Source organism: Crocodylus siamensis, chromosome 2 (genome assembly GCF_052110815.1).
Source record: "Crocodylus siamensis isolate JL-2025a chromosome 2, ASM5211081v1, whole genome shotgun sequence".
Lineage (NCBI taxonomy): Eukaryota > Metazoa > Chordata > Crocodylia > Crocodylidae > Crocodylus > Crocodylus siamensis.
The window spans coordinates 29,606,350-29,678,438 of NC_143396.1; the positions used below are offsets into that span (position 1 = coordinate 29,606,350).

Consider the following 72,089-nt stretch of genomic DNA (forward strand, 5'->3'; position numbering starts at 1 on the left):
CCTCCTCAGTCTTCTCTTGGAGAGACTGAAAAGATTGAGGTCCCTTAGCCTAATCTCGTAGGGCCTTCCCTGCAGGCCTCTAAACAGATGAGTAGCTCATCTTTAGACCCTCTCCAGGTTCTCTGCTTCCCGGTTGAACTGCAGTGTCCGGAACTGGACACAGTACTCCAGCTGCGGCCTGACCAGTGCCGCATAGAGGGGGAGGATCACCTCCTTGGACCTGCTTGAGACGCATCTGTGGATGCATGACAAGGTGCGGTTGGCCTTCCTAACCGCATCCCCACACTGCCAGCCCATGTTCATCTTGGCATCAATGATGACTCCAAGATCTTTTTCTGCCTCTGTACTGCTAAGAAGGGAGTTCACCAGCCTATAGGTATGTTGCTGGTTCTTCCTCCCCAGGTGCATCACCTTCAGTGTTGAATCCCATCCTATTCTCATCCACCCACCCCTGTAACCTGTCTAGGTCCGATTGCAGCCTATTCCTCCCTTCTAGCATGCCCACATCCCCCCACATCTTAGTGTCATCACCAAATTTGAACAGGGTGCTATTTACCCCCTCGCCCAAGTCACTGATGAAGATGTTGAACAGTGCAGGCCCGAGGACCAAGCCCTGCAGAACCCCGCTGCCCACATCCCTCCAAGTCGAAAATGACCCATCCACCACCACTCTCTGGGTGCGGCCCTCCAGCCAGTTGGCGACCCATTTGACTGTGTGGGTATTGACATCACAGTCTCCCAGTTTCTTAATGAGAAAGGGGTGAGAGACAGTGTCGATGACCTTCCGAAAGTACAGGAAGACTATGTCCACTGCTACCCCTGCATCTAAGGATTTGGTGATCTGGTCATAGAATGCCACCAGGTTGGTCTGACAGGACCTGCCACTAATGAACCTGTGTTGGTTGCCCCTAAGCATAATCTCCCCTGCTGGCCCCTCGTGGATATGCGCCAGAATAATTTTCTCAAAAAGCTGGCCTATAGTTTCCTGGGTCCTCCTTCCTCCCCTTTTTGAAGATGGGAACCACATTGTCTCTCTTTCAGCCCTCCGGCACCACACCAGAGCACCACGAGTGCTCATAAAGCCATGCCAGGGGTCCTGCAATAACCTCAGCCAATTCCCTCAGTACTCTAGGGTAAAGATCGTCCAGACCAGCTGATCTGAATACATCCAGTCCTTGCAGAAGTTCCCTAACTAGTTCCTCACTAACCCTTGGCCTAGGTGCACCTCCCCTGGGGTTTAAGGGTTTCCCAGAGGTGGGGTGACTGTTCTGGTCCCTCCTCAGGAAAATGGAGGCAAAGAAATCATTAAATATGTTGGCTTTGTCATAGTCTGGTGTGACGACCACATTTCCTAGCGTGTCCTGCAAGGGCCCCACATTACCCAGAACCTTCTTTTTGCCCCCTATGTATTTAAAAAAAGACTCCTTGTTGTCCTTGATCCGGGAAGCTAATCGCAGTTCCATCTCTGCCTTGGCCTTCCTGACTGTCCCCCTGCATCCCTGAGCAACCACAGTATAATCCTCTCTGGTGATGGCCCCTGCCTTCCATTGGGTGTGCGCCTCCCTTTTAGCCAGGAAACATTCCCGGATGATTTTGGTGAGCCATGGGGCCTTTTGCGCCCTCCTGACCCCTTTGATCCGTGTTGGGATTACCTCCATTTGGGCTTGGAAGATCGTCTTCTTAAGGAGTGACCACTGTCCTTGGACACCTGGCTCCCCTCCCCTCCGGGACCTCAGTGCTTCCCCGACTATTCTCCTGAGCTCATTGAAGTCCGCCCTCCTGAAATCTAGGGCTGCTGCCTTGCTGTAGGCCTTTGCCACCTTGGGCTGGATGGTGAATTCCAGCAGGCGATGATCACTGTCACCCAGTTGGTCAAGCACCCTCAGTCCCCTCACCAGGTCACCACCCGTGGCCAGCACCAGGTCCAACAAGGCATCTCTCCTGGTGGGGCTGTGCACCTCCTGGGTTAGATGGAGGTCCTGCATTCTGGCTAGGAACCTAAGTGAGTGGTCAGACCTGGCTGACTGCTCTTCCCAGCATGTGTCTGGAAAGTTCTGGTCACGCACAATGACCACATCCTTTGACCTAACTATCTCTGTGAGCTGACTTAAGAATTCCTAGTCTAGCTCTTCCCCTTGGTTGGGTGGTCTGTGGTAGACCCCCACCATTAAGTCTCTTTCCCCGCGACTGCCTTGTATTCTAACCCAAAGCACTTCAGAGTGCCCCTCCTCTGATTCTTTGCTAATTGACGAGGATGTGTATTCCTCCTTAGTGTAGAGCGCCATGGCCCCACCTTTCCTCCCTGTCCTATCTCTCCTATACAGCCTATAGCCCTTGATATTCTCTGCCCAGTCATGCGTCAGGTCCCACCACGTTTCAGTGATCCCCACTATGTCTGGGTTGGTGTCAGCCAGCAGGAGGGTAAGTTCCTCTTGCTTGTTTCCCATACTACGAGTGTGTAGAGGCATTTGAGGCCTCCTGTGGATGTGTGCACTGGCCTCCTACTTTCAGCATTACCCTGGCCCCTTTCGCTTACCTGTGTATACGTTCCGCTTGTCAGCCTAGGCTGGGCTGTACTTCTGGGTGTTACTTGGCTTGGCAGTCCAATGCTTCCTCCGCCTTCATCTTCCCCTTCCCCCAACAAGCCTAGTTTAAAGCCCACTGGAGGAGATCCACCAACCTAGAAGAAAACACACGCTTACCTTTAGGGGAAAGGTGGAGCCCATCCCATCCAAGCATGTCTCTTGTCGTGATGTGTCGGTCATTGTCGAGGAACCAGAGCCTGCCTTGTGACACCGTTCCCGAAGCTGCCAGTTGGTCTCCACGATGCACATTGCATGCCGTCTTCCACATCTGCTCACTGGTAGGATAGAAAAGAAAACTACCTGTGTGCCTATCTCCTTTAGCATGCACCCCAGACCGTGGTAGTCTGCCATCAGGCGATCAGGGCTTCTCCTGGCTGCATATGTAGTACCCACATGGATTTGGATCATGGGGTAGTAATTGGTGGGCTGGATCACAGCCTGGATCATCCCCTTCACATCCTGAATCTTTGCTTCAGGTAGGCAGTAAACGTCATGTGTCAAGGGATCCTGGCAACAGATGGGGCCCTCTGTACCTCTCAGGATGGAGTCGCCTATAACAATCACTCGACGCTCTTTCCTCCTGGACTGCTTAGCTCCTTTGGCCTTCTTGGAACATGGAGAGGGTGGAGTTGCCTCCTCTCCTTCCTTTTCCTCCAGAGTTTCCATGGCCCTGTATCTGTTCTCCAGCTGAACTGGAGATACTGGTACTGCTGTGTTATGAGCAGCCTTGGTTCTGGAGGTGACTGTTTTCCCCTCTGCAGTGGAGGACACCTCCCAGGGTGCTTCTTCCTTGGGTGTGTGACCCTGCAGGGAAAGGAAGTAGCTGTCAATTTCTTCCTCCACCTCCCTGACTCCCCTCAGCCTGCTAACCTCCTCCTAGAGCTCCCTCACCTGCGCCTCCAGGGCCCTAAGACAGGAACCTGCAGGACAGGTGTGGGGGTCCCCATTTTCTGCCCCCAGGCCTTGCTGGGCAAATCCCACAGGCCAGGGGGTGGGGGGACGCCAGCCCCCCCGTGGGCTCTCTCTGGGTGGAGGCCTCAGACAAGCCCCAGGAAGGCTGCGCCCCCCCCAGGCAGGGGCCCTGGCAGCACTCCGTGTCAACACCATCATAGGAGTTGCTCCTTGTTTCTGGCTAAGTGCAGTGCCCTCACCCCACACTAGCAGGAGTCTCCCTCCTGGCCCTTCCTGCTCCCCCGCAGGCGCGAATGCCGATGCAAATGCCAGCACACTCTGTTCGCGTGGCTCGGGAGCACAGCTCCCTACTGGCTCAGTTAAGAGGGATCTGGGGGACTTCCCCTCCAGATCTGGCTCAGCTGCGTCGGTCCCTCTGCCCCACTTACATTAGGGGGTTCAGCTGCTGCTGCCCCCACTGCTGCTGCATTCGCCTCCACTTCAGGTCAGGTAAGGAGGCACACATGCATGCTGGACACACATGTGCCTGGATCCCTCCTCTTCTCCCTGCTCCTGGTTCCCGAGTGCAGGAAATGAAAGTCAATGGGACTACACCAGATTACATCAGCTAAAGATCTACCCCCCTGACATTCTCTTATGACCTTCCTGGTACAAAAAAAAGGAAGTACTGCAACTTACTCATGCAAGGAGTACGATGTATGGAAGGCTATAAGACCACTTTTTTTTTGTTTGTTGGGTGATTTAACTAAATGAAACTGCCAGGCCTTTAGCGTTTCAAGTATTACTGATTCTTCTCAGACTGCAGTTATAAAATTGGAGAGAAGGCTCACTCACCCACACAATGTCCCCACAAAAATGAGTTTTATTTTTATTTTTTGGGAAAGAATATTATAAAAAGAGCTCTCTTTTACCCTCTTTGCTCATTTCTACAGCTGTGAGCAGGGTAATGAAGGAATTTGGGGAAAATGGGAGTTAGTATTTCATAAAATGCAAATATTTGTATTTTATTCCTTCCTGGAAAAAAGTGCATCCTGTTGTTCTGTCTAAAGTATAATAATTAAAAACTTAAGGAAAAGCAGTAAGATGAACATTGTGAAAAACAGATTTCTTTGTGATCCTGTATATGGTCTTCATTTTCCACTTACTCAACACAAATCATGGGCCCTAGGCTGTTCACCATCTTTATCAACAATTTAGACAAGGATGTGCAAAGCATGCTGGCCAAGTCTGTGGACAATTCTAAGTTATGGGGAAAAGCGGTCACACTAAGGGATAGATTTCATTGACATCAGGGCTGGAAGAGACCTTGGAAGATCACTGAGTCCAACCCCTTGCCCCAAGGGCAGGAAGTCAGCAGGGGTCATAGGATCCCAGTAAGGTAAACATCAAACTTTCTCTTAGAGGTGTTCAAAGTAGGTGCTTGAACTACCTACTTTGGTTACAGGTAGGATAGGATACAGATCCAAGCAGACCTAGACAAGCTGGAAAGGTAGGTGGAGTGGAACTCGATGCAGTTCAGTAAGGACTAATACATCTGGAGAGAAGTAACCAGCGACATGAATATGGGTTAAGAGGAGATGCTCTGGGTTATGGCTGATCACAGAATGAATGTGAGCTGCCAGCGTGACACTGTAGTCAACAGAGCAAATAGCAATAGCATACTGGGATGCATTAGCCGGTGTGTCATGAGCAGCACTAAGGAAGCTATACTTCCTCTCTTTTCAGCACTGGTGAGACCCCAGCTGCAGTACTGTGTCTAGTTCTGGGTGCCCCACTTCAAAAAAGCCATGGAGAATCTTGAAAGGGTCCAGAGAAGGTCCACAGGAATGATTAAGGGCCTGGAAAACTACCCTTATGAGGAAAGACTAAGGGACCTGGGACTGTTCAACCTGGGAAAGAGAAGACTGAGGGGGGACTTGGTGGCTGTCGACAGGTATGTAAGGGGTGAATATCAGGAGCTGGGAGAAAAAAAAACCTGTTCACTAGGGTGCCTCAGGGGAAGACAAGGAGCAATGGCCATAAACTGTTAAAGGATGGTTTCAGGTTGGATGCAAGGAAGAATTTCTTAATGGTAAGGGTGACCAGAATCTGGAATAGAGTTCTCAAGGAGATGGTGCAGTCCCCAACCTTGGAAGTCTTCAAGAGGAGACTGGACAGACACCCTGCTAGGATCATTTGATCTCGGCTATATTCCTACTCAGAGAAAGACAGTTCAGAAATGTTGGTCTTGCACATTTTTCTTCAGTAATGTAATGTGCAATACATTTGTTTATATTAGCAACCAAGAAGCAATATTTATTTTGGAAACACCAGACGTCATTACTGCGGGCAAGGTTGTGGTGATTGCCCACAGTCATGTGTTGGGTCATTCTGATCCACAGCTTTGCTAATCAACAGAATAATCTGTGGCAACACAAATGTACATAGGGAACTGTTCTATGTACTCTTCATCTGCATTTCTGTCAAATGTTTGATCTGTCCTGCTCTGCTCCATGTCAGAGATTATAATTCAGACTAGCCTTTATCTAAGCTATACAGAAAAGGATTGGGGAAGAGGAGTTGTTTGTTTTACATTTTTAAGGGAGATGCTGTCTGAAGGGGAGGGGACTTATCTCCTCATAACAACATGCCAGGTAACGAATAGCTGTTATCTTGCCCTGACTTTTGAGGCTAAATTTTGGCACAAAGCATAGGAATAAAATACTGTTAGCTCCAAGCAATCAAAGATCATGGGTCATGCTGCCAAAAAATTATGAAGTTAGTTTGAACATCAAATTTTGTTTAAAAGGTATGCTGCGCCTTCTGGTTTATGAACCTGGGGTCACATGATCTATCTTTTTTTTTCCTCCAGTCATGAAGCTAAAAATCTTACCTTTTTCACTTCCTTTCTTGTAAATAAAAAATGGGATTTTAATAAAATTATAAAATCCCAGCACCTGCCACTAAAGGACATAAAATGGAGCCTATTGCCCGCAGCAGCTGTTCAGATCCTGTTTTGCTGTGTTACCAGGAAAAATTAAAGGAGTCAGTTTTTCCCAGAACAGCAGAAGCCTTGCCTCCACCATCTAGTGGTGGATCATAGTTATAAATGTATTGCCATTTATTGTTATGGAAAGCAAATTGTGACCAAAAAGAAATCAATTGGGTTATGGGAAGAAACTGTTCTAAAGGGTTATAAAAGGTAAATTTAATTATTGAGATTGTTTAGCAGAAGTGGGATCACTCAGTGTGCTAGAATTATCCACCTAATGTTGTAGGTATAAATTTTATCTAAACTGTTAGTTTTATTATTAACTATTGTTATTATATTTTTGTTGATCTTTTCAGTATATAAATTGTCTGTGTATAACAAAGAATAGCTCCCTCATCAGGTTCAGAGTGAATTCCTAGGTGATAAGGGTGAGGGACACACCTCTCCATGAGACACCTCAGTCAGTAGTCTGCCAGAGGGGCTTCTGGGGCTACTGGCATGATGCATCACCTAGCCTTAGTGTGCTGGCATGGGTTACACTAATACACTTTTTTCCCTATAGGAAAACACAAAGAAAAAGTAGGGAATGTACTTATATACATTACATAATAAAGCAAGTTATTTTGTGGAAATATCATTAGACATTGAGCTAACAATTACATGGTAAATTTAAGGTTGGGTATTTGACCAGACCAATAAAGTTTGGTCAACTGATCTGTCAAATATTAGTCAAAAATTGTAAAAAAAATATTGCCAGTACATCCAAATAATGCACAGAAAAAGCACAAATGTTCTGTTAAGGTATGTCAAAAAACAATAAAAATCATATTCCTGTCAAGAAAACTACAAAAAAACAAAAAAAAAGAAAAGATTTTCTTGTAAAATTTCTATAATCTTTGACCAGTCCAAGAATATGCAGTCAGTTTGACTGGTCAGTTGACCAGCTTGCCATCCCTAAGTAAATCATATTAATTCTACAGCATACCACCCTGGAAATCACAATTAACTAGGGTCTTATGTTCAATTCAACCTTATTTTTATCAGCTTGTAATATTTCACAAAGTAAAACTTGACCACTCAGACAAAGTTTGAATTGAATTCACCATCAAATAAGAAAGACAGCCTGGTTTAAAGAACAGGAAATTGCAACAGGTCTGGGCAATCCAAATTTACCATAATAGGATCTTAGTCTTGCATGACGCTTTAAATACTACTGTAATATAAATAAAAATTCCATTAAAAATATTTAGTAGAAGAATAGTGAAGTTGTAAAGCTGCACACATATAAATTAGGAAATACCATTTCTCTATGTCCACATGCATTATGCTAAAGTCTTTAATTGCATGATATGTATTTTTCCTCCCTCTAAGTCTCCCTTTCCTAACTTTGAATTTCTTTACTGTCAATTTTAACTTTGGGGAGTAAGGGAGGTGGATAGTGTATGTGGGCATGTATGTGTGTGTGCGTGTGTGCGCAAAATTCCCTAAATTTTAAAAGAAACATGATTAAAAAGCAGATATTTCATCATAAAGAGCCAAAGTAACTTCCAAATTATTCACTGGTAGAGTTGTAATCTACCACACAGATCTACTTGAAATAATGAAGTAACTGACAACACCTGTAGACAGGCATCCTGTAAAGGGAACAAGGGGAACAAGAAACACACTTTCTCCATGAGTTTCATAAATGGTAGAGTATGGCAGACTGGTGAGACTCAAGTACCCTGGATCCTATCCAGGCTTCAAAGGAGAATGTGCTTTAATAGGGGTTCTTCACCCATGTCTCCCAAGCTTGACTGCTTCTGTACTCCAATTTTTCCCTTCCTTTCCCAGTCCTCCCATCACCTTCCCAGTCCTTCCCTACTCTTTATTCCAGGACCATTCTCTCTTTCTGGGCTTGCTGCCCTGCCCTGCTAAATTTCTCCTCTTCCACTCCCAGTCTCTACCCAGTCCCCCTGTAGTGACAGAAGTTATCCTTTAGAAACACTCCCTCACACAGAAGACTACGGAAGTTGGAAGTTGATCCCTCGGTTAGAGTAGTTAGAGAAAATCAAGGTTGCAGAGAAACTTGTCTACTGCTCCACAATAAAATTTGCTTAGTTCTCATTCATGCCTGACTGTCCTGCCTGATCACTGCACCTCCGACACAGACCTCTACCATTTGTCTAAACTAGCAAGACTAGATCATCACCTTCTATCTTCTATGAAGTTCATGCACTAGCATGTAGTAAAACACCCACTTTACCAATGGGTTCAACAGCCATTTGCTGATAGAATGAGGCTAGAGGGACTCATGAACGTTCTGCAGGATATATTCTAGTGTTTATAAGCCCTCTGCCCTTGAGTCTGCCAATCCCAAGCCTGACTTCCTCTTTTGGCTGTCCAGTCTGTCTTGTCTAATCCTATATATGATGCTCCACAACCCAGTCCAAGCCATTCCTTAAGTGCAATACCCTTGGCACTTTGTCCGTATGGGGCGCGTCCACACACGCAAGCATGTACGCTTGCAGCAACTCAACTAGAAGTGGTACAAATTTTAGCCAGGGCTTTTTGCCTCAGTGGACATGCACTTTGGTGTGAAGCAAATTGTACCACTTGGGGCAACATAACCCTTCCTGGCTTCTCCTGGATCCCAGCAGTATAAAAAGCTGCCCTGTCCTGGCCCCATCCATACAAAAAGCTGCCCTGGCAAGCAGCTCATGCTCCCTGGCCCAGCCTGGTGCACAGGGACCATGCCGAGCCAAGCTGCGTCATGCCAGCCCCAGGCAGGTCATGTTCTCTGGCCTGGCCTGGCCTAGCACGCAGGGACTGTGTGGAGCTGAGCCAAGTCCTGCCGGCCTTCGGGCTGCTTGTGATGCCTGGCTAAACTTAGACAATTTCATAACTTAGACAAATATAGCATATCCTCATTGAAACAACCAAAAGTGCATCTCTGACACTAAGGCTATTGGCCCTACTAAATTTCAGCTTCTTCACCCAAGGTTTTAAAGCTTTTAAGTCAAATAGTTGTCAGACTTTTGCCTTTATTTTGCAAAAAATATATTTTGCTTAACCTAATGCCAACAAAAACCACACCATTTTTGTTAGAATTTTCCACCAAAAAAAAAAAATCAGAGTGAGGCACACACCTACTATGGCAAATTTCAAAACAAATATTTACATTTTGGCAAAGTTTAAACCAACTGAGAATGTGGTCTTGCAATGGAAAGGTTCAGGTACTGCAACCCATACCGTCTGCTATAATGATATGGACCAGAACAGTCAATTGAACAATATCAGATATAGATAGATAGATAGATAGATAGATAGATAGATAGATAATCTTTCCAAAAGGACTAGTTTTATTTCCAAATGCTGTCTCAGGATCAGTAAAATAAAGTATGAATTAGCTGAGGTAGTTAAGTGCACTAAGAGTAAGCACATACTTTTCTCTGGATCAGTACATTGAATGTTATTCTACTTGTAAGCCAAGATCATTGTTTTCATTTTATTTTAAACATAACTTGATAATTTGATCTTACCCCAGGTTCTATAGGCTTCAGCAGTCAAGTAAGTAAAAAGAGAATGCTCCCCACCTAAACTCTTTGTAGCTGGGCTCTTATTCCTTGCTATGAAAAATTACTTTTGGACCAAAATCTGGACAATCTTTTCTGATTATTTATCTAAAAGTAAAAGCAGGAAATGATTCATTTGATTTCTGCCAATACTGGAGTGTTGCCACTTTTAGTTCAGGAAGAGTAGGCTTCCCTTGGCAGCCTTTACTTGCATGATGATGAATGAAGTTCTATGTTTAGTGCTAGCTAACGTTTTATAGAGTCTAAAAAAGCAATCTAAACATGTTACAGGGGGTGGAGAGATTTTTTTTAGACAGCTATAACATAAGATTTCATGCTGTGTCACAGCAATATCCTCAATATATAAAGAGAGGATCTTTTACTAATTACTTAGAAATGCATCTAATTTCCCAAAGCGCAAGTACATTCATATTTGTAATACGCAGAGGATAACCTAACATTCACTGGCTTGTTTTAATGCAACTATAGCCAACCTACACACAAACATTTGTCCCCTCAAAAGCATATAACACCGTGGAAAAAGAGAGCTAAAAGAAGGGAACTAGTACATACTACATAGACCTAACATGCATCTGCCATTTATATACATCAATAGAAAGGGCTTAAAATCCTTGACAATAGACGTGCTTGTCTGATGTAAAAGATGTAAATTATTTAATAAGATTTCCTTCCTTATGGGGAAAAATGTAATTTGGATTTGAGCATTAGTGTTTCATGAAACTGGACTTGCAAAACTAGGCCTGTCTTTGTGAAAATGTGTTGACTTGATAGTCATTTTTTGATCAGTTGAGTCTATTTTGAAGTTTGTAGTAAATTGGACAGGAGATTTTGCAGAGTTTGGGATTTTATTACAAATATCTTATATTCAGCCTTTGTCTAAAAAGCGTTGTTCACATTGGTTTCTTTCTGTGCCTCCAATGTCACTCTAGTCTTTGTGATGTGATGCAGCTTCTGTCTTGGCTGTTTCCTTTTATAGCATCTTCATGATCATCTTAGTCGGTACATCCTTCTATGCCAACCCTCACACTTGTTATAGCCTTCTCAAGCATCCACCTCCTCTTCCTTAAAAACATTTCTGAAAACCAATTTGTTCTCAGAAACATTCAAGATGGGAAGATCATAACCGCACAAAATATTTGTTCTGAATGGTATGATGGATTTAGTCAGGGAGCCATTCCAGACAAAGCTTCTTATTTGGAGGTACATTCAACTGTTTTTACAGCACACTGCACACATACATAACTAAATAAAAATACTTTTGGTCTAACACTCTAGTGCAGCTTATAATCAATAAACTGCTTTATATGGAGGGCACATTTACATCATATCTGACATACGTGTGCCAAATACATTTTCTTCTCTTAGTCCCTCAAGCCTGCAAAACAGCTGAAACTTAAGCAAATCTGCCTCTTAACAAAGTGAACTTGAAACTTTAAGATTAAAATAAGAACCTCTCCTTCCTTTAATTTCCCTACATCACCTTTTTATTTTCCATTCACAAAGAACTATCATAAACTTATTCTTGAATGACTTCTTACAGAAACCAAAACCTTCTAAAAGTAGCATTTCCATCAGAGTGAAATGCACATGTAATACATTTTGTTCTTACAAAAGCACCTTCTCCTGAATCTGGCCATTCACACGAGCTCTACAAAAGAATATATCCATCACACTTCCCTTAACATGGACTGTTTATTTTCTAGGTGATGTACATTGTTCTAATACACTCTCCCATACTGCAGAGCAGTGATTCTCAGTCAGCGTGCCACAGCAACCTGGGATGCCACAAGATCCTTAGAAGGGTGCCATGCCACCTGTCCCCGGTGAGAAGAGGTAAGTGCTGGCTCCTCCACAAGCCAGGAACCTAGCATGCTGGCCATGCTCCCTATGGCCCCTCTCATTAAAGCATGAGATTTAATATCCCTTTCAAAATTTGTACAACTCTAGGGTTTTTTTTCTTATCCATATAAATATCAGTCCATTGTTAAATCATGCCAATATTGTTTTTAAAAAATCAGATATGGCTCAAAGTAGAAGTTATTTGGTTATGTTCTTTGGCCCACATTTTACCAGAGGTCAGAGTAAAAGATCAGAATCATCCCTATGGGAACCAAAATCTGTGAATAAAGAATTTGAGGCCTAAATAGTGTGAAGAAGAAAACCCCAAAAGGCTAAGATTCAAAATGTAGGTGCTTCTTCTAGTAGATTTTTCATTTAACACATCACCACTTGGTACTTATAGCTTCACCAAATGAATGTGAGCTTTATATATATATCATAAAGCAGCAAATAAAAGGGCACAAACCCAATTTTTTTTAATCCTTTGGAGTTCACCTTTATGACCCTCACTCCCTTAGCTAACCAACCTCACTGGAAAATATAAACATTCTTTGCCCATACATATGTGTGTGGGTAAGACATTTATTAGTGAGCTGGATCCAAAAGCATTTATCCAATTTTCCACCATGTATTAGGATCCATGTGGAATTTTCCTCCATTCTGTTGCTGAACAAGTCAGAAACACATGTCATTTCTGTGGTATGCAGACTGAAAAGTCATGCAGAGTTGACCAAAATACAGGTGGACTTACAACCATTCCCCAATGATGAAAAAACACAAACAAAATAAATGCAATGAAACCAACTGCTCCCTTAAGACCCCTCTTCACTCTCACCTCCTCACCTCTTACTCCCCTCCAAGTGCCAGTCACTTTGTATTTTCCCATCTAGGTCCCGTCTCAGAATATGGTTCATACGGACTACCCCCACAACCTTCTATCCTCTCACCCCAGGTTTTGAAATCTTCTCTCCACTAAGCCCTATCTATCTGCTATGCCATCACATTAGGCTCCTGTTAAATTTACTCTATTTTCTATTTTCAGTGAAAAAATCCACCTTATCTACAACTTCATCATAAAGAAAGCCAGTCATATCTTACACTGCATTTATACTACATCTTCCTAAGATCTAGCTCTTTTTTTTATTATTATTATCACAAGTTAGCTCCCATCTTCGAACAGTTTTACAAATCAGATTCAGGAAAAGGTGATGTTGTCATCACCAAATCTACTTTCAAGTTTTCTCCATTCTCTACTCCAACTTCTTTTCTTCCTTTAGGCATCTTAATTTTGTATTCCTATCCACTTCTAATCTCCCATTTGCCCAACCGAGCTACCCATTTTCTTACTTGTCACCTCTTTTTTATGATCTATCCCCCTTAGTTTTTTTTCCCTCACAGGGTATCATTATAACATCCAGGGGTAGGCATATTCCAAGAAACAATGCACTTTCTTGGCTGTACTCTTCTCGTCTATAAAGATAAGTGCCACCTGATATAAGCAGTGTAACAAAACATGAATATTACATTTGACCTCCTTTTTTTGCTTTTGGCAATCTAATATTTTAAAAACTACTGCACCAATTTTTTTCAAAATAGAGTTTCAGTGAACACTGACCATCAAGTAGAAAGCAGTGCAAATTAAGCTTTTAAACACATGGGTAAGTACTACAAGTGGGTCATGGAGGATATTTTTGGTGGAGGAGGGTGGGATGTTAATAAACTGAGACAGAGAAGAATATGCTAATTCAGGGGCAATTCCAGGAAGGGTACAGTGGTGCACTTGCAACCTCTCTCCCTCTCTTTGATTCCTGTTCCACCGAAACTCTAAAACTAACTGACTGGAAGGGCAGCAATATTTCTATTCAGGTAAGGCTGATGGAGTCAGTTGACTTCATGGTTCATTATCATCTACCTGATTCTTGCTAATCTCTCTCCACTACACAAGCGGTTACTGACCCTATTTCCTTCTTAATGGTTTTAATGTTTCACTATTCAAACTATCCTTTCTTCTGCAATTCTGATATCTGTTAGGCATTCCAATTAAAGTCTCTCACAGTCCTGCAGACTGTTTTTGGCCACAGCTAAAAACTTGAACTCAGGTGCAGAGTTATGTTAAGTCAAATGTAGAAATGAGTGACAGTGAAGTACTGGAGGCACTGTCAAGATGCTCATGAAGACTACATTTTGTTTTACAAATCTGAATAAAAGATGTACATTTAACTGTAATGACTATAGGATTAATGCCACAATATCTTTTAATTCTTTTGACCATTTTTGCCTAGTTTGTGGTATTTTTTAACTTAATATATACACTATCAAATTAATGCACATTCCAATAGTTACTGGTTTTTGCTTTGATCTTAAACTGAATAATACAGGACTAGGCCCCTAGCATATTAATAAAGTTTCTTGTTCCTCTTTAAAGGGAAAAAATGTGCTGTGTTATATGTGATGATGCACCACACTACCTGCACCCCCTTTTCAAAATCCTAGATCTACCCATCTGCCAGTCGGACAACTTTCAGGACACACAGTAACCCCCTCTCCTGGTGTAGGGTACCAAGCACAACAAAGATAAAAAATTATCTAAAGAGCATTCTTAAACAAAGATATAAAGAAGTAGAAAATGCCATAACGTTTATTCAGATTTATGGGATGTATGTGGTAGCTGTGTTGGTCTGAGACAAAAAGAAATGCAAAAATCTAGAATTCTTGGTTCACAAATGACACCTTTTATTCCCAGTTGGTTTAATAAAAGGTATTACTTCTGAACCAAGAGTTCTAGATTTTTGCATTCAAATTTATTGCATCCTGGGCATGTCTACACAAGATTAGAGCTAATTACTACACAGTAAGCATTACTGTAAACATGAGCAGATGCTTACTGTGCAGTAATGTGATTTAGTTGCAAGTAAATTTGCTACCTGTAAATACAAGTAGCAAATTTACTTTCAAATACTTACTGCATAGTACGGCACATGAAGATGTTCAACTGGGAGCAAATGTGCTCCTGGTCAGCCAGGCAGCAGGGGGCAGTGTGATGGCCAGAACCAAAGAAATTAACAAGTAATAAATATGTGCTTCTTGGAGGCATTTGGAACTTTTGTCTAATATAAAACTCCTATTTTTGTAACCCACAAATGTAACTTGTAACTGTCTGTGGAACTGGCTAGGCCTCAAAGACAAAGCTATAGCTGTGAAATTAGCTGACCTAATAGTTCCTTCTCGCTCAGAATTTAGCCTTGATGATGATAAAAACTGTATTCAACTGCCCAGCTTATCCAGTACATTTCAAGAAAGGACATCTCAAACAAGCAGTCAGAAAGTTTTGAAGGGGCTGGATTTAGGCGGGGTAATGTTAATTTTAAACCTGAAGATGCTGTGTTGCAATTTGCTTATTGGATAAACCCAAGCTTGGGCAGTAACTTATTATAATAACTCCTAACACCTTTTAACCCCATAGGATAACAGCTATAAAGCAATATTACGAATGGCTATATAACTAAAAATTAGCCTAATTAGAATATAAAAGAACACACGTCATAGTAACCCTCAGGAAGGATGGAACAGAAGGGTCATTGCTGTCCCATACCCCCACGGATCTCTCTTACTCCCTGTGAGAGCGAAGACCAGATCCTGACTGAGGGGCTTCCATCGGTTCTCCTTCGGGCAGCCCAGTTCAGAGTTGTCTGACTTCACTCATTCAACTTGACGTGCATCTTCTAAGGGACTATTGATAAGTTACTAACCAAGTGGGAACTCTTAGTTAATTTCTTTATCTGTTTTATTATCACTGTCAATTTTATTGTGTATTGTTATGTTGTCTGTTTATTAGCTTAACCCTTTTATTAACTATTATAATATAGTTAACTATATCTTTTGTTGTCATAAGTAAAATTCATTCCTTTTTATAAGTAAAACTTGTCATTTCTTTCCTTTCCAACATCACCTTCTCGATCCCGAACCAAAAAGCCCAGTGGCTAATAAAGTTGCAGTGCTCAGTCAGTCTGCAACTAAATTGATATACTCACAGTGCCCAGCTGGCCTGTGACAGGGCAGGAGATGGTTCCATGCCCCCAGGAGTTGCCTGCTTCTGGGACGGGCTCCACCATCAAAGCCTGGGTGAGGACGATGTCCCCCTGCCCTGGCAGGCCCTGCAGATAAGAATCTCTCACCCCGAGCCTCTCGACTGTGGCACTGGGGCTGGGAGATAAGAATCCCTCATCCCTGACCGCAGTTAGGAAGTGGGGACTGGGAGCTCCCTGCTGCTGGGACAGGGGAACATTGGCAGAGCCCATTCCAGCAGCAGGCAGCTCCCGGGGCAGGGAGCAATGTTCCAGCCCCAGCCAGGAGACAGCTGTCTCCTGGACGGATGATCCCGGCCAGCCCCTGGGCTAGCACCCAGAGGAAGCCTAGCTCTCCCTGGCTACTGCAGGGGTCCAATGCAGGGCCACAGGGAGTGGGAGAAGTCTCCTGCTAGGAGCAGCAAATCTGCTCCTGTGTCCCTGCACATGTAGATGCATGCCTGGGACAGGTTACTCTAGAGCAAACTGATCCTGCATTATTTGCACATGTTGACACACCCCATGAAAGGCAACTTGATATGACAGATGGCCTAGAGAAACCCTAAAGTAGAAGAGGGAGAGAAGGAGATGGATGTGGAGTTGGTGACCCTGGCTAGGACTGGGCAAGCCTTGCTTTTATTTAATGTCTTTACTTTTTTTTATTATTCCCACAAACATTGGCTGCAGCCTTGGCTCCTGTCTTATCAGCTTCTTTTGAATCTTCATTCTAGAGCTCTAACTCCATAACACATTATTTCCATTTGCAGAGGCTACAACAGTCTTCTCTTTTCCTATAACTGAGACCACTGTCTATGTAGTCTACAGATGTCATTAATCTCTTACTTCTTCCCCTTGTCACTGGTTCCATATTGCAAAGATGCTATGAAGAAGGATCCTCTCAGAAACAGTGGGTGTACGTAAAGTATCTATAAAGCACAAAGTAAATATATGTGAGGAGTATTTGTCTTCAATGTGAAACCCATACCAACATGGGTAAACGGCCTGGTTGTTTCTACTCTACCAGCCTCACAGTGGATTAACACCACAGGCCTCAGTACAATTACTTCTATTACCTGTGAGCAAATAAAATTAAGTGCAGTGTTTACCTAATTTCAGGACAAGAGTTGGACAACTGGTGTAATTCCTTTTTGTTACATATACATATCCTCTACCGTCCCAGTCTAGGAGTAATGTAAGATATTTGAGGTTATCTACCAAAAACTTGCTTTTTTTATGTTCCTATTAACATCCTAATATCTAAATTTCTATCAGGTTGCTGAAAACACAGTATCTTGGAAAAAAGAAACAGATGGTAGCATTGTACAAACTATAAAAACTATTCTGGGAAGAAGTGGCTATGACATTATATGCTTCTGCAATGAACAGACGCTACACTTTTGTGCAAAAGGCGTTCCAAATACTGATGCTAACTGAGATTAAGGAATACATTTATTGGCCTCATTAAAAATGTTCTGAAACTAGGTTATATCACCTTGTACCTGCAAACTATGATTTCTTTAAGAAATGTGATTGCAACCTGTGCTGTAATTTGAACACTTAAAATGCCCAGCTTCATTATAGTTGTTAAAACAGGAATATCTTTACCAGGGCAATTAACATTGAGCAGACAGGTCTGGGTTAGTAACTCACATTTTGACAGTAGATAAAAGTTTCTTCTCTTTCCCCAAAAAGATTTCAGTAAACAGTCACATTGTAAGAAAGGTCAGGTTACATTTTTAACCCAAAATGTAATTATAAAGTTATAAGCACAGGATCCTCAGATACCTCTTCCCCCTTCTCCCTAATGGCATGTTAATTTATTCTTTCCTTATATTTTATATCCTTTTATGGCACAAAATTGCTCAGACATTGGCAAGAAAAAGGAAATCCACTCTCTTCTGGACTTTCATAAATCTAGAATAATTCTATTGAAATCAATGACATAATCTAGTTTTACACTGGGGATTTGACTGGAGTGCCAGTGCTCCTGATAGGACTTAAACCCAGAAGGTCCCAGCTAGAGGATTAAATCAGTCACACTCTGCTCAGGATTAAATCAATCACCATATCAGGAAGGAACTTTACCCCATGGTATGGACTACAGGGGGGTTGCTTCCTCTGTAGTGGGTGTGGCAGGAAGGGGGCACAGCCCTCTTCCTAGGATTTCTTGAGTGTATATTAACAACCTTTATAGCATCTGGCCATTGACCACCATGGTCCCCCCCTGCTTTACCTTTGGAATGTAACAGCATTATATCTTGTGTTGTGTCAGGGTTTAGTTTGTAGTGTTGCTAAGAGGATAGACAATGGATTTTTATAGCTTGCAAAGGGATGATCCTACCTCTAGCTGGGGGTTGAACTAGATGACCTGTGGAGGTCTCTTTCAGGCCTACTTCTCTATGATTTTATGATTCACTAACACAAAGGTTTTCAACTTTTTTTGGTTGGTGTACCACCAGCAGCTGGTTGAGAAGCAGGGAGTCCCCTGGCTGGTCAATAAGTGGTGGGGTCCTCCGGTGGCTGATTGATGAGTCGGGGGGATGAATCCCCCACAGTAAAACTGAAAGTGCTGTCGGCAAAACCGGAAGTACCCCACTTCTCTGTGCCACTGTCACATACTGCCCTGGGGCCTTCCCAAGTACCCCCGGGGGTATGTATACCTCTGGATGACGACCCATGCACTAGCAGATTTCTTCTCCATCTTAAACCTGCAAACAACAGAAGAACTGATGAATGCTCATCATACTGCACCTAGGATAAATGCATTCAGGCCAAGCCATTTTTTTCTCCTCAACCCATTTCTTTCTTTAGTCCTTATGTTTCCTTCTTGTCCATTGTACAAAAGAGGCTGATCACTAGGAATCCTGGTTTTCCCTTATAAAAATTGCAAATTCTCTGATAAAACCAAAAAATCCATTATTAAAATGAAAGTCCCCTCACACCCCAATCCAGCCCTGCTGATGCCGCTCACTCCCCTCCCCACAGCCTCCTGGCCCTGCTGATACCCCTCATTCCCCCCCACACACCCCTGGCCCTAGTTGTGCTCTTCAGTCCCCCCAGCAGGCCCCCAGCCATGCTGGTGCCCTCAACCTGCACCTACATCCCCCAGCCCCCCCAAGTCATGCCAGAGGGGGCCCCAAGCTGCCAGGGCTATGGGGTCAGGGACCTCGGTCCACAGCTCCCTGCCCCAGACAGAAGGAAGGGGCTGCTACAGCAGAGCATAGCTCAGCTCCCTGCCCCCTGCTGCCTGCCTGCTGCAGGCTCAGGCCGGGGGGGAGAGGGTGGATCCCCTCCATTGCATGCAGTCCCAAGGGAACAAGGGGGACCTGTGTCCCCAAGATCTATGTGCAGGGTGAGGGTGGACACTGGCTTCCCACTGTAGGCTTGGGCTTGCGCTCCCACACTGCTACCATGCCTCATAGCAGAGGTTCCCAACCACCAGGCTGTGAATGGTTGTGGCACAAGCCGCCTGCACAGACCTGCAGCTGTCTGCCCAGGCGAGTGGCTTCTGGGTGAGTGGCTGTGACATTCTGGGTGGTGGGGTAGCCCTGGGAGGGAGGCAGCCAGCTCCATGTGCTCCATCCTGCTCCCATGCTGGTCCTCAGAAAAAAAATGGTTGGGAACCACTGGCCAGGGCCTACGCAGCTGAGTGGGTGTGACCCAGCATGGCAGGGAGGGTCATCGCTGCTGCAAGGTCTGCACTGTCCTGGCAATGTATCCCCTGAATGCACAACAACAGTGAGGGGCACATCCCTACACCGCTCCCTGCCCTCCCCGCTGGTGCCACGCATTCAGCAGGTGCCTCACCAGAGTAGTGTGGAGCTTGCAGTGCCAAGCAGCTTTCCTGCATGGCCCCACCCTGCCCTGCAGCACTGGGCACACCTGCTGGGCTGTGGAGGTCCCAGAGTGAGCCCATGAACCCACAGTGGGCAGATCTAAGGGGCATAGGTCCTCCCTTTCCAACCAGAAGTGTGCACAGTGGTAAGGAGCTGGCATCACGCCTCCACCGCCCCCCCCCCCCCCCCCGGAGAAGCTGCCCGTGGTCAAGTCTTGCTCCTTGCTGGGGTCCGGTAGCTGCGCATTACAGCCCCAGGCCTCAAGCCCCATGTACTGCCAAGCTAGGCAGAAGCCCCAGCTCTGCCTAACTCCCTCCTTCCCTCCCTATGGAGGCCTCAATCCCCCCTTCTCCCCATTTACCTACAAGAGCTGCTCTCCAGGCTGCCTAGTGGCCATGTGCATGTACACACACGTGGCACCCCCTGCCTGACCACCCTCCTCTCACTCCTTCCCAGTCCCCCTTGCAGGCTAAAACTCTGCCAACCTGCAGAGCAATTTGTAAAACTGCGAGATCCATGGGTTCTCCACTAAAATGAGAAATACACATTTTCTTCTGGTGAAAGGGCAAATCTGTGTTTTTTTCCATTTTTCCATGGGAAATGGGAAACCCAGATCCCTGATGATCACAGGGTCCCTCTACCAATATTCTTTGTAATTCCATGAAGTGAATGTTCATCTGTTCCCTCCCCATCTATTAAAGGTTTAACTTTCATTTAGTTCTCACTTTTCTCCTAAATAGATTGCAGGGGGGTTGTTTTACAGAGGAATGACACTCATTCTCCACAAGTTCACTGATTAATTCTTATGAGTGTTAATCATTTGTTTTATAGGAGTGCACTTTCCCAAGACCTATGCCACCACAGAGTGAAAAGAAAAGCCTGACTATTAATACAATTTGTCTTGAACATAAGGCTATCTCCTCCAATAGTGAAATTCAGACAAGCAAAAAAGTTAGGTTCCCTGGATGAAATACTGAGGTGTAACCAGATATTGATGCTCCCTTCTGACCCTATCAACTATATCTATATATTGTAGAAGAGAACAAATGGTTTTCTACTGAGAAATCCTACTTGTAAGCTGGATGCTGTCACTTATATAAATTCGGTGTTTTTGTTTACTGAGTTAACATTACACGTAGCACCATGCCACTACCACGGTCTACCTCCCTTTTTTCTTTCCCAAAAGCTGTTTTCCTCTTAAAGTAGTTGTGTTTCTTCAGCAGTCTTTCAATGCCCATTCAGAATGATGTAAAGAGCAGACATTTTAGCAAATATTCTTGAATGAGCCTCTTATTATACTCAATCAGTGATAGCCACCCCTCTGCAAAAAGCCAGCATAAAGGCCACTTAATCCTTAAAATAGATCTGGAAAAATTGTATAGACTAGTGCTAACTTCTCTGCAAAGGTATGAATTTCATGCATGGCAATTTAGGAGAGGCAAAATTAGAAGAAAAAAAAAACGTGTTTAATAAGGTCAGCGTTGTTTCTCCAAGAGTCATATTGCACAAATTAAAATACAGAAATAATCTATATTTCTTTTAACTTGATTGAAACACTGCCTTCTGGAGAAAACCTGTTCTCCCTTTTTCATAAAAGACAGGACAAAAGCAAAGGGGTTTCAGCTATAACAAAGAAGGTTTCAATCAAATCTCAAGAAAAACTCTCTACCTACAAGAGCAAGGCAATGGAAAAAACTACCTTGGGAAGTCATTTAATCTCCTTTTCTGGAAATTTTCAAGATAAGCAACAGTTTGGGTTAGTTTAGTGATTCCTGAATCTCTACTGCGACTTGTATTAGATAACCCTAAAGGTCACTGATTGCATCAGTGCCACAAACAGAATTACAGCCTACAGTTCTCTTGTGTTCATGAAAAAAACCAGTCTTAATGGAGTTCTTACTTTTCAAAAGGTAATTTTTTTCTATTTAAAATGTGGTAGGGAAAGGCATCTCTACTCAACACATGCATGAAAGTAATATGCTCAGCAGGGAGTCTCAGGAGTTATGGTGGTATCTTAATTGGTTTATGCTCATAGGATTTACTGCCTTGAGTGGCCTCAAACACTTCCTTGTCACGTAGCCTCTCTGTCATAATTAAAATCTCATTTATTTGCACATGTAGTGTAAATGCTGTGCAGAAACACTTGAGACTTTTATAGACAGGGCTCACACTATGAAAAATTGCAATTCAATGGCAAAATAAAAACTCATGCAGATGTTCTTTAATTTGAATATTGGCTTGATCCTCTCTCCTAGTATTGCTGGCACAAAAGTCTGCTTCCTTTGCCTCCCTCATCAAGAGTAATCAATGTTAAGGTCACTCCTGAGGTATACTTGGCAGCAGTAGGATCCTGATGTGAAGCTGCATTATATATTTTCCAGCAGCAACACCTAAGTTTGTGGTTGGCTCCTACAGTAAATGTTCTGCCTATAGTTGTTTCTTTTGATGGATGGTTGTGAGATTGTCCTGCTGTTAGATTACACTCTGCTGGATTTGTTCTTTGATTCACTTCTAATTTTTAAACTGTTTGCCCATTTTTTTCAGTTGTGAAGAATTAAGAAGTCTTAATTAGCTTTCAAAAGATCTGTAATTGTCCTATAAGAAGCTGATGTTTCCTATAATGTAAATCATTAAGATTTATTATGCCTTTTATGGAAAAAAGGGGGAAAAACATTTAAAAGCTATTGGAATAACATCCTAATAATTCTCTTACTTGAAAGCTCACTAGTTATTTTAACAAGGATTATAATTTTCTAAAGAATGTTTATATTTGTCCTAAAACACCAATAGTTCACTATCTAATTTCACTTGACATGCTAATACACACTTGCAATGCTGTTTCCCACTGTGAAAAAGCAATTTCTTTTCTTACATTGTTCCTTTCATCCAAGAATATCTAAGTGCTTAACAAACACCAGTTAACTAGGTCACATTACTGCCCAGTGAGGTCAATGTATATTATCATTACACACACAAAAACTTATATTAAAAGAACATTTATAATGCTCAAAAGTTAATAAATTCCAAAATTAAAATTGTCTGTGCAACTTATGTTCAGGCCCCATTCTGTATTTGCATTATGAAGCAGTTTTCAGACACATGATCACACCGTTTTTCCACAGAACCCCTGCCTTGCGCACCACACGGTATGCATGGTGCTCCCTGAATGGGCAGCAACTCAACATTTTGTTTCATCCTCTCTGATGAGTGGCCTCCTGCTTTGTTTACTATTCACTTGTCAAGATCTGCTCTGAATACAGAATTATTAATTTCCTTGTGGGATTGTGTATGAAACTTATCACTATAGTAGCTGAGTGTTTCACAAACATTAATCAACCTTCACAATATCCCTGTGAGGTATTTTTCTCATTTTACAGCTGGAGAGTTAAGGCACTTATACATTAAAGTCAGAAACATACACTAATCACAGATGCCAACTATGAGAAATGCTTGATTTTTCAGAGACTACAGCATTATATACCACTTTATATATTTGGATTAGAGCTCTCACTGACTTCATTTGCTGTAATGAGTACCAATCATTTCTGCAAATCACACCCCAGAGCAATAAGTTAGACAACCAGAAATTGAGACGGTTAATGACCACCTATGAAAACTTTGCTTTAAACAACTTGTCTAGCAACCTATAAGAACTCTATGGTAGAGAAAGGGAAAGAAACCAATTCTAGAGGGTGACATTCAACTTCCTTAAGCCTGAAACCATTGCTGCTTTATCCAGAAATTCCCCACTTCATTCAATACACACTTTGCAACTTCTGCAAAAAATGAATCTGGATTCCTACAGGAAACTACCTCTGATTTATTCCTAAAACAGGTCCAATCTGTGTACTAAATGAGGCAGGGGTCCTGTAGAAATAGTAGTAACTGACCCTGTAGCCAAATACAATGGACTGATGCAAGTTTGACAGGAAACTTTCATTCTGGGTTTTCCTAATTTTGAAGTGGCTGACTTTGCAAACTCAATCATTTTCTTTTAATGTCGGGGATTTTTTTTTGTAATTCCTAAACTTTTGAAAATACAAACTGAAAGAACAGAAATTCCAACCACATGTTGACACCCACACAGTTCACCATGAATGTTTCAGCCTTCAGATCCACTGCATAGTCATTTGTAATTCTAATTAATGGAGTGACTCTTAGCAATAATAGATTATGATCTTATATAGAAGAGCTCTGAAGAGGAGCTGGAGGGTTCACAGAAGTTAGTCAATGAGAAAAAAATTATGGCACATGCTAGTACATAGCAGGAACTGCACTCTAGTAAGCAGTTTTCTGCCTCTTTCTTGCAAGCCTGACTCCTGTTCCAGTCCTCCCATCTCAGTCTGTTCCTCTTCTGTTCTGTTTATTCTTTACCACTGTCTTTTTCTCCCAGTCTGTATCCACTCCATACACGTCTCATCCCGGTCCCATTTTTGCCTTCCAAGTCGAGTATCTGAGTCTTAATCTCACAGCACATGTGCACGTGAATTCATATCTCCTTCTACTATGCCAACACCCTATTCCAATTTCCACCTGGACTACTATAAGCTCCCCAACCTACCTCCATGTCCAAGTTTTCTCTTTCTTTCTACAAGCTCCCAGTTCTAATGTTCTTCTCCAAGCACACTACCCCAGATAATCTCCTCCACCAGTCTTCTTGTCTAGGCTTTTGCCCAAATGGCTCCAGTTCCTCCCTTCCCTTCCCCCCAGCCCCAACCTATTTCCTCTCACAGCCCCAGGCTCTTTGCCCAACCAATCCCAACTTCCCCTCTGTCCCAGCTGATAATCCCCCACCAACAAACAGTTCTGGGCTCCTCTTCCCTTCCCCATCCTTCCCGGCCCAGGCAATATCCCAGTTTCTCTTCCCTGTCCCCAGGTTTCAAACTTCTTTTCTGTTCTCAGTATTCAGATCGAGTAACTTCCTCAATGGCTGTCAGTAGGGGACAGCACAGAAGCAGCATGCCCTTTGTTTCCAGATACAGCACCACTCCTAAAGAAGCTTAGAGAATCAAATGCAGTGAAAGTCCAGCTTTGGCCCTGTCATCCTTGATGTGTTATTCAGTAGTTACTAAGGACTAAGGTAAAGTGTCTGGATGTAACTAATCAACATACTACTTTTATTCTGACAAATACAGCAACCAGTTTCAACTGAATCTTATAAAAGCCTCTTAAAGGTAGAATTATTCATACTAGATGGAGAAAGTTCGTTCTGTTGCCCTTTGTGGATGGTAAATGCCCGCCTTCCTCAGTAATAAAGCAGTTTCACCATGGTAAAGGAAGATTTTTTTTTTAGATTTTAGTTGCTAAAAATAAAGAAGTAGCTTCTGAGCATGTGCAAACTGTCATTTTTCACTTGCAGCTTGGCCAAATCTTAGCAGATTTTCACAGGAGTGGTATGAGGCCCATTACTCATAAAAAGTCCAGCCCTTTGCCAAATTTCAAGTTCCTGTTCCAAAGCATGGGGAGGTGTTACAAAAACTTGTCATTTCTTTCATGCAATTTTCTCTAGACTTGTTTTTTGAAAGAGCTGAGCCACTTCAACTGCTATTATCTATTAAAAAAGAAAATCACTTTGAGGCAGACTCCTAGAATATTTTAGCCAAAACAGTTAAAACAGTTAAACGTATCATCAGAGAAAATCACAGAGAAGTAGGGCTGGAAGGGATCTCCATAGGTCACCTAGTACAACCTCCTGCCTGAGGCAGAAACATTCCTATGCAAACCATCCTATATCAAATGAAAACAGAATCCCGTGATGGGAACTGTTGGGTAAACTTCGTAACAAGCAATGGTACAAGGCCCTCCTTCAATGAACAACTTTTTTACAGATGGCTGTACTAAAAGGCACATTAGTGCACATTTTCCAACTTAAATGGATAAATTTATGGTGGGTACAGATGTAAAGACCCTAAACTCAAACTTATGGTACTTCACATAAACTGCCCCTCACCCTTGACCCAGCAGCTACCACTGCCATGAGGCCTAGATGAAGGGTGGTGGGCCTGGCTTGGCTCCCCGCCCCCAAAGCTCCAGCTGAGACAGCTAAGAAGAGCCCCTTATGTGGCCGGGGGGGGCTCTGTTCCTCCATACCCCAACCTAGGCCTCTTGACAGCATTGTGGAGCAGCTGGCTGCTTTTAATTGCCAGAGCTGTGGGAAGGGTAGAATGGAGCCCCCTCACCTTGCAGGCATGGCATGGCTCCCCCCAATACCCTAGCCAAGGGACCTGGGGGGGTGCTGTCAAGGCAAGGGGTCTCCATTCCACCCCCCTGCCAGCTCTAGCCATTCGAAGCAGCTAGCAGCTCCATGCTGGCCGCTCCCTCCCTCTCTTCCTCCCCCTCACTCCCCTGATGACAGCTCCAGGGGCAGGGCTGGGCTGGTACCCACTGGTGCAAGCACCAGCCTGGCTCAGCAAAAGTGCAAATTTAACCCTGGAAGAAACACAAGTTCCCTAAGGTGCTCTGCTTTAAAATACCTTAATCTGCTACCTCATTTGACCGGGGTTAATTTTTCACATGATCAGCCATTTTAAAATCATGCTGCAGCTGTGCATATGTGTTAAGTCATGACTATAAGCACTTTCAGGGGCCAGTCACATGAAAAATATAACTTGTATAAGGACCCTTAAACACTTAATTTTCTAATTATGGGGTAAATAAAATTTGCTTGAATTTCAAGGTTCAGATAAATCAACAAGAGTCAAAGACACTTACCAGCTTTGCAAATTGAGCCACATTTTATTTTATACTTTGGTAGAGTCTTAGGGCCCTGGCTGATTTAAACTGATGAGGCAATTAATGTAATCATGCCGTAAACTGCAACATCACACTTTTAAATAATTTATGGCACTGTAAAATGGCAAACCAACCACAAAAATGTTCCGTATAAAGTGGAAAATCTTTGTGGCTCATTTGTATGTTGCCTAAATTGAAATGTGGCATACATCTCCGGATCCAGCACTGTCCCAACCAATAGTGAAATTCTACTAACTTTTAGCATCACCCATGGGACAGTCCCAGACCTCGAATCAGGCACAAGGCTATCCAGGACACAAAATTTATCAGATCCCACTATACCTGCCAAGAGCCTTAAGTGCCTAAATGTAGGTACTCAGTTTTCAAATTCTGGCATAACTTAATAATGAACACAAAAGGAGTCAAAGTGCTCATATATTGTACAATTGGTCAAAATTCCCTTATTTTTTTACATTTCACAACTGGTTTCAGGAAAAGTTCAATTTCTCTATCAAAAAGTATGAAAACTATTGAGGATTTCAGTTAACAAGCAATGTGATTTAAATGTTTGCCAACTGAAAAAACTGGCAAGATTTCAGTATTTCTTTTTTTTTTTAATCTATTATAAGATTTCAAAAGGAATCGCATAAGAATTGCTGGGAGTTTGTTTTTATTTGATTTAGTAACAAATCTCATAGTCTGATTTATTCTCTTTTCCCTTGTTCTGTTAAAGCCATACAAATTATAAAAAGCCAAATATGATGTTTCTGTCTTGCAAAAAAGAGGATAGGAGAAAATTAAAAATATCCTACCATTTCTTAGGCTTGCTTATGAAAACTACTTTTTATCAATTACACTGTACCAGTGTTCAGATGTCACAATTAGGACTGGAACTTCATTGTGCTAGGCACTATACAGACATGTGAAAACTCAGTCCCTTCTTTAAAGAACTTACATACTAAGATTCACTTTTGCATCTCCCAAAATTTTTCCTCCTAAGAATATAGTGACACAATGATTTCTTCTGGTATCCCTTCTTTGTATAAAGGTTAAGCCATTCATTTCAAGGACATAAACAAATCTCGTGCGACAGATGGTGACTATCATGTGTTAACAAACTCATAAAAGTTGTGATCTGCCTGGGGATAATTTATTAGTAGAAGAGAAGGCCAGACCTGTCTAATATATTGTTCGTAGGGAATAGTTTATCCAGCAATTATGCTGAGTGAAAAATGTCAGTACAAAGTTCAAACAAATGTAGGCCCATGTTAAGGGGGCCTTTGCTCCACACTCTGATATCTCTTTTTTGTGTTTTCAGTAGTAGTGAATTCAAGACAATAGCACACAAAAATTACTTAATAAAAATATGTGCCTATTCATATAATAAGATACTATGTGAGGTGATGCTGCTGCTAGTTGCATTAGCATGGGAAAGAAATGTAGTGGCTAAGGTATCCTGCTACAGTTCCAAAGAAGCAGCTGAGTCTTGTTCCAGACATAAACCAAAGGCTCACCCATAAAAGGGAGGGTATCTGGTCACTGTGACTGGGGAGTCAAAGGTGATTAGATGTGGCATTATCCATTTTGCTGCCTTTGTGCAATTGGAGGATAAACCAACATGACTTACTCATCCTAGCTCAACATGTCACTAGGTTCAGATCTGGATTGAGATCTAAAACATAGTAATTCTAAAGTCAGGGATATAGGTTTGTAGTGAGGTTGTCAGTTCATATAACACAGTCTTTATTTCCCCATGCAAACCTGACCCACAGGATACAACATAATCCATTAATCTGCAACCAAATGAATACATAAACAATAGAGGGTTAACTCACACCCTTCAGGGTTAACTCACACCCTCCAGTCTTTCCCAGACCCCAAGATAGCACCCTGGATCAACACTGCCACCTTTAGCCCCACAACCTTCTCTCCCTCCTCCTCAGCTCCCTTTCCTGGTGTCTTGTAAGTTCCCCTGGGCCAGCCAATTGTCCCCATCCTGGACCAGTTCTTCTACCAAGGCCTTCAATTCTTTTCTTACTGCCTGCAGCTAGGCAGCAGACCCTGAGATATGTAGCCTACTACAAGGTTCCATAGGCCTCTAGATGTGACCAGCATAGTCACTGGTTCTTTTTTTAAACATACTCCCTATTTATTTCTGCATATAGATTGATAGTTGGATGCTGCCCTAGAGTGTTTACAAAGCTGATAGCAAAACATAGGAAATAAGGGAAATCCTTTGGAAAATTAAAAATCTGGAACCAAGGGCCTGTCTGCTGTAGAATTCCAGATGCTGCAATAAGACCATTTTTTTGTGTTCTAGACATCAGATTAATTATTCCTATAAAGAAGATTGGGGAATAGAATACCCTAAAAAAAAACAGCCTTTTTCAGAGACACTAGTTGAAATATCCAGGTGCTGGTTCTGATTGCTTACATGGGAAATGCTGTTTTGCAGTAGAACTGTTATATTTTGGTCAGCAATTCAACTATAAACTAGTTTTGAAAAACCCCTAGGACTCAAGTTGATGTGTAACAGCATGAGTGTGAAAGTTAGGTCAGTGCATACAGTACGGGAGTTTCATGTAAAAAAGAAACAAGTACATGGGGAAATACTCCTCTTTGCCCATCAAAGCACTTCATATATTCACAGTGTGAATTTACACAAATATTTATTCAATGAAGTATAGACTTAGCAGTTAATATTTGTTGCATTCTGACAGCAAAAAGAAAAAAGTTTGCATGGACTAAAACTAACATCTCTGACACACTGACTTACCCCTTGCATCTTTCATTGATTTATTATTTTTAATCATCTTGTGCTCCATTCATATTTTCTGGCAAATAAACAGAAACCTAACAGTCCACCCTCCAAGTCAGGTTTTATTTTTAAGCCAGAGCAATTAGATAAATGGAGAAGGGAATCAGGTGTGTAATGAACAGAAAACGTTCAATAGCACAAACAGCAACTTCCCAGGAGTCCATTATCAATTATTTTTCTTTAAATAACAGTGACCACATCTACACATACAACTTCAGAATAGATTAATTAGCAATGGAGTAAAGTGTCACTGTTTACACATGCCATGTTATTAGGCTGCAGTAAACTAATTAACACTACAGTAAGATAGTACTGTCAAGATAGTACTATCAAGAACAGTACTTTAATGCTACAGTAAAATAGTACTGTCAAGAACAGTACTACTATGCCAGGGTATTTGCTGTGATTAAATGCACATGTAGACACTGACCACGAGCATAAATTGTACCTGGTTAGCCCAGCCCAGCACTCCTGTCTGCTACCTAGTCACACAGTTCTGCACTTTCAGCACCCTTGTGTCCTAACCAACCCCTGTATCGCCCAACACTGCCACCCAGAGCAGAATAGAAGGCTGAACCCCAATAATCCCTGCCAGGCTTACTCCACCCCAGTTCAAATTGCTACTGTCCTGGGTGCACATCTAGACACTGCACCCAGGAGTAGTTTACTCCAGCTCAAACTGCCCTGGAGCTTACTGTTTAGCATTAATTGCATGTGTAGATGCACCCAGTGTGTTACTATTTTTTTTCTCTTTATTAACATGCAGTGCAGAAGTGATGCATAACTACTTTTGCATGCAGCCTTGAACATGGTGGTATTTTCTGTCTGCACTTTCTTTTAATTTAATAATTTAAAAAATAACATTTTAAGTTATCATATTTACTCAACTACAAAACAAGGTTTTCCCCCCAGTCAACACTGAAGAAAAAGTTCCTCATCTTATAATAGTATGCAAGGAAACCTCATTAAGTATATTTTCTGTTGTTAAACTACTGCCAAAAGCAACAGGTGCTCTGCAATGCAAGCCAACTACTGCAGTTGATTAAATGCAGCCAACATTGAACATGATGATAAAAACACATGATCCATATGGGGCAAACATACTGATTTGAACCTACCTTTTTTTTTTTCCTGTTTTTTTGCACTGGTCCTGGAAACACTGCAATACCAGGTCAATGCATGGAGTGGATGGAGCAAGCTCTGGTTCCACCACCCAACACCAAAAAGAATCTGCTCAATATAGACCTCGGATGGAGAACATATCAGAGACAACCACCTGCCCTGGGAAAACCACCTGATCGACCACAGTGTCTCCCCACCTGATTGATCATGGTGTCTCCCCTGATAGATTAGTACAGGCCATCTGAATAAGTTATACAGTAGTGTCCATGCTGCTCAGTCCCCAACAATGGTGATGTTTTTTCATATCATGGTAAGCCACTATATTTGAACTTCCTCTTCACTCCCACAGCTGCGCTATGCCTTTGTTTTCCATTCCTAATTATTTCTGTTTCTTCACAAATCTTAAAGGTCTGGCAAACATCACCAAATGGGGCCCCAAACAGTTCACCCAGAATCCTTCTGTTGCTCCCTCTCTCAGCATGTCACCTCCATGGGCATGTCCAGACAAGCCCACACGTGCCTCTTGCAGTGACTCAAACCCCTGTGACATGCTGCAAGAGGCATGTGCAGGAATGAGAAAATGTTCCCTATGCTGCAAATTTGGAGTGGTGGGGGGACAAAATTAGACCCCTGGATATCCAGGGGACAGAAAACCCCGCAGAGAAAAAAACCAGGGCAGGTCCCAGACCATGCCCTGAGGCAACTGGAGGCTAGGGCCATCATAGACCTGCTCTGGCTGCCTTGAGGACAGGCAGCATGCCAGCAACATGGAGCTAGACCCAGGCTCCACTGCCAGTAAGTAAGGGGTTGGGGGGCTGGAGGAGGGCAGAGAGTGCCCTGGGAGGGACTCCCACTGGCCCCACCCACACCCCCAACACCCCGATCCCTGCTCCATGCAGCCCCAACCAACACCTGCCCCCGATCCCTTTCCCAACCAGCCCCACCCCCCCGCCCTCTGAGTCCCCCGATCCCTGCACCGTGTTGCCCCATTCCTCACCTGCCCCCTGAGCCCCTGCAATCCCTTCCCTGCCTGGCCCCATCCCCCCACCTCCCCAAGCCCCCCTGATCCAGCATCCTGGGGGGTGGGAATGAAAAAAAACCAAGCACTTTCTAGCAGTACAGCTGCTGCCAGGGTCACTGTCCCCCATGCACACAGTGGAGGGATGGATGACAGCCCTAGTGGCCCCAGCCCAGGCCCTGATGCCCTGTGCTGCCTGGGGGAGCTCTGCCAGGAGGTCCCAGAGCCTACACAGCCCCTGCTTCTGTGGTGAGTAGAGGCTTTGGGGTTTTTTTTAAGTGCTGGAAGCTGGGGAGGCAGCCATAGGGGGCTAGGGGTGCAAGTGGGGGGTGGGGCTGGGTGAGATAGCCATTGGGGGATCTTGGGGAGCAGGGGGAATCTGGGGGGGGCAGCCATCAGGGGAGCTGCAGCACTTGGCGAGGAATTGGGCCAGGTGGGGCAGCAATCCAGGGGGCTGAGGGAGCAAGCAGGGATGTAGTGTGGCATGTGGGCCCTGCAGGGGCTGTAGCCCCTGGGGGGGTGTAACGCCCTGTGAGGGGCTGTCACCCCTGAGGGGGGGCCATAGCCCCTGTGGGGGGCAGCAAAACATATAGTCATGAATTCATGGAACATGTATTTAGAACTTAATTATTATGACAGAGCCACTGGTAGTCTTCCAAATTGCTTTAACACTGTAGATATCTCAATAAAACATTACCCAACTAATTACTGTCTCTCTGTCTCGCTCTTTTTTTCTCTCTAGTGGTCTTTTGTTTTAATTGTGGAGGAACATGGATTTGGGATTACTTTGCAGAGTGGCTTTGTCATTTTTTTATCAGGGACTTTTCAGTTTTCAAATAGGGAACACCAGAATTCCTGCTATGGAATACCAGTGGCAGCATTCTACCTGCTCAGAGCTGGCACCTTGGACCCAGCTGGAGGTGGCTGACCTGGGGCCAGGAGGAGATGCTTTGCCAGTTCAAAGCATCCCACCACACACAGAACATCTTCCAAGTGATAACTGCCCAGATGGCCAAGCAGAGGCACACATGGCAGCAGTGCCACACGAAGGCCAACTCTGCAGCTACAGCCCACTGGCAGCTGGCCCAGAGGGGTGGATGCCTCTACTGGCTATGCAGTCCCCATCCAGGGTTGGCAGGTGTGCAGCAGGTCACAGCCAGGCAGCAGCCCCCACTGCCAGACTGCTGCAGTGGGTAGAGGGGGCAGGGAACTCCCAGGGCTTCTTCAGCAGTCCAGCTGGCACAAGGGGTAGTGTCTCCAGGTACCAATTGGCTGGGTCCCAGAAGCTCCTGAGAGTAAGTAGCCCTGAGCTACTTGACAGGGCAGTTTTTTGTACTGCTGGGGCCAAGACAGGTGCTGGCTCTGGGCTCCAGCCCCACCTGGTAAGCGTCACAGAAAGTACAATTAATGTTTATTGTGACAAAACAAGCTGCAGTAAACCTTTGCCCATCAAGGAAGCACCTCCTTTCTCACCTGAGATGGAGGTCTCGGCCAATGTTAAAGTCTAGTTTACAGACAGATCTGCTTGAGGTCGTGCCTAGAGAGGAGTTGCCTTGAGGATTCGAGACAGCAAGCAAGTGGCGGTACAAGGCCTCAGAAAAAGCACACAATATACCAAGCTTAGCACAGTGCTCACCGTGGCTAAGTGGTCCCCATCCTATAAAGCCCATTTATATTTATAGCGACTCCTAGATGGTAGTGGAGAAATGCACTAAATAACTACCCCCGTGGAACAAAGGAAACTTTAAAAAATGAAGACATTTAGAGCCATGAGCAACAGAAGACCTTGTAGAAGTTAGCTCAAAATGAGCTCCCTCTACACATCCAACACGTGAATGCAGCACATGGGAATACAGCGAGGAAAGGCCCAGAGGCAAAGTGGAATAAGAGGGTTGATCAGCTAACCAGGGAAGAGGATGTTAAAACCTTGTATGTTGAAGAAGAAAATAGAGCAGTTTTTCCAGCATTGCCCAATTCCTCCTCCCACTGCACACCTGGGAACAAGCCACAGAATGGCTACATTGACAACACGGGCACTCCGGGTGTGATGGAACCGCCCACTTGGCTGCGTCTTGGGGCATTCATGTAACTAAGAAAGAAGCACAAGAAATAGTTAATGGCTGCATCACCTACCAAGAGGTCAAAATGCAACTAAAACCTTTCCTGACTGTCCCGTTGTCATTACATGGGGAAAAGGCAGCACAGCAAGTATAGCAATGTGATTTCATAGGCCCCTTCCCTTGAACTTCCTGTAAATGACAGTATGTGTTTGTAGCCATAAAGGTTATCACCAGGATAACATTTGCCCATGCCTCAGCGAGAGCTACTGCCCAAGACACTTGTGCAGCACTGGAAACTTTGTTGGCCATGTATCCACCACCTACTGAATTACAGAGTGATAATAGCCCTCACTTCTGCAATCATTTTGTGTATGACTGGACCACAAAACATGGCATCTTATAGACATATCACACCCCATACTATCGGCAATCTAATGGATTAGTAGAGCAAGCCAATGGCATCCTCAAATGCAATTTGCGGCTGGCCACTGGCCCAGCTCTTAAGAACTAAGACTTGCACCTGGATCGAGCTATCAATTGGGCCAATAACTAGCCTTGTCCAGGAGGTAGCCCTATGCAACAGGCCTTTAGATTGAGTGGTCCCCATGAGCCAGCAGTAGAGCGACCTAGGGGTAGTGACCTAGGAAAGCTCCAGGCAGGGTATTGAGTGGTAATGAAACATCCTTGGGGAGATAAATGGGAAGGGACATTTTTAGTAAAACATATGCATAATACCTGGTGAGTATTTAAGTCAAATTCATCTAACAGGAGCCGAGTTCCTTGTTGTCTTGTTCCTACAGATTAGGTTTGTCCACAAGCATGGCCATAGCCATTTCTAACTAAGCCTGCTACTGAAAACAAGTCCTGTTCTATCACCTGTCTGAATCAGCTAGCACCATGAAGTGGTAGACTGTTATAACTGTATTCTTTTCACTAATGCCTTATTGTGTTTCTTGAGTAAGGTGTGTCTACTATCCTTCTTATTACCCAGATATTAATGAACTTACTCCTGGAGAGCTAAAGGAGTGGCCTGATCCTGAAGAGCATCCCCCGGAAACGCGCTCAGATAACCTTCATGTAGTCCAGCCACAGTATCTATATTAGAAGAAACCTGATACCCCAAAGCAAGTAAAATCCTGGCCTCTGAGCAGGAGGAACAGAATAGTTGACTGGCAAGGTGGTAACTGTCAGTGCACCTGCGGCACCGGTTATTATCTTAGGTCCATTCCCTACCTAAAGGTTGGAATGGCTAACTGTGGGAGAGAAAGTAATTGTTGCAGTACTGCTCATTTATAAGTTTGTTGTTGCACACTTCCTGAAGGAAACCCCACTGAGCTCAATGCCCCTGAGTCTGTACCCCCAAGGATGCATTCCGCATCTGTTCAATCTCTCAAGCCACTGTGTTCATGGGAAAGTCTACCCCCTCCCATTCCTATGGCTGACAACTCTCTATCAGTGGTGTAAGGCCCACCAGGTGGGAGGGCGCACTACCGGTTGCAACAAAGTTATTACATAGTTTGTAAATCATACCTACAAGGAAGCATAGTAGAATGGTACCCACTTTAATACAACTAAGACGAGGCTATACTCGCAAGTCTCCCTCACTTATCCCCATCTTTTTATACTGGTAAGCTTTCTAAAGCAAATTAATGCTATGAACCTGCCAAGGCAATGTCGTTTCACCAACCTGGTACAACACTGTCCCCATGAGTGACAGTAGGAGCTCTTCCACTCTTTAAGAAGTGAAGCATGGTTGCAGGCTCCCAAAGGGGGAAAGATAAACGTAAGTTGTGAGGGGACAGGGTGTTCACCATTGTCTTTGGCTATTCCCCTTGGGAGGCCCCAACACCGCCCATGTATAACGCCACACCCTAGTGGCGGTCACAGGTTAAAACCCCAACCCTCCTAAATGCTTCATTGTTCACTGCCCAAGTATTATTCAGACTGGAACAATAGTATGTTCAAACTACCTTTCCAAGCTGTTCAGCAGGAGCCCGTGTGGCTGAAAAGTTACTTAGGTGGGAATGGCCAACCATTTTCCGTTCCACAAATACAGTTAGGTCTCACCAACAAAGAGATGCTCCAAGTTATCTTTGGGACAGACTTAGAGCACACTGACAAATTGATAACAGATGTAAGATTAAAGACAGCCCATCTTGTCCAGGCCATGATTAACACCGCTTTTAGAGCAGATAAAAAGCAAACCTGGAGTACTGCTTGTGCACCAGTTCAGTTATCATTAAATATGCATTTTTCCCAGATAATAAACAACATTAAGAATAAGGGATAGCCCCCTGGCTGAGAGCATCATAGAATGCCTGCAACATTTGAAAAGAGACACCCCTATCAAAGCACCTACATTACCACTTAGAAAAGCTATAATAAAGGAGAGTGTTCCTTCCTGGTGCACAGGGTAAAAAATAGAAGCTAGACCACTGCTTATTTGCTTAGCACAAGGCTAGGAAGAAGATGCCTTTGAGACTAAAATCTGCATCGCCCCATATAGAAGATAGTTACCTCAGATGGCCCTTGGTATGTAGCACAATCCCCCCTAGTTCAGATCAGTAACTTCTTAATTAAATTAAGAACCCTATAGAAAAGATAGTCTCTTAACCCACCCAATATGACCTGCATACACAAACTACCTAATGTGTCATATGTAACAATAAGGCAATGTGTTTGTTAGGAAAGACCAGGTCGCTTAGTATAAAAATAGTACCACCTAGACTTTGTGTAGCTCATGTTGCTTAAGAGCTAAAAATAGAGCCGTTGCTTTGCTATGATTAAGTAACTGTACTATTGCCCTAAAATAGCTAGAAATTTCTTCTAAGACCATAATCCTGAACTTTATGATACCCACTTCTTGGGTATCACACGTAGACATGCCACAGTTAAAAAAACAGAATGAAATAAAAGGTAAGCTGTGGAGCCTTGAGGCAAAAGCTCAGCAAGGCACTCAATTGGCCCTCCTTGCTCAGGAGGGTGGGTGAATCATCAGTTTTGTTGTCAATGTGCCTAAGCCATGTAAATAGTACAATGTGATTTGTGCTGTTCGTATGTCACCATATATTAACTCAACTACATGGCTGACCACATTAAGTGCTTTGTATTGCCCTAGTAGCAGTAGATAAATAGTGTTTTAACAGTGTTGTAAATCTGTTCATTCACGAGTCCATGCTATGCAAGTTAAACTCAAAGATCCCTCCTCATTCCCTGATGTAGTGCATGTAGCTCTAACATCTCAACTGTAGCCATCACAGTGCTTCAGCAAGCAAAGGGTAGAGTCTGATAGCTGAGAGTAGTGTCTGTGTGGTAAGGTGCTTGCTGAATGCTCTGTGATGTTTAGACCAGGTGTTTCCTTGTGGTTTGTTCATGCATTGTAAAATGTATGCTATAGCTAAGAGTTTAGTTAAACTTTTTTTAAAAAACTGGTTAAGGCTGGCCTTGTGAGCAATGGCACAGCTAAAATTAATCATATAAGGAAAACACAAAGGCTTGTACTGCTATTAGTTAGTCATATAAAGAAAATTCATGGTGTAAGATTGTGAATGGCTGGAGCCAACAGCATAGCTCAAAAGTTATACATTTGCAAACACATCCAGGAGTCAGCAGAAAGAAGACACAGCATAGTAAAGAAAACTAACATTATAAAGAGAAGCTGCTGACTGGGGTTCGGTGGGCCAGTAGATCTCAAGGAGCCTGAAAACTGAATACCAGGGTCCTTATCAGTACCCCTTAGACAGCGCAGATAAGGACGCCTGACTTCACTACATTTTGAGAAGCTAGTCATTTACCGAGCATCAGAGGGGACTGCCAATAAGTTGCCCACTCAAAATTTAATTGTCTGTCATTGTTGTCTTGTTATACTACACATAGTTGTGTATCTGTTAAGTCAATAAACCTTTCTTACCTTTTTACTTGCAACCACTCTGTCAATCCTGAACCCTCCTGCTGGTGACTGGAATAGGGGTTGGACTAAATGACCTCTTGACGTCCCTTCCAACCCTAAGTTTCTATGATTTTCTATACTGAGCAATGCTGAGCCATGGTGTAACAGTGGCTTGAAACACTGTTGACTCTGCTGCGGCTGAGCCCAGTGAACTATATATATGGTAATCATGACTCCTTTGGCTTTGGGCAAATGTCATGCATAGTTTTCACTATATGTAAGTACAGGCATACCTCGGAGATATTGCAGGTTTGGTTCCAGACCACCGCAATAAAGCAAATATCGCAATAAAGCGAGTCACATGAATTTTTTGGTTTCCCAGTGCATATAAAAGTTATGTTTACACTATACTGTAGTCTCTTAAGTGTGCAATAGCATTATGTCTAAAAAAAACAATGTACATACCTCAATAAAAAATACTTTATTGCTAAAAAATGCTAACCATCATCTGAGCCTTCAGCGAGTCATAATCTTTTTGCATTCACAGCTTGGCTAACTGTTTGGCGCAAGAGGCCTAGCTTTTGGCCTATATCGGCTTTCGACATGCCTTCCTCACTAAGCTTAATCATTTCTAGCTTTTGATTTAAAGTGAGAGACGTGCGACTCTTCCTTTCACTTGAACACTTAGAGGCCATTGTAGGGTTATTAATTGGCCTAATTTCAATATTGTTGTGTCTCAGGGAATAAGGAGGCCCGAGGAGATGGAGAGAGATGGGGGAACGGCCGGTCGGTGGAGCAGTCAGAACACACACAACATTTATCGATTAAGTTTGCCGTCTTATATGGGCGCGGTTCGTGGCGCCCCAAAACTATTACAATAGTAACATCAAAGATTACTGATCACAGTTCACCGTAACAAATATAATAATAATGAAAAATTTTGAAATATTGCAAGAATTACCAAAATGTGACACAGAGACACGAAGTGAGCAAATGCTGTTGGAAAAATGGCGCCAATAGACTTGCTCGACACAGGGTTGCCACAAACCTTCAATTTGTAAAAAACGCAATATCTGCGAAGCGCAACAAAGTGAAGCGCAATAAAACGAGGTATGCCTGTATCTCTTCTTATCAGTTTGGATACAGAACCTTAATGCACCCAATGCTCACATGTGGGGGGAGCTGGGACCCCAAAACCAGAAGTCACTGGACCTCAGGTCAGAAGACGACAAAACAACTGATGAGGAGAAGAGGCCTCCTGGTGAGAATTCTGGTTGAAGACAGGACATTTGCACCCAAAAAAGTTATCAATGGAGAGAGAAGATTTCTTAGTCCAGATCATACAGGACCTGCTGAAGGTAAACTTTAGGAATTTGCATTGTCTATTTTGCCTGCTGGGTGGGGCAGAGTGGGAACTGGGCTTAAGGGATACAAAGAGCAGATCAGATTTTTGGCAACAGCTTCAGATGGGTGAGGGAAATCCCTAGCTGCAAGCTTTTCAATTTGCTGGGGAGACACAAGGAAAGAGAGACTGATTACAATCCAGATGTACTCCATTCAAAAAAAAAGAAGAGAATATAAGTTTGTGGCTTAAAAGACACTGTGAGAAAGTAGGAAAAGTAGAGGAAGTCCAAGACAAGTTGGGTGTGAGACTGGAATCTGGAAAGCCAGGACAATGCTGAAAAGCTTGTCTAAGAATCCAAGTGAGGTACAGCACTTCCTCTCAGTGGTATCCCTGGGCCTCCACAGAGGCTTTATTTTCTTATCAGGGGGCAGCCTAAGCTCTGCTGCAAATGTGATGAGTAGGGGTTTTTCATAGCATAATGGCCAAAAAAATTCTGTGCCACATGCAAAGGAAAAAATCATGAAGCCAAGGACTGTAAGCAGGACTGGCACTGCAATCTGTGCAGGGAAGAGGGTCATGTGTTTAAAGACTGCCCTGACTCCTTTACAAATAAGGCAAAATACAAACAAGAGGTGATTACAGAAACCCCAGCAGACTAATGCCCCCTGCCCACACACACACACACACACACACAAGTCCTTGCTTCTCTGGCAGCAACAAAAAAGGAGGCAGAGAAGGCTGGGAAAGAGGAGATGGGAAAGGAGGGGAACTCCCCTGGAAAGAACCTGACTTCCTCCCAGGACAGTTAGTGCACCCTAATGCAGATGGTTGAGGAAATTGCAAGAATGGACAGGGAGGATAAGAGAGAAAAGAAGAAACCGGACTCTCAAAAAGGGGATCTGGAGGGAACCCTAGAAGCTGTAGAAAACTCCAGCTCAGAAATGGAGACCTGGAAAGAACAGGAGAAATCCCCAGGGAATGCCTAAGCTTTTATCATGGGGATCGTAATAACCTTAGTAAATGTAAGAAGCCTGCTAAGGAAAGAGAAATGGGACACCATACCACAGTGCCTGGACCAGCTGCAAGCACATATCATCTGCCTCCAGGAATGTGGCTTGTCCACCTCCAAAAACTATGCTTTGTTTGAAAAATACTGGCCGCCTGGCCATTCCTTATGGTCTGGATCAAATGACAATAGGGCAGTGGGGATCGCTATCCTGCTGAACGAACACAAAGTGAGACTTCTACAGCATAGAGAGATCATTGGAAGCAGGCTGCTACAAACACCTTTGAAACAAAGAGAGGGAAATTTGATCTTCTAAATGTTTGCCCTAGCCAACAAAGAAAAAGCCATGTGTGCTTTCCTAGACAATATGGCTGTGGCAATGACCAATACCCAACCAGTGGTGATCACAGGAGACTTCAACTGCATCATTGCCAAGGGAGGCAGAATTAGCAGAGGCCAAAAATGGGCCTGGACAGTTCCTCCAGGCTGCTGAAGTAGCTTATCTGTGACCACAGCCTGGTGGATGTGGGAAAGGAAGCCCAAAAGCCCAAGGGAAACTTCACCTGGGTGGACTCCAGGGCAGACAAAGTTGTGCACAGACTTCATCCTCTTCCCCAAGGGGTGGATTGTAGTGAAAGCTGAATCCAAGTCTGTCTGTTTCTCAGGCCATTCCTTCTGACAATAAAGTCAGAGATGGGGGTGCATCCCAAAAGAGACAGAGGAGCATGGCAGCTGAATATAAGCCTCTTGGATAATGAAAAGATCCAGCAGGAGTTCAGACAGTGCTATGCAGGGTGGAGGACCATCAGAGCTATGTATCAGAACCGCACAGAGTTGTGGACCAATGTAAAAGAGAGTGCATGAACCTTCTTCCAACAAGCCAGCAAGAGACAAGCTTGGATCCAGAGAAAGCACTGTGAGTGCCTGAACCACAAGTTGCTGAGCCTACACAAGCAGGTGGCTTGGGGTTGGGACATGAGGGAGGCCATGCGGAAAGTGAAAGCTCAAATTGGAACCCAGTACAGGAAACAGACCAGGAAAAAATTCTTCCTGACCAGGGCACCCCTGGGTCGAAGAGGGAGAAGAGCAGTCTGCTTACTTTAGCAGGTTGAAGAAGACCAGGAGGGAAGCCACGACCAGCTTAGTGAATGAAGCCAGGGCAAGCTCCAGTTGAACAAAGTGATTTTGGAAATGGCAGCAGCCTTCTACCAAGAGCTACCAATCTATCTTCTACCCACCTTCTACCAAGAGGACTTAGGGGCCATGAGTTCTATGACACCTTCTGGAACCAGGTGGGCCTAGACCTGCTGGAGGTATATAGAGAGTGACTGCAGGAGGGCCACCTGGGGACTGGGATCAATCAGGCCTCATAACCCTTTTGTACAAGAAGGGGGCAAGGGAGGAGTTGAAGAACTGGAGACCCACAGCACTCCTGAACTTTGACTATAAACTGATGGCCAAACTCTTGGGTGAGTGCTTTAAGTCTATTATAGGTGTAGTGAGCCATGAGGACAAGTTGTGTACAGTGCCAGGGTGACAGATCCATGGAGCCCTACTGAAACTCCAAGACATGCTGTGGTATCAGTGGGAGAGAGGTCTGGACATTTTTGTGCTGAACCTCAACCTGAAGAAAGCCTTCAATCATCCCAGTGTCCCACCAATTCCTGTCTGCGATGCCAAAGAAGCTGAGGATCCCCTTGACCTTTGTTGCCTGGATAAAAACACTGTACACCAATGTGAGCAGCAGGGTGCTGGTGAATGGGTTTCTCACTACCCTATCACCATGAAGTCAGGCATCCAGCAAAGATGCCTGCTCTCCCTGAACCTTTTCAACTGTGTGATGGAACCACTAGCTCTGTGGCTCAGGCAAGACCCCAGAATCCATAAAGTGGAGATCCCTGAGTGCAGCATGGCAGAGACAAGAGTCCTAGCCTGCATGGGAAAAGTGGTCTGTGGAAAGAGTGCTGCAACATACACAAGTATATGGAGCAACAGCAGGGAGCAAGCTCAACATTGACAACAGCACCTGAATAGCACTGGGCAAACTCAGGATCCTCTCTTCCCTGGGGATCTCTGTCCCCCAAAAGGGAGTAAAGATCCTCAGGGTGGAATTTGACCCAGAGATAACATGCCAGAAACCATGGGAGAAGACTGAGGCCAAGGTCAAATAGAGACTGTGACTATGTAACACATCTTGCCTGTCAATGCAGGGGTATGTGGTGCTCATGAGGTGTTACTGCTAGTGCTTCTGTACACTGCACTGGTCTTCCCCCACTTACAGCAAACCATCCATAGAGTCCAAAGGGCCATATGTGTCTTCTTTTGGGATTCTAGAAGGGAGAAGTTTGCAAGGATCATGCTGTACAAAATGAAAGAGACTTTGGGGCAAAGTATGCCAGACATCCTGCTGTTCTTCTGGACTGAGTACACAAGCCAGATCTTCAAACTGGCAGCTGGAGCAAAATCCAAACTGACTGGTTTCATGAAATATTTTGGAGGGCACCTGCTGTGATGCTGGGGCCCAAATCAGACCCCTGGATCTTGGAGCCACCATGTTTCTACTGGATCTTGGAGAACTTCTCAACAAGTACAAGTTACATGACGAAAACCCAGCCACCCTGAAAATCCACTGTAAAATGCAAGAGGTGGTTAGGGCAAAGAAAAAGACTGTAATTTGTGTACGTACAACCTGGTGACAGCTACCAGGCCATTTGGGAATGTATTTTCCACAAGGCCCTGCAGAAGGAACACAGGGACTTGAACTGGCAGGTTGCCCACTGGGCATTCCCTGTGCAGGTACTGAGACACAGAGAGGGGCAGAGAGGCCCATCAGACTGCTCCAGGCAAACCTGCCAATGGAAGAAGGAAGCAATTGACCGCCTCCTCTCAACCTGCCCATACACCAAGGAGGAGTGGAGAAGCGTAGTTGTATTCCTCATGATAGCAACAGGGGTCAAGACCCTAACCAGAGAGGTGGTGCTGTTTGGATATCTGACCAAGCAGCAAGGGGCCCCGACAGCCTGCTTTGACCAGTTCATCTTCTGCTCTGGGAACACTCTGTGGAAGACCAGGAACCTGCTCATATACAGACATGTGAGCCTCCAAGTCAAGGACTGCATCAGAATGGAAGTGAGTGAGCTGCAGGTGTACTACAGGAAGATAAGAAAAGACAATGGGGAAAAGACAGTGTAGGATGCATGAAAGAGAAAATACTGGCCCAAACTATTCAGAAATTAAACCTCCAGAGAAGACAGTGACAACAATGAGGAAGAGGTTAATGATATCAATAAAGAGAGGGTGAGCAATGAGAATGACAGGGAGGAAGACAATGACAAAGATGATTTGGGCTAAAGACTGGGGAGAAAAATGGAGGGATTGTTGGGGGTAGAGAATGGGAAGGAGAGGGTAAGGTAGAGGGAAGAGAGGCAGTTCTCATGATGGTAGTGGTTCAAGAAGATGGTGATAGGGATGCAGATGCATGGGTACAAGGGAGCATGTGTATGGTGCAATTATGGTAATGGGATAATGATGATGTAATTGTAGGTGTGTGTTTTGTACTGTCAAGTAAAAAATATCAGTCACAAGGCAGCCCCATAGAGGTATATTTATTTCTCTATATATAAATAAATATTTTTGCAAAAAAAATAGTTTGTACTATGTATAAGTAGGTACAAAAGTGCTGCTTTAAAGTATGTTTATGAAATACCTGTGCTAAAATTGGCAGCAATTTCATAGTTTCATAGTAGCTATGGTCAGGAGGGACCTGAACAGATCATCTAGCCTGACCCCCTGCCACAGGCAGGAATGAATGCTGGGTTCACAAGACCCCAGACAGGTGATCATCCAACCTCCTCTTGAATTTGCCCAAGGTAGGGGCGAGGACCACTTCCATGGGAAGTTGGTTCCAGATTTTGGCCACCCTAACTGTAAAGTATTGCCTTCTGATCTCCAACCTAAACCTATTCTCCATCAGCTTATTACCATTGTTCCTTGTTGTCACGGAGTCACAGAGGTGCCCCGTGACTGTGAGGGTGATTGGCAGAGCTGCCAATCACCCAGGCAGCTCAGGTGCCGGGTTGCCAGGGGCAACCAGGTGGTCACATGGCCGGAAGAGGGCAGGGCCAGGCCTTTATAACCAGCTTAGGCCAGAGCCTGAAACACAGTTCCCTTCTGGCTGCCGCAGGAGCAGGAGCTCTGCGGCTGAGCTGAGTGGCCTGAGTTAGTGGTTGCTACTTTACCACGCTAACCGGCTGCGATGATGCAGGGAACAAGATCACCCTGAAGGAAGGTAGGACTGAGAGCCCTGGCAGGGCTTGAAGTTATTGTTAGGCGTGTGGAGCCTCTGTTTATGTTGTAGCCAGGTGGCTGGAGTTTAAGTTGCAGTTTACACCGGAGGACCGGGTGAGGCTGTAGGGGAGCGCGGAGGCCTCACGGGAGCTCCCCCACAGCTTGGGGGTTCCCAGTGCCCAGTTGAGGCACAGTGCCAGGGGCACTAGTGTCGGTGCTGCTGGGCATTATAGTGCGCCAGGGAGGCGCAGTGTGCGGGGTTACAGACCCCAGCCCATAAGGGCGGTGTTTAGCCCCGGAGCGGGGCAGAGACAGGGCGCAAGAGGCGCGGAGTCAGCCCCGAGAGGGCAAGGCCCTGGAGCGGGGCAGAGACAGGGCGCAAGAGGCGCGGAGTCAGCCCTAGAGAGGGCAAAGCCCCGGAGCAGGGCAGAGACAGGGCGCAGGAGGCGCGGAGTCAGCCCCGAGAGGGCAAGGCCCCTGGGGTGGGGCAGAGACAGGGCGCAAGAGGCGCGGAGTCAGCCCCGAGAGGGCAAGGCCCCGAAGCGGGGTAGAGACAGGGCGTGGGGCGCGTGGCGTGTCGGCCCCAGAGTGGGGAAGCCCAAAGGGGCGAAGCGCAGGGAGCGCGGTAGAGGCCCCTGAGGGGCGAGGCCCCAGAGAGGGGCCGAATAGCCAGGCCTAGCTAGCCACCTAAGGGCGCCGGGACTAGGACGGCAATAGAGCCGGCCCGAGGGCGCCGAGACTAAGACGGTGATAGAGCTCAGGCTAGAACCCGGCCCAAGGGCGCCGAGACTAGGGCGGCGAGAGTGAGCCGGCCCAAGGGCGCCGAGACTAGGGCGGTGATAGACCCGAGATCCGGGCAGAGGGACCGAACTGGCCCAAGGGCGCCGAGACTAGGGCGGTGAGAGCAAGCCGGCCCAAGGGCGCCGAGACCAGGGCGGCGGTAGAGCCAAGATCCGGGCGGAGGGAGCGTGCCGGCCCAAGGGCGCCGAGACTAGGGCGGTGAGAGCGTGCCGGCCCAAGGGCGCCGAGACTAGGGCGGCGAAAACGCTCCAGTTCCAGGGGCAGAGCCGGCGATTAGCCAGGCGCCGGCTAGAACCCGGCCCAGGGGGCGCCGGTAGTGAGTGGCGCTGGCGAGCCGACCCAGGAGGCGCCAGCAACTAGCTGGGCGCCAGCGTGACAGACCCAGGGCGCGGGGAACGGGCTAGAGATTGGGGCCCGACCCAAGGAGGCGCCAGGTGGGCGAAGAGCCCCGGTGCCCGAGAGTGAGAACAAGGGCACCCGAGGGGCGAGGGACCATACAAGCGTCCCCCAGAACAGCTGCGAGGCTTGGGGCGTGCTGAGGGGGAGGCTTGGAGGCACGCATTGCCCTTAAGGCAGGACGCATATCGAATCCCCAGTCTGGGATAGGGACGAACAACAAGACCGTCCATTAGGGAAACTGGCAGCCTCCACATTATATATTTAACCATCAAAGTCGTGGCGGGCGAGGTTCTGAGGGCGCTACGTCACCCTAACGTGACGGTAGGCAGCGCTAGGGAGCTCACGGCCGCCCCTAGCCACCGCGCCCTCACACTTGTCACCCCAGGTGGTACTGGGGAGAAAAGGGCTCTACCTATTTGCTGTTGATCTCCCCTGATGAGTTTGTAGGTAGCCACCAGGTCCCCCCCTCAGCCTCTTCTTGCTGAGGCTGAACAGGTTCAGGTCCCTCAGTCTCTCCTAACAGGGTCTGCCCTGCTGCCCTCTCACCAAGTGGGTGGCCCTCCTCTGAACCCTCTCCAGGCTGGCCACATCCCTTTTGAAGTGCATCAACCAGTACTGGACACAGTACTCTAACTGTGGCCTGACCAAAGTCACATAGAAGGGGAGTATCACCTCTCTGGACCAGCTTGAGATGCACCTTTGGATGCATGACAAGGTATGGCTGGCCTTGCTGGCTGCAGTCTGGCATTGGCAGCTCATGTTCATCTTGGAGTCAATAATGACTCCAAGATCCCTTTCCACCTCTGTGCTTTCAAGAGTGGAACTCCCCAGCCTGTATGTATGCTGTGGATTCCTTCTCCCAAGGTGTAGCATCCTACATTTGTCTACATTGAACCCCATCCTGTTCTCATCTGCCCACTTTTGTAGCCTGTCTAAATCTGTTTGCAGCCTCTCTCTCCCTTCAAGTGTGTCCACCTCGCCCCACATCTTAGTGTCATCAACAAACTTGGACAGCATGCTTTCCACCCCCTCGTCCAAGTCACTGATGAAGATGTTAAATAGTGCGGGCCTGAGGACCGAGCCCTGGGCTTACCCCACTGTTCACATCTCACCAGGTTGAATACAACCTGTCCACCACTACTCTCTGGGTGCAACCCATCAGCCAATTTTTTACGCAGCCAACTGTCTAGGCATCAATGCCACAGTCACTTAATTTCTTGATAAGGATGGGGTGAGAAACAGTGTCAAAGGCCTTCTTAAAATCTAAGAAAGACTAAGTCCATGGTGACACCATCATCCAGGGATTTAGTCACCTGGTCATAAAAGGCAACCAGGTTGGTCAGGCAGGACCAGCCTTTGATGAACCCATGCTGGTTGCCCCTGAGCATGGTCTCCCCTGCTGGCACCCCACAGATGTACTCCTTGATGATTCTCTCCAAGATCTTCCCAAGCACCGAGCTAAGGCTTACAGGCCTATAGTTACTTGGGTCCTCCTTCCACCCTTTCTTGAAAATTGGGACCACGTTAGCCAGTTGCCAATTGCCCGGCACCTGGCCAGATGACCACGAATGCTCATATAGTCAGGCCAAGGACTCCACGATGACTCTGCCAGCTCCCTCAACACCCTTGGGTGGAGGGCATTTGGACCTGCAGATTTAAAAATGTCTAGCCCTACCAGAAGATTCCCTATCTACATCTGCACTGACTGAAGACCTGACAGTCAGAGATTGTCCCAGAGATTGTCCCATCCTCTGTTAGGTGGGATGTCCCAGTCCCTGTTCAAGAAAACAGAGGCAAAGAAACTGTTAAAAATATCAGCTTTCTTGTCTGGCATAGCCACAAGATTACTGTTTGCATCTTGCAGGGGCCCTACATTGCCTGGTATCCTCTTCTTGCTCCCAATGTACTTGAAAAAGGACTTTTTGTTGTCCTTAATCCTGGACACTAGCCTGAGTTCTATCTCTGCCTTGGCCTCCCTAATAGCCCTCCTACACTCACGGGCCAAGGAGGAGTACTCCTCCTTTGTGATAACTCCTCCCTTCCACTGGTTGTATGCTCCCCTCTTAGTCCTCAGACATTGCTGAATGCCCTTGCTGAGTCAAGGGGGTTTCTAAGCACTCTTACCCACCTTGCTTCTCTCGGGGTCTGTTATCCTTTGGGTCTGGAGGATCACCTCCTTAAGGTACAACCACTCCTCATGGACTCCCATCTCCTCTACCTTCTGGGCCCTCAGTGCCTCCCCCACTAGTCTCCTAAGTTCATTGAAGTTGGCCCTTCTAAAGTCAAGGGCTTTAGCCTTGGTGTGAGCCCTTGATGCCCTGCGTTGGATAATGAAGTCCAGCAGGTGATGATTGCTATTGCCCAGGTGGTCAAGGACCTGCAGTCCCCTCACCTATGGCCAGGACTAATGGGGCTGTGCACTTCCTGGAAAAGGTGAAGGTCCTGTAATACAGCCAGGAACCTACGCTAGTGGTCAGTCCTGGCTGTCTGCTCCTCCCAGCAAATGTCTCGGTAGTTTAGGTCACCCATGACAATGGGCCAAGATCCTACTACAATTTTTGTTTTATTATTGATATAAAGGAAAGAGCACTCACAAAGTTTCTACAGCAATTTCAGATAGTTTTCATGGTTTCACTGGTCTGGTTGTTTTTTAAAGACCTTTACATCATTTCTATTGTGTGAAATTGAGTGTTAAGGGTAAACATTTTTAGTGTTCATGTTTGCAGATAAGACAAAATGGTTATATTTGGCAGAAAGATTTTCTCAGGGTCGCTGATCGAAAAGTTTCCCACTTGTAAAATGTTGGAAAGTCATTATAAATCTAAATAAAGATAGTGAAAATGAAATACTAAAACACTTAAAAATGGATTGAGTATTTTTCAAGCTCTGTGGCTTAGAAAATCTTAACTATTTTTCCCTGAGATACTATGTAATTCAATGTACCTATTCTCTAAGTCCTCAAGGACTGGGATTTATCTTAATCTCTAATAGAAAATGGGGTTGTTTTCATAAACCAAGGTGTACACTGACTCTTTCATGCTATACATCTTTCTACTCCTGTGGTCAAGTACCTTGCAGTTATTATCGCTTATTTGTTCAAGTGGTGAGGAAATATTAAATATCACAAGTTCTCAGCAGAGACTGGACAGTAATTATCAACAGATGGCTGGCAGTATCGTATTGAGAGAGAGAGAGAGAGAGGGAGAGGGAGGGAGGGAAGGAAGAGAGGGAGCCTTTCTACCACCCCCCCGCCAAAACAAAAAACCAGAAAAAAACCAAACCCAAAACCACGTGGCAAGCCCTGGGCAACTCATTGGTCACAGCCCTGGTATCAACAGATTGAAGCTAAATATCTATTCCCCCCACCCCCACCCCCACCCCTACCCCACACACTTTTCACATTAACTTCTTTACTTGTGCCTACAAAACTGTAATGAAATGTTACCAGTCCAGGCATGCAAGGCTGTCTTAAACTTCTATTTGCAAGCATCTGAAATGGATATTAAACATCCTCAAAAAATCTGAGGTTCAAGATACAGAAGATATACAATAAAGCAGATTCTGAGGCCCAGTGAAGGCAATGATGACAATTTTTTTTCAGCTGAGAATCCCACCCAATATATTCAATAACCTTTGCTTTCAAAAGAAACATGTTCCAGAACAGACCATTAAAACCTGAGTTTTCAAGGCCCCCCTCCCCCCGATTTTTTTGGCTTGGCTACTTTGCAAACCTTGAAAGAAATCAAAGTCCACAGTGAAATAACTTTTGCCCTAGTGTCCATGTTATTCCTCTCTTCTTTACGCCTTGCTCAGTAAGAAATACACTCGGGTACTGAACTGCCAGAGTTTCAAAAAGGATACAGAAGCCCAACCAGACCAATTCTTAAGAATAATTCCTTTTGGCATTCTAGAGAGTGAAAAGCCAGATGTATTTTCTTTTATTAAATAAGGTCTTCATTCATGGGTTATTAAAAGTGGGGAAATGCTTTCAAACACCATAGGACACTGTATGCAGAATTACATCTACATTCCTTATCTTTCTCTTCCTTACAAAAGAAATAATGCATCATTCTATAATAACATCGCAAATCATCACAGCAAAGCTGTTCTCAAGTGTACTGTTTTAAGACATTATGCAGGACAGAATGCTGAAGTGATTTTATACTGGATTAGTCTCTCACTGAATCTTCACAAAAACTTACAGGAAAAAACAAAAATGGCTTAGACAATAGTGGGTGCATCCACATGAGATGCTAACTGCACAGTAGTCTAATTCTACTGTGTATTAGTATGCAGGGCAAAAAACAAGCTAATATGTTAATGCACAATAGTATTAAGCTACTGCACAGGTAGCATCACTAAAAAGCCATGCGCTGGCACTACTGCACAGTAGCACCAGTTACTCCGCATTGATTTAGTACTGTGTTATACAAGTACTAAACCTAATGCACTGTAACTACGGCACACTAATGAATGTGTAGATGCACCTACAGTGTATTTAATTCAAACATCGCAGGCATGTTATCCTCAATCCTCCAAGACACTCCAAGCAGGGAGACCCCTACACATGCATAGGGTTCCAGTGACCCCAGTACAGTTGCGTCTACCTGCTCTGCTTGAGCTGAACAGATTGCAAGGTACAGGCCCAAAGTTATGCTGAATGTTCACAATACAGCCCAGAATGAAACAAAACTGTCAGAGAAAAAATATTGCCTGTACATTATTCAATACTTGTCACCTAAATCACTATGACCAGTTCTCAAGGAAAGATACAGCCCCTTTGTGTCACTCAAGCTACATAAAGGGGATAGAATCCAGCTGCAGGTATCTAGCAGAAAATTCCTCTAACCCAGGGTAACTCTCAGAAATTCTAACTGTGCCGTGACTAGGGACACTACCTCTGTCCCATTCTCCCTCACTATATAGGTTTGCAGTAAAGCTCCACTACTCTGGACCAAGGTTCTACAGGCATAAGCTCCATTTTATCAACCTAAACCAGTGGGGAGCTAACCCAGTGTAGTTGCAAGCAGCAACTACAAATGGTAGCATCACTAAGCTAACCCTGAACCTTAGGGTGTTTAAATCATATTTGTTACCCTCTTACTCTTCTGTTCACTCTTCTAAGTGGAGCGCTGTTATGGAGAGAACACGACCCAATGCATTTGGAAACACTCTCGTACTTATACTATTTTTATTACATTTTGTGAAGCACTGTTGCAAGGCACTAAGGTGTGCCTGCTCCTTTATGAGCAGAAGCAGCTTAGCTAGCGAGTCCTGAGAGCTAGGCAGTGCTCCACAGCTGCATATAGCCTTGGCAGCAAACTAGCTTGCACCTGCACCCAGTCAACTGTCTGGAAGATGACAGGGCCCTGGGCACACATAAGCCCCAGGGTTGGGGCTGACTGGAGTTAGTTCTCTGGCTACAGCCAGGGGGAAGAAGCTTTTGCAGAAAAAACTGCTTGAAGATGCTGTTTGCCTGTTCTGCTGCTGGTAAGACTGGGTTCTAGGAGCGCCTAAAGTACCTGGGGCTAGGAGGCACACATTGCTGAGGGAGAAGCTTGCCTTCTTAAAGTGCAAGAGTATGGCCTCCAGTGTCATTGTTATTGTTATGTTGTAACCCAGGGGCTCATATTTCCATTATTATTTGGACCGGTGGATGCAGACGAGGCTAAATGGGGAGGAGGAGGCCTCATTGGGGCACACTACCATGTAGAACTTCACCACCAGAGAGGACACAGAAACAGGGCTGCTGAGAGCCCAGCACTGGAGAGGGTGTGGAAACAGGGATGCCGAGATTGCAGCACAGGCGAGGGCGCAGCTACAAGGGCCAAGGGCCCAGTCACAACAGGAGGCCAGGCTAGACTGAGGCCTCATCAAAAGGGATAATATTTAAATACCACCTGCAAGGCATGGGGCACGGTAAAGGGGAGGTTTTGGAGCCACGCATCTAGCCATAAACCATGCATCTAGCTCATAAGCTCACAAAGCACAGACTTTGAGCAAGACCCAGCAAGGGATCCAAGATCAGCAGGGTCTAGTGGAGTTCAGCAGGACCGTGACCATGCAAACTCGGTGGCAGCCTCCCAGCTCATTATTTCAACCAACAAGACATGGCAGACGAGATTAGAAGGTGCCCGCAGGGTGTAGCAGGCATGGTCATGGAGCCTTAGGGGCATCACAGCCATTCCTGGGGACCCCATGCCATGAAAAGTGGTGCACTGGCCAGGAAGTCATCTGTGCATGGGGAAGAAGCCTGTGTCCCTGAGGAGGGAAATGAATCTTTGGGCCAGAATAGAGACATAGAGAGGTTTGTTCTAAGGCAACAACACCACAGCTCAGGAGGAAGAGCTGAGGGTAGAAAATACTACTACAAGAGACTGTAGAAGGGAAGACATTAGGCCTCAGCCAGGAAAGAAGTAAGGTCTGGAGTTAATCATGGCAGAGACAGAGACTATGAAAAGTCTGAAATAAAAGGCTTTCACCTGGCAGTTGCAGGTGGATGAAGCAAGGGAGAGAGCAGCCCGTTTAGAGTGGGAGTTAGAAGTTGTGAAATCTAAAAATGAGCAAGCTGGAGCAAAACTGGCCACTTTACAGCTGCATATGCAATCCGGAGAGAAAGAAGGAGGGTTGAAAGAAATCCGGTACCTGATTGCTGAGGGGCTGAAAGGACTCAAGCACTGGAATGGCTCATCATGAATGAGGCTGATAAGAGCAAAAAATGGGAAGAGAAGACGCAGAAGGAGATTACAGCATTCTTGACAAAGGTCATCTGAAGCCAGCGCAGCCCACATGGCAGACGAGGCAGATTTTCTACAGTGGATGGAAATATCAAAACACCTTATAGGTGCCATAGAAAAAGAACTGTGGAGTTGGGAGGACCAGGTAGAGGAGTTGCATGAGGAGCTGGAGAGTTGGCAACAGTGATGCTGCCAAGCAGAACACCTTGTGCACAAGCTATGGGGCAAGTTAACTGAAAGCCATACCCAGTCGGAGAAAACAGGAAAAATTATATCAAAGCAAATAAAGAAAATTAGAGCACAGATGGAAGGTTACAAAGTGATGGAGGACCAGGTGCAGTCCCTTGAAGCAGAGGTAAAGGCCAGAACTGAGGAGTGTGAGGCATTACGAATTCAGTTGCAAAGGGTGGAGGTGGAAAAAGCCCAACTTAAGGAAGAGATACAGTCCTTGAAGACCCTTCTAGAAGCAGGCATGGTTAGAGAGGTGGCAATGAGTGCAGAGAGGAAGCCGCAAATGTTACAGGCTATTCACCCTCTGGAAGACAGACTGGTGGCACTAGGTGCGCAGATTGATGAACACATAGCTGTGGCTAAAGCCAAATGCCAGGAGCACTTTCAGGAGCTCAATGTTTTGAAGGAGCCCTTAATGGAGACTGAGAAACAGCTAAAGACTGTATGGCTAGAAGTCCTGAAATTCCAGAAGCACCAGAAACTACCCAGAAATTTGGGCCCAGGAATCCAAGAGATGAGATAGGACTAGTACAGCAGGAAAAGAACACAATGATGGAGGGACCCTCAGGGGCAGATCCTGCAATCATACAAGACGAGATCCTGCCCACAGTTAGAGAGTGCCTGGATCAGAAATGGGGCCAGTGGATAAGCCGTATACAGAGGAGATGGACCGACTAAGGGAGAAACTAGAAGAACTTGCCAGCAGGCAGTCAGTCACCCCTTCCTACTAAAATAAAGGGAAGAGAACTACTTATAATAAAATGTGAAATGTCTCAGATTATCAAGAGTTCCTTCAACATTACACTAAAATAGCTATAATGTTTAAGTCATAAATGGCACTGAAGTAGTGCCTAAATCTCATGTTGGCTTTCTGTAAAAGGGTGAATGTCACCTTAAAATGCAGAATTAAAGCAATTAGCTAAAAAAAGGTTAAAAGTCCATACAGTATTAGCATCTAAACAGCAAGTACCAAACTCCCAAGGTCTCAATCCAGAATACACAGGATTGTACATTGGATTCTGCAGTTCAAGATTTCTGAGTAAGAATCTGAAGGGAAACTTCTTAAGACTGGTGAAAGAAGAAACGTGTTTACATCTTTATGTAAAACTACTGAGAAGCCCAAATCAATTACTCTTCTTTTGCATATAACAGTATTTCATACTTCTCTGATAAATCAAGTAAATCAAATATTATAATGTACTGCTAATTAAAGAAACCAGCATAACATAAACTGTAATGATCTCTGAACCTCTATATAAGAACAAGTTCTCAGGAGCTTGATAAGCAGGTCAAGCCATTTTAAATACATGAATACATATTTCTCCTGGAACATCATTTTAGTTTTAACAAACTTGCATTTACAGATTGTCAAGTCATGGCTTGGACAGATTTCTGACAAAGTCTTTCAATAAAAAAATGCTTCTGTTAAATTAGATGTGTGTGTGTCATAGTAACATTTATTCCTGGTTTTGTTTTTTTTTACTACCATAGCCCCAAAAGAATATTAGCAAGTTTTAAAAAATCAGCATGTTTAGCTTAGTTGATGTAATTAAATGAATTTTGCATGTTTTTATATAAAAACTTTTGTGCTTTTCAAATGTCCTTTAATCACTTTGTTTGGTATTTTTACATGTGTTCCAATAAAAAGTCCAATGAATTCCCTTCTAAAACACGAGAAAGTTTGAAAGTTTAAGGTTAAATTAATTAAAAGTTTTGTTACGCTAAAGCTGGGAGGGTGAACTAGCTTGAGTAAAAAAGAGCAGCAGCAAATACAGACCTGCACATTCTAGAGTTTATGCAAACAGGCTGAGGATATGCACACACACATACATATAGACTCATACAAACACATAAATGGATTTGGATTAGACTTTGCCAAAATCTCTATCTGAGACCAACGAACCAGACCTGGAAGGCTGTTCCTTTTCATATAAAAATAGTAATAATGAATAAATGAATGAATATTTGGATGGCCTCCAGTGCCTTATACAGCATAATTTCTGTTTCTCTTCCCCACATCTACCGACAAGTTGTCTCCTGCTACATAGTCCCTGTTCCCCCTGGTTCCTCACCAAGGTAATATATTTACACCACTTGGAATGCAAAGTAGCATTCTGAATTATGAGTGCAAAGGAAATGTGTGCTCTTAATGTCTTTTCACCTTTTCTCTGGGTGCTAAATTTCATCATTCAAACAAAGGTCCCATTCAATGGATAGGACATTAGGCTGAGAGTCAGGTCACACAGCTTTTTCTCCATTTCTTCCATTGCCTCATGTGACCTTGGGCAAGTAATTGAGCATTCGTGCATCAGTTTCCTCAGATAGTAAAATGGCTGAAACATCTATGGATGTCAAGCAGAATAACTACTATGGATCCAGTAAGGGGCTTCAATGGAACTGAAGTACCTATGTTCAAATTTAAAAATCCTAAAACTTCAGTACCTAACCTGGGAGGCATGTAAACTCACCTCTCTGTTGGACTAAATTTCATCAAGGGCCGCACAAGCCCAGAACTTCTACAACCAAAGCAGCTTCTACCTCCCATCTAACTCATTTGGGGTCCAAAAACTAAGGATATGTCCATCCTAATAGTTAAGGTATGCTTGACCCTTTGCTGTAAAACCCATATTCATCAACCGTCCATGCTTCTGGTGGCATTCTAGACAAGGTTAATCTTGAAACTTTGCTGAACTTGAGGATCTAAAGTCAACCCTTCCCTATCTACTTCTGCCTGGAATGTGTCTGGACACTACCTGAATGCTTCATGTTGCAAGCACATGAAGTTTGCTGGCAGCAATCCACAGCTTCCTGTTCATGATTTGTATCCCTTCTCCATCATAATTCCTGTTTCTACTGCTGCAAGTAAAGAGATGCTGGAAGGATAGTCAAGTCTTGGGCAGACCACTTCCTAGAAAAACTCTGCAAGGGAAACTGAAGTATATCTCAGTACCATGCTCAAGCAATAAGAACAATGCTTTAAGATAGGCTACAGTTACAGGTCAACCTAGACAGGCTAGCAAGTTGGGCGGATCGGAATCTGAGGAAGTTCAACATGGAGAAATGTAAACTGCTCCGCCTTGGGACAAGCAACCCCCAACACACCTACATGCTTGATGGCACCAAACTACTTGCACCACTAATGAAAGGGGCCTGGGGGTAATAATAGACCTCAGTATGAATATGAGTAAGCAGTGTGATGCTGTAGCCAGTAGAGCAAATAATACTCTGGCATGTATCAATCAATGCATCTCCAGCAAAGCCAAGGAAGTGATCTTTCTGCTCTACTCAGCACTGGTGAGACTGCAGCTGGAGTACTACATCCAGTTCTGGACATCACACTTTAACAAGAATGGGGACAAGCTTGAGAGAGTCCAACAAAGAGCCACCCATATGATCAGAGTCTTAAAAGGCAAGCCATACAAGGAAAGGCTGAGGGACCTGGGACTCTTCAGCCTGAAGAAAAGAAGTCTGAAAGGGGACCTGGTAGCAGCTTACTGCTACACTAGGCAAGTACATTGAGGGCTTGGTGAGCAACTGTCCACCAAGGCACCCAAAGGGAAAACCAGAAGTAATGGCCACAAACTCCTAGAGATCAATTTAGGCTCAACATTAGGAAAAACTTCTTCACAGTCAGGGTGTCCAGACTGTGCAATTACCTAGCATGGAAATATTCAAGCAGAGACTGGACAGTCACCTTGCTGTGGTCACCTGACCCCCAGGTATCTTTCCTGCTTGGCACAGGGGGCTGGACCCAATGATCTCCCAAGGTCCCTTCTGGCCTAACAATCTACGAACAACAATGTAGACAGCTTTAGGAAGGATTACAAGGCATGATAGAGATGCAGAAGTGTGCTTAATAAGACTTAGGTTATCTCAGGGTGATTTCCTGGTAAACCCTAAATATTATTATAGTATTATACACAATTACTGTTTAAGGTAAAATATACAAACTCTTTTGAGATCAGGAACTAAAAGCCATTATCTCCTTCTAGGTGAGTGCCCTAACCAGTAGCTATAGAGTTATGCTCTTCCTTAAGGTCACTTTCTCACTCTCTCTCTAGCCTATTTGGTCTTGAAAGTTACAACGTTACACCTTCACCAACAGAGGTGAAGAGTGCTCCTTCTTCCTCATCCTCCTACACACACCTGTTATCTACCATGGAGGTAGGAGATGGGGTGTCAGATCCTCCCAGACAGAGGAAAGAATTTAATAGAGGTCTCTCACTTCTTGGTTAGGTGCTATAAGCACAAAGCTGTTAAACAGAAGATGGATGGAATCACCACCACCTGCAACCCTGAAACTTTGATGCATACCCTGGAGTGTTAGCACACTGAATTACCCAGTTTACTTGCAAAAATTAAGAACATTTTTTCAAGTGTATCCCTAAAAACTTTGTTCCATTTATTTATTGCTTTCACATAAAACATAAGTCTAAATATAATGCCTGGAATGTAAAAAATGGAATATCAGCAAACAGGGGAAGAAAAATATAAAATGATGTGTACCTAATGTACAACTCTGGCTTAGGATATGTAATATCTCCCCCTAGTGTCTAGTGCATCTAATACAAGTATAGCCCTAATTCTCATGCTAGCAGTTTGGTTTGTTATACTGATATTGCTGTGTTTGATGTCTGTTGGTAATCCTAATGCTTGAAAGTGTATATGGCCCCATACCTAAATGCAAACTGAAAGCAAAATAGCAACTAGATTTCTGAACTAGTCCATAAAATGGCACTTATAAAGGCAAGCTAAAAATGAGTTTAAAAAATAAATGAAAACTTTTTATAAAATCATCTCAAGTTTAACTAAACCAAGCTGCATCAGAATTACATAGATTCAATTGTTTGCCTGTGACCCAAGCACATAGTCCTTTCCCCCAGCTATTGCATTGAAACACTAAATTAGAATGCATAGCACTGACCTGTACTGGATAGAATCACAGGATCATAGGAAAGTAGATGGACCTCATAGAAGCTCAACCAATCCAGCCCCTGCTCAAAGCAGGATCACCCCTGACGAAACCACCCCAGCCAAGTCTAACCAGTTTTTGAATGTTTCCAAGGATGGAGATTCTACAACTTCTCTAGGTAGCCTGTTCCAAAGCTTGACCACTCTCCTCATCATAAAGTTCCTCCTAATCTGCAACCTAAATTTCTTCATCATAGTCTGTGTGTCAGAGGCTCCCAACTTCCAAGAGCTAATGAGACTATCATACTGGTCTGCATTTGGAACAGGAAGCCATGCATGCTATGTCTGCTGCCACCACATAGTTCCGCTGAATAAATGCAATACACCACACAGCTATAAATTTGTTATAGTATCCAATATCATTGAGACAGACTAAATATTCACTAACAGGAAAGATGTCACTGTATTTTAAAATAAAATTACAAACTTTTTTTAATGCTCATTGACTTGCTAAAATCAATATTCTGGGCTGCCTTGACTCTGCCCCAGTTCCTTGAACGTGACACATTTTCTTATTTGGGAAAATAATGAAGGCTAGCAACAATTCTGTTAATCTGAAATCACAAAATCATTACTAAATGACATAAACAGCTAAATTCTACCTCTCTCAAGTTTTCTGTTCTCAAAGGAAGACAAGACACAGCTATACTGTGTGGCTGCTGGACAGGAGGTGCCATTTTGGCTGCCAGAGTTTTATTTGTCTTTAACCCTGAAGAAAGCAGCTCTTTAACCAACAGCAATCCCTTTGCCTTTCCACTGAAAACTTAGCACTGTACTTTACTCTATTCCCAGGGCAGATTTTAATGGCTGCACTTCATCACAGAGAGAAAGCTTCTTCTGCATTTGGTAATGTTCCAATACAACAAGTAACAGCACTTACCAATGGCTTAAACTGCAATCTTTTGATGCTCAGTGATGACCAGCTAGCACTGGCATGTCTTTATGCCAGCTCACTAATGTTGTTTAGATGAATGAATCATTTCTGAAATGTACAAGGGGGAAGAAAAAAAATCAGCTCTTACACATGTTGCAATTTGGTAAGAAAAGACTTTTTGTTATAGGGCATAGACACCTAATCTAATTTTCAGTGTGTATACAGTAACAGGTCTAACATGATTCCTCATTAGCAGAGAGCAATAAAAAACACAATTCCTAGGCGGTTTTAAGCCTGTAAGCATGCACACACACAAAGCTAGTAGTCACAATCTGTTATTGTCAGAGTGAGTAGCATTAATCATTTTTAATGGCCAATCTGTTAAAAAGAAATTCTAACTGATTACTGGTGTAAAAAAACATAAACATTGTGCATACAAATCTTATTTCCAAAAAAACTGAATCACTTTTGTCAGGTATTTAACTTAAACCAGCAAAACAGACCATCAAGAAGGCAGCATTTAAATGGATGCCTGCAGCGATGGGCAGTCAATGGCCTCTTTATTTGTTAAAGATGGATTATTTTAAATAAATTACAGAGCACTTTCACTGAATAAACAGAGTCTCAGTGGCTGTGGCATGCTATACATGCTTAATTGAGCCACAGAAATCCTAAATGACTACTGAGCTGTGTAATCGCCTTTGATTTTGCTGATAGGACCTGATTCTTTAGGTAAAAACCTAGCCATTGAGGGCTGAAAAGCAACCCTACCTTGAGGAAAATAGAAAGTTTAATCTGGAATATATACTTATAATATTTCGGAAACCACAAGGATAGAGTGTTCCAATAACTGAACACAAGGCAGCTTCAGAAGTGAACGATCTGCGTGTCATTTTTATTTGAGCTTGATATTTTAAATGTCCCAAATGTTTATGTTGTATAAGCCCACTTAAACATTGCAAAGTGCAACAGATTCACTGGCAAAATGAAAAGAAGTATAACTTTTCCAATATTACTTGCTGTCTTCTTGCATTGATACAGTGCATAATGCATGCACATGCACCCATGGGTTTTCTTAAGTAATGGTGTAATCTGACCTCTTTTGAGGAACCTATTAATGTGATTTATTTTGAGTGTTACCTATGGCTGCTATAGGCAGGAGTAAAACATTAAGTAAGAAATCAGGAAAAGATACTTTAACCCTTCCTGAGTGTATTGTTCATTTCTAAAAAAAGGATTTTAACTCCCAATCCTGTTGCCAGTCTGCAATCGAAGCTCCCATCTGAAGTAAATTGTTAATGTGTGGATAAAAATTACAGGATCAGCCTTTAAAGTTGACAACCTTGCATTAGATCAGTGTGACATAAATGAATCTTGAACTACTGGCATCTGGGATTCATTTTGACAGGAGTTATGACCCTAAATAATATTACTCCCATTTGTCAATATCTTGGGAAAATGGTTTGACATTGAGAGGCAGTGCAAAGGCTCCACTGAATAGCAGCAATTAGCAGAAAGATTGATGTTGCTGGGCATTTTAATAATCATGTGTACCTGGGTTTTCTCGGAAGAATTTCAACACTTATAGCTTTCTTCATAAAACGAGTACAAAAAGACCTAGCTGTGTATATAATGGGATATAATGAATTGCATTTTCAGCTTTCAAAATTATACTGTACACAATAAAGTGATGCAAGCATCATAAATTTCAGCCATGAGAAAGCCTAACCACACTGATACATTACTGAGGTGTAGTATGCATGAATGATGCATGCATCTTTAACAAATAAAAATTAAAAACAGGACATGTTTACCAAAAAGTATGACCAAGACAAAACAAACAAAAGTAGTTAGAAATTCAGAATCCTCCATCTGAGACTCAGAGCATTTGAATTTGGGGTAGTGAATCCTTGACAATTTTTTAAAATTAGCCCAATCCCTTTGAGATATCTCAAGATGAACTTCTAAAAATGTTAGATACCTTTGACCCAAGCACCCAAGTACTGTGTGATTACACAAACTAAGCATAGTAGGTAGGAGTTGCTAGGTGCAACAGGGCAGCTCCTTGGCATGTTGTCACCAACTGTCAAGAGTTTCTTTTTCATGAGGAGTGGGATTTTGGCATGAGTCAGTTGGCTGTGATGGGGAAGCTCCCCTGGGAGCTGAAGCCAAAATATATGGCATGAAATGCATCTCTCATTCTTCCTTTAGCAGGTGTTTAGAAGCAGTGTAAAGGTAGAGGTGTCCAAATAGCTGTGGTCTATGTCATACAGCACTAATCCCATCCTGTTCTTATGTTCTTGCAGCAAGTGTGTATCTGACTTCCAGAGTCCTTACTGCATAGTAAAATGCCCTTAAGGGCATCATTTAACTGTACAACGTGTGTGTGTACGAAGAAATATGATATAATCGGTTAGCTGAGACTTGCCTAGATCAGGAAACAGACTTGGACATTAAAATTCTAGGATACAGTTAATAGAAAAGAAAGACTCAACGGGGCACAAGGGAAATTGCTATTTGGGTGAGGAAGTGTGTTAACTCTAGGGAAAGAAATGAAACAGCTACTTTGACTGCTAAAGAAAAGGCAGCTGACACCATGAAACAAACATACATAATTTACAGACATCTGGGGACTGATGACAAAGGTGATCAGAAAATGCTTCTGCAGATAGGAATGTCTTATAAGCAAGCTGGAATACATGATTAAAGGTGTCAGGAGTATCACTTAATGCAAGTGAGAGAACATTTGTGGAATCACTGAAGAACACTTTATGTGCCAGATCCTGAAGGTAGCCCAAAGCTGTTTGTGTTAAAAGAGTGGAGAAGTTATTCAGCCACACATTACACTGAGATGTAACTAAAATATGATCACTGTGGTCTTAATATTGAAATATGGACAGATACTGTGTCTATAAAGAACCAGTACAAAAAATAACAAGGTCCAATTCTGCCCTTACATGCATGTGCATCTTCCATTAACAAGATCTATCATGCTCAATGATGCACTTCCACATAAAATTAGCTTTAGCAAATACCTTTCTAAATTCCAATATCAGGATTACCTCCATTGGAGCACTTGCATCTCTGAAAACAAAAGTAAGTCCCATTATAGAATCAAAAGAATGTGATATATTTTACAAGAAGCAAATATCCTAAAATACAACTACAGCACATAGCATAAGAGCAGTTAAGGAATAAGAATACCTTATGTACACTGTGGGTGCATCTACATGTACCCCTAAGGTACCGTTGTTACTGCGCTTCCAAAAGGAAGTACTATGTGGCACAGTAACAGCCCATACTGTGCCGTCCGTGCTGTGCACGATTATTTTTAGCTGCTACATCACCATAGCAATGCGCTATACCAAGGGAGTGCATCACTATGGCGACATAGCTTCTGCATCATGGTTTTTGCCCACCAACACTATGCCACCATAGTGCAATTGCTACAGCAACATAGCGTCACATATAGACATGCCCAGTAACCTTCAACTCAAAGGCTTCCAAAAGGGTTTTCTAGCTATGGATACATCTACAGCTTCAGTCTACATCACATTGTCAAGAAAATGTGGGGATCCTTTTCTCTAGCCATGTTGGAAACCATCACAATTTGACTCCCCAGTACAAGAAGAAAAGTTAAGCTTCAAGAGCGGTGTCTAGATGAGTAAGAGTCACCAAAGTTTTGTCTCCATGTCACTTGCCATCATCACAGGACTCAACTATGAAGAGGCAAAGGTCTAGTTTGTCCTCAGATGTTAAGCTAAAGGACAACAGGGGGAAAAAAACTACTTATCCCAATTCTGCAATCATTCTGGGTCACCTGAAGGATTGGGATCTTAACCTATATATTCCAGAAACTAAGCATACAACTTTTTAAACAAAACCACAGGTACTTTCACTGACTTCTAAATCCAGCCATTGTCTTCGCACATCTTGTTAGGTAACTTGTACAAATCCCCTATTCACTCTCTACACTATACAGAAAACATTTCTCTATTTGAGTCCTGTAATATTTTTACTCCTACAAAGAAATCACCACAGAAAACCTATATCCAGATAACAGATTTACTGGTAAATTAAGCCTTTTAGAGTCTCTTTTCCCAATGTCCTACAAAGAACAGCCCACGAGCAAGAAATATTGCCTATTGTTATTTTGCCTCTACTAGATTTTATGGGTCCATATGTTTAATTTCCCTTTGGTTTCTGCAGCATTATTATATAAGATTTTCATGCCCTTTACAGATCATTGCATATTCAGTAACAATAATAGCCAGAGCAACACTGCAGCCTGCAGGTACAAATGAACTAAAAATAAACGTAGCTCTCATTCCTTCAGTATAGGCTACAGGTAGCATCCTGTTTCAATCTTCAGCAATGCAAATAAGCTGATGTTGGCAGTATATCATGAACTGCTCACCAGCTATTTCCTTAATGACTTGCTAATTTTCCTCTCCATATCCTCCACATCACACATTGGAACCTCATACACTAGTGCAGGCCAATGCAAATGAGACTTTAGTTCATGTTGATAGCACCGTGATTTCTGATTTTATGCCAGCTCTTATTTCTCTGCATTTTCCCTTCTAGGAATCTGCGTCAAATCTTCAGTTTAATCTTTGAGGGTGGTATAGAAATTTTTCCTTAGATGCTTAACTGCTCTGTCCTCTGATCCCTTCTATAATCCACAGCTGCCTAAACTTAGTATTTTACCTTTAAAGTAGAATAAGCATCCTCATTTGGTATTTGACATTTCGTTTTTTTTTTACTTAATTTGCTGAATGTAAGTAAATATTATATAGTTTCTAGTATAATCCCCTTAGTTATTTTTATTAGGAATGAAAGGACTTGGTAGCTTGAACTTAGCCCAGTAAGATTGCTTAATACATGCAGGATACTTGTTAATCTTCCTTGGATTCAAATACTACTTTCAATGAGCTTTTAAATGTTTTACTGGTTGAAAAGTACCATTGTATCAGAGGCTGTGATCATCTCCTTGAAACTCCAGAAATAACAAAAACATTGTTTTTCTTTTGTAGCCAAACACTGAGATTTACCAAACCAATACAGAAAGACTCTGACTCAGAAAATGATGTTTTCCTATTTACTGGTAGCTAAGATTCCTTCAGTATGCTATCACAAAACTAGAAACGTAAGTCTGTTTTGCCTTAACCACACTGTATTACATATAAAGAACTCAAAAACATCCTCAGAGAGGTGGTAAGGTATTACATTAGGATTCTGTCTCTATAGGTAACATATTTGTTAGAGAAATGTTTGGAGATGTTAAAGTGGTCTAAGTCAATAGAAATGAAGGGGAGGTGCTAACAACTCAACTGTGTTGCAGATTTCCACATTCAGTACAAAGAACCTTGCATTTTGGAACTTTGTATTTTGGAACCTATTACTACACACCGGGTGCATCTACACAAGACATTTTATTGTGCAGTAACTTAGTTTACTATGCAGTAGCGCTTGTGTAGACACCTGACCAGGAGCAAATCTGTTCTTGGTCAGCCAGCCACCAGGAGGCAGAAGATTGCTCCTGCCCCTTGGAGCTGCCTGCTGCTGGGGTGGGCTCCATCACCAGAGCCTGGGTGGGGACAATGTCCCTCTGCCCAAGAAGCAGAGACATCCAAGCCCCCACTCCAAGAATGCAACTGGGAAGCAGGGGCTGGGAGATCCTTATCTCTGAGCCCCTGCTTCACCATCACGACTGTGGAGCTTGTGCTGGGAGATCTTCCAGTGCCAGCTCTGTGACTGTGGGGCCAACACTGGGAGACCCTTAGCTACCAGCACCAGCTCTGCAGTCACCAGGCCAGCACTATCACCCAGCCTGAGCCCTGTCATTTGGCTTGGGCTGGGAGAAAAGGATCTCCTAGTGCCAGTCCCACAACTGCAGAGCTGGTACTGGGAGCTCCCTTCTGATGAGAACTGGGGAGCCTATTCCCCTCCTACCTCCATGACTCTGGAGCTGGGTGGCAAACAGGCTCCCCAGCCTGCTCCCTGCTCAGTTCTATGATCATGAAGCTGAGTGGCAAACAGGCTGGGGAGCCTGTTCCCCACCCAGATTTGAGATCACAAAGCTGGACAGAGAACAGGCTCCCCAGCCAGTTCCCCACCCAACTTCATAATCAGAGATGATCAGGGAATAGGCTCACCATCCTCCACCCTGCAATTGTGGAGCAGAGGCTGGGAACTGTCCTGGTCAGAGACAGGTCCCAGCCCCATGCCCCAATCAGGTGATCAAGGCACAGAGCCTGGAAAGAGCTGCAGGCGTGGGGTAGGCCCCAGCTTATCCCCTGCAGTTCTTTTCAAGTACCCTGCCCCTGATTGTGGAGCCAGAACCAGGAGCTCCCTCCTGCCAGGGTAGGGGGACATTTTCCCACCCAAGCAGCAGGCAGCCCCCCAGGGGTAGGGTGCAATGTCCCAGTTACCCCCAGTTATATAGCTTAAACTTAAGTACATGCTAAATAAAGCAAATCTCCTTACAGGTATAATATAAAACCTACTGTAAGATCGAGGGCTTGTGGTGAGTCTGTACAAGAAGCCATAAGCATATCAAGGGCAATGGTAGTTCTAATCCCTTGTGCCTCATTAAGGCCTGACACAAACCAGCCTGACAGCCGGTGTTGCACAATTGCATATGACCACGGTTCTGTCTCTTTCCCTCACCTTCATTCAGAAGCCAAATGAGAAGTATTGGAGCGCCATTCCTGGTGACATCATTGCTATTTTTAGACTAAGCAAGTACAAAAAGCATTTTCCTCTACTGACTTCTCTTGTAAATTGCTACCTTCCTTTAGTTAACACAGCTGCTGTTTGCGTTGAGGCTGTTACACTTCTGCCTCTCAAGCACAGCATGTTCAGGGAGCTCCATAATTAGCATGTCTATAACATTTGTAATATCTCTAAATGAAAGGGAATAAATGACTAGCCTACCCGCAAGTGTTGAAATGAGGGAACAACATCAAATTTAGAAAATGATACAGTTAAAATGGTGCAACCTACTATGGTGATAAATATGCCTGTATAATGATGCTTATAACAGCTATAGTTAAATCATAACAAAAAATGTGTGTCGCTAATCCTAAAGTTATGTTGGCTACCAATAGCACAGAGTATGTCCAAAAGGCAAATTTTTGGAAATTAGAATCATAGAAAAGTAGAGCTGAAAAGGACCTCCAGAGGTCTACTTCACCCCACTGTATGAGTCAGGATCATCCCTATCCAAACCATATACAAACCTATCCATTCCTATACAAAACCTATTAGCACAACTACACAGCCAACCCTGACACCACCACAAGACATAACACCCTAAAAAATTTAAAGCAACGGGTCCTTGTTTCATTCTTCAACTGGGAGGACATAAAAATACACTTGCTGAATAGAGGCCGTGTCCACATGAGCAAGCATGTGTCTGTTGCAGCATCTCAAAGCAGTTTGAGATACCATAGAAAGCATGCCATAAATGAAAAAATGCTCCCCACACTGCAAATATGCAGCACAGACTCTAAGTTTGATACTGGGGAATCCCAGTATCAAAAGAAAACATCCCAGGAAAAAGAGGCACAGGGTGCACTCCTGGAGCATGCATCAAAACAACTGGAGGTTGGGTCCTCCAAAGAGACACTCTTAGCACCCACCCAGAGTATCACCATGCTTGCCGCATGCCTCTGTTGCTCCAGCACACTGCCTCAGCATGCTGGAGGAAATAGAATAGTGGCTGGCAGCAGTGGCTTGGATCAGGCTCTGTACCCCATAAGCAGGGATGTGAAGGTGGGATGGACTGTGGGGTGGCAGGGACTGTGTGGGAGGGGTGGGTCCCCTGCCTGCTCCCCACACAGTGCACAGCCCTCCACACAGCAGCAGCAGGCAGCAGGTCCTTGGGGTGCTTATGGCCTGCTGCAGGCAGAGCCCCCCAGCAACACACAGCACCTCCTAAGACCCAAGGGCTACATGTGGCCTACAGCCCTCTGGCACACACCTTCAGACAGGACTGGGCAGGCTCCTGCCACCACCTGGGGCTCCTGGCACTTCAGGCAAGAGCCACATGCCATTGGGCTAGGCTGGTTCCTGCCTCCAAATGGCAGGCATATGGAAGCTGCCTGCAGTCCTGAGGGTCTCAGGTGGCAGCAGGAGCTGGCCTGATCTTATGCAAAGGCACGTGCCAGTTGGCCGAGCCAGTTCAGCTCTGTGCACTGCTTGTAGCCTCCAGGGGACTCTGCCTAGAGCAGGCCCTGAGCAACCCACGGGCCTGGTGCTGGCTGCTGCTTCTGGGGAAGGGAGAGAAGGGTTGTGTGCTGTATGCGGGGGGACCACCCACACACAGTTCCATCCCTCCCACACAGTCCCCCCACCCCCATAGTTCTCCCACCCCCTACAAGCCCCTCACAATCCACCAACAACCCCCCAACCACAAACTCCACATCCACAAACCCCCATACCCCTACTCACATATGCCACACCCACAAGCCCCCATGAACCCACCCACAAACACCACTCCCACAAACCCTCCACTCCAACCCACATACCCACCCACAAACCCCCTCACAATCCACCTACAAGCCCTACCCCACCTATATATCCCACACATACCCCACAAGCCCAACACCTACCCCCACAAACCTTGCCCACACAAACCCCATACCCACAAACTCTATCATAAACCCATAGGGCGTGTCCACACATGCAGGAATGTGCAGCTGCAGCAGCATAAATTTGTGCTGGAGATTTGTGCTTCACCACACGTGCCTGAACATGCACTTTAGTGTGGGACAAGCTGTGCGACTTGGGGCAAGCTGACCCTGTCCATCTCCTCCCAGATCTGCAGCCAGAGACAGCTAGAGGCTGGGGCCAGCACCTATGCTGGCCCTGCAGTATAAAAAGCCCTGATGAGCAGCTTAGGGTTACTTTCCCTCAGAAGCTTTAGGCCCAGCCAGTTGGTATCTAGCAACACTGAAGTAGCCCTTACTTAGAATGGCCCCTGTACCCTCTACCTACTGCAGCAGTCTGGCAGTGGGGGGATACTGCCTGACTGTGACCTGATGCCATCTGCAACAGCATGTGGCATGGTTCCTTGGACCTGCGGTCCCATGGCTGCATGCCTGCCAGACCCAGACAGGACCGCAGGGATGCCTGGGCTGTAGTATGGGCTCTGCAGAAGAGCCTTCTACACTTCTGGGACAGCTACCAGTGGGCCGTGTCTGCACAGCTGCCCTTCATGTGGAACTGCTGTCTTCTGGTGCCCTCACTCTGCCATTTGGGCAGTTATCACCCAGAAGATGTGCTTGTTATGGTGGCCCATTTTGAACTGTCAAACCATGTCTTCCTGGCCTCAAATGACCAGGTCAGTCACCTTGTCTTCTCTCCAGCTGCATCCCTCATACTGGCCCTCGGCAGGCTCCTCTGCCCAGGTCTCATCACTTGTCTTACCAGCAGAGATCCTCATGTTTCCCATTTAAAAATTGCAAATTCTGTGATAAAAAGTCCAAATTCTCTCATTAAAATACCCAAAGACTATGCCCTGATGAAAATGTAATGCTACTATATAGAGAGAGATCAGTTGAGCAAAGTTCAATTGATATGGTTACAATTTTAAAACAACTTGGAAGCCTATCATGCCTCTATCATCATAATACATGTATTCTAAATATCTATATGCTTTGGCATTTTCTTTTGGTGTTTTTATCATAGAAAAATCACAGCTACCCTTGCCTTCTTTGCTCACCAGGATGCAGGACACTGAGCAGCACTGATATGCCAGTGTCTTCCCCCTGCCCTTGCCCCTCATTCTCAACCCACAGCCCCCCCAGCACTCCTCACTCCTGACCCACAGCCCCTGCCTGCCCCACACTAGCTCCCTCCCAGCAGCAGCTCCACCCCAACACCCCAACATCAGGACATGATTCCAGATGCAGCTGTTACACCTGCTGTTTTGTGGCTCTGAGCAGTGCCAGCCCTTGCTGTTCTGCTCCCTGTGTCCAGGCCCCAGCAATCCCTATGCCATTCCTGGAAAGCCCTTAACTGGGGCCCAGGGACTGGGCTATGCCATTCCTGGAAAGCCCTTAACTGGGGCTCAAGGACTCAGCCCCTTCCCATCCAGGCTGGCCTCCCCCTGCACAGGCTGCTCTAAGGGGGCAGGGGTTTCTAAGCCTGGCTCTGCCAGCCTCTCCTACCCAGAGCACTCACCCACCCCTGACCCCAAACTCTCTCTCACACATACACCCATACTGCCACCTCCACCCCTCCCTCCAACCCATCACACCCCCCAAGTGGTTCCTGAGACCAGGAGCCCCCCCCCCCCACAAGCTAGGGCCACATATCCCAGCACTGTTGTGGGCACAGGACAGGGTTTCAGTGCTGTAGTTGCCTCTGCAGCTGTGACTTCTGCCAGATCTTGTCCCATCCCACTTGGCTGGCTGGGAATGCAGGGTATGAGATCTGGGGGAGGGGAGAAGATATGGGGTTTGAGGGGAAAGAGGTGTGGGGATGGGGTTTGTGGAGAGTTGGGGGGTTGGAGGTGTGTGGAGAGTTTGGGGGTATGGAGTTTGTGGCTGGGTATGAGGGTGGAGGTTTCTGGGGGTGGTTTAGGAGTGTGGAGTTAGCAGGTGGGTTGTGAGGTGGGGGAGGGGGTGTGGAGGGGACTGTGTGGGTGAGGGGGACTGTGTGGAGGTGGGGGGACTCTTAGGAAGGGGTAGGTCCCCTGCCTGTCACCGACCACACAGTGCACAGCCCCCCTGCAGTAGCAGCAGAGGCCATTGGGCCCCACTACAGTGCACCATGGCCCTGGCCACCTCAGACCCAGCGCCACATGTCATGAGCCTGGCCCTAGAGTGTGCACCTTTGGGCAGAAACAAACCACTCTTGCTGTCACCCAGGGTCCCAGAACCACATGCAAAAGCAAGCTGAGTCCTGCTTCCAAGTACCTCACACTTCGTCAGGCTGGGCTGGAAGCAGGACCCAGCCCGGCCCATTGCACAGCCCCTGCATGTGGTACTGGGACCCTGAGTGATAGCAAGAGTGGCCTGGTCCTGCCTGAAGGCACACGACCCTGGGCCGAGCTGAGCCAGGCCTGCCTTATATGGCACAGCCAGTAGTATGTCTGAGGTGGCCAGGGCCATGCCATGCCATGCCAAGGGGGACTTTGCCCAGAGTGCTCAACAGCTGCTGCTGCTGCAGTGGGGGCGGGGCTGTGCGCTGTGTGGGGGGTGGCTGGGGGACCCAGCCCCCCTGAAGCAGTCCTCCCCCCCACTCACACAGTCCCCCTCACACACAATTTCACCCACCCCCACAATCCCCCCACCCCCATGTCCCTACTTACCTGGGACAGCGCCTGAGTCTGGGTCACTTCTGCAGCGTTGCCCTGCTTCTATTTGTCCCAGGACAGGGCAAGGAGGCAGAGAGATGCTCTGACCAGGTGCCAAAGCATCTCCTCAGAGGACTTAACCACCAATTGCTTCAGGGCACAGTCCAGGAGTATGCCCTGCACGACGTTTTTTCAGCAGGTTTTGTTTTTATACTGGGATTTCCGGTATTAACTTTACAGTCTGCACTGCAAATACACAGTGTAGAGAACATTTTTTAGTTCCCAGTGTGCCTCTTGTGGTGTCTCAAACTGCTTTCAGATGCTGCAACAGGCACATGCACACTTGTCTGGACATGCCTCTACAGACTATTCAAAAAGAAGTCTCAAACCTTTAGGCAGCATCCAGACGTGCCTGAATGTTTGGTACCCTGGGAACAACTAGCTGTAGCACACCAGCAGTGCACCACATGCGATCTGGCATACAGCAGATTACGCTGGGTGGGGTAGAAGAGGCTGGGGCCAGCACTGGGCTGGTCCCAACAGCCTTACCTGGGGTCCTGGGAGCCTCCCAGGGCTGCAGCCATGTTGCTCCTGCCACATGGAGCCTTTCCAACAGTGGAGCATGGCTCCAGCTGGCCAGGCTCCAGCTTTGGGTAGCGCACACTGCCACTGTGTGCTCCTCCCCATTTTTTCTGGCAGGTTTTTTTGACCCCCTCTGTTGTTCTCCCTTGCAGCATGGAGAACAACAGAATGTGCAGTATGTGGTGTGGCAGATGTGTCTGCCACACCACAGAGCACATGGCTGTGCTCATCTGGATGCAGCCTTACTGATCATCTTAAATGTTTTACAGTTCAATGTTTGCTAATCAGTTAGAGTTTGTTTAGTCAGGCTTTGTGTATGTTTGTTTGTTTTAAACAGAATAGCAATAGGACAAGAAAAAAAACTCACGTGTTTAAAGTCCTGTATGCCCTTAACTGATTTGCTAGATGTGCTCAGTTTTATAGGAACAGCCTCCAGCAGGGAAGGTAACTAAAGGAGGTGGAGGGAGGCCAGAGAAATAGCTGAAAAAATAAGACATACAAAAAAGTGTAAAAGAAACAAAAAACCGGCAAAGGAGAAACACAAAGAGCCAAGTTGGTAAAGACCAAATGGGAGCTAGAAATGCACCACAGATTTGGAAAAAAATATGTTTATTTCATTCCAAATTAATAACAGGCAAGAACCTATAAATGAGGTACAAATTGTTTAATGCCCCATAGAGTGCCAACATTATGCCATTCATTATACTTGCAGGTGTATTATTTCTAGTTCCCTGGATATAAAAAAATGATTTCCATGTATTTTGTTGTATTTAAATATATATATTTTCACTGTTATATTGCCAAAGGTTCTTATTCTTCAAGACCCAATAATAACTAATCATTCTTCTGGCTGGGGCGTGGGTTGCTATTTTGTGGAGTGTTATTCTTTCATCTATATTAAAGAATCATTTTAATGGTCTTACATTGACCCAAAGATTTATTTCTCCCAATGGGATAGATTTCTCTATTAAACCCTCTTTTCACTCTCAGTTTCTGAATTCTAGATCTGCTTTTCTGCTATCTGTTGTCAAAGGGTTTTTTTTTTTATTACAAGTGATTTTATATATTTATTTCTGTAATATCACCAGATTAAAGTAATTCTAACTCATGATTTTTTTCTCATCTTTGGCAGCATCCAGATGAGTGTGGATGTTTGGTTCCCTGGAGGCAACTAGAGGTGGCGCACCTTGTGTCACCTCTACTTGTCCCTAGGGAATGCCTCTGCCATGGCAGGCTACACCAGGTGGTGTAGGGGAGGCTGAGGCCAGTACTGGCTGGTTCCAGCAACCTAACCTGGGGTCCTGGGGTCCTCCTAGGGCTGCAGCAGTGGCAATTCTGCCACTCAGAGTCTGGTAAACAGCCACAGTGTGGCTCTGGCCAACCAGGCTATGGTTGTGAGTGGCAATTTAAACTGTATTAACTAACAGGTACAAACAGTGTTAATTTTAGGAAAAACAATCCTTAGGAACTTAGATAAGCACTGAAAGTATCAATCATAGAAAATCATAGAAAATTTGGGATGGAAGGGACCGCAGGAGTTCATCTAATCCAGCCCCCTGCTCAAAGCAGGACCATCCCCAACTAGAACATTCCAGCCAAGGTTTTGTCAAGCCAGGTCTTAAAAACCCCAAAGGATGGAGATTCCACCACCCCTCTGGGCAACCTGTTTCAGTGCTTTACTATTCTCCTAGTGAGAATATTCTTCCTAACATATAACCTAAACTTCCCTTGCTGCAATTTAAGATTTTTGCTCCTTGTTCTGTCATCTGCCACTACAGAGAACAGTCTAGTTCCATCCTCTTTTGAACCCCCTTCAGGTAGTTGAAGGCTGCTATTAAATCCCCTCTCAGTCTCCTCTTCTCTAGACTAAATAAGCCCTGTTCCATCAGCCTCTCCTCACCAAGGCATGTGCCCCAGCCCCCTCACCATGTTTGTTGCCCTACGCTGGACTCTATCCAATTTGTCCACATCCTTTATGCAGCGGGACACCCAAAACTGAGCACAGTACTCCAGATGTGGCCTCACCAGTGCTGAATAGAGGGCAATAATCACTTCTCTTGATCTGCCGGCAATGCTTCTACTAATCCCATTTAGTATGCCATTAGCGTTCTTTGCAAGAAGGGCACA

General features: G+C 44.7%; 1 protein-coding gene and 1 pseudogene across 1 annotated transcript; both read right to left on the reverse strand.

Moving 5' to 3' along the window:
* Positions 1–629: 629 nt before the first annotated feature.
* LOC149870110 (uncharacterized) lies at positions 630–4,036 on the reverse strand. Its single transcript, XM_090034688.1, has 3 exons — positions 3,926–4,036; positions 2,979–3,389; positions 630–2,860 (listed from the first exon to the last, which is right to left on the reverse strand). The coding sequence occupies exon 3, from the start codon at positions 1,983–1,985 to the stop codon at positions 1,038–1,040; it is 948 nt and encodes a 315-aa protein (XP_089890814.1). The 5' UTR covers positions 1,986–2,860; positions 2,979–3,389; positions 3,926–4,036; the 3' UTR covers positions 630–1,037.
* A 26,437-nt stretch (positions 4,037–30,473) lies between these two features.
* Positions 30,474–30,558, reverse strand: LOC149870111 (U2 spliceosomal RNA; annotated as a pseudogene).
* Positions 30,559–72,089: the final 41,531 nt, after the last annotated feature.

Excerpts from the sequence above, each read along its gene's own strand:
- LOC149870110 (XM_090034688.1), bottom strand. The coding sequence starts at position 1,985 with ATGCAGGACCTCCATCTAACCCAGGAGGTGCACAGCCCCACCAGGAGA.